This window comes from Onychomys torridus, chromosome 4 (genome assembly GCF_903995425.1).
Source record: "Onychomys torridus chromosome 4, mOncTor1.1, whole genome shotgun sequence".
NCBI lineage: Eukaryota > Metazoa > Chordata > Mammalia > Rodentia > Cricetidae > Onychomys > Onychomys torridus.
Window position 1 is genome coordinate 69,512,635 of NC_050446.1, and position 68,528 is coordinate 69,581,162.

At 41.5% G+C, this 68,528-nt stretch overlaps 1 protein-coding gene and 1 pseudogene across 1 annotated transcript; one reads left to right on the forward strand and one right to left on the reverse strand.

Moving 5' to 3' along the window:
• Positions 1-23,510: 23,510 nt before the first annotated feature.
• On the reverse strand, positions 23,511-51,846 carry LOC118581835 (annotated as a pseudogene).
• Positions 51,847-53,145: 1,299 nt separating this feature from the next.
• Positions 53,146-59,670, forward strand: LOC118581696 (arginine-hydroxylase NDUFAF5, mitochondrial-like). Its single transcript, XM_036184152.1, has 3 exons — positions 53,146-53,443; positions 56,114-56,154; positions 58,500-59,670. Exons 1-3 carry the CDS (start codon positions 53,228-53,230, stop codon positions 58,510-58,512), a joined length of 270 nt encoding a protein of 89 aa, XP_036040045.1. The 5' UTR covers positions 53,146-53,227; the 3' UTR covers positions 58,513-59,670.
• The last annotated feature ends 8,858 nt before the right edge of the window (positions 59,671-68,528 follow it).

Genomic DNA, 68,528 nt, shown 5'->3' on the forward strand with positions numbered 1-68,528 from the left:
GGAAACAGAGTCCCTGGAGACTTCTGTCACCTGCTGCTACAAAACCCTACAGCCTACTGGACTGAGAAGGGTACTGGCAAAGAGCAGGGACGAGGAACCTGATATAGGGCATCCTGTGCCTGACTCAGTCTAGTACCAAGAGGCAGCAGCAGACTATGAAACAAATCTTTGTAGAAGTCTTTAATCCCATGAGCAGGGGTGGCATGATGGCTTTCTTATTAGGAAAATCCAAAGTCATAAAAGAGATCCAAGAAGCAGAACCCAGGACCAGAGAAGTTGCTTCTGACTAGGAAAGAGTAAGAGCTGGGTTGCAGTTCCCAAGAGGAAAAACAATGAGGAGAATCTGGGTCACGTGGACAGACACAATAAAGTGAGCAACTGGCATCATCTGTAAAGGTTGTGGGGCTGGCTACTGAAGCTAGGAAAGGAAGGTCCAAACGCTTCTCCAGGGCTCACCAGTCACTTGCTGAGGAGAGCAGCTTATCTTCATCCCTTCTTTCTGTCGGAGAGTAGTTCTTGGTGAAGGACCAACCCTAGGAATAATGCATGCAGAATGCAGACGTGGACAAGCCAAAAGGCTCAGTGCCATTTCAAGCTACGTCATCCTTATGCTGGAAAGTGACAAAACAAGGCGGTGGGCTGGAGAAACGAAATGATTCCCCTTTCTCTGGTGGTGTACACAGTAATTCTTCTTTCCACTTTTCTGCATCTTAGATATGATGCAGAATATAGGCGTGCTTTATTTAAGGACGGGATGCGTTATTCTAACAGTACAAGAACTTTTGCTTAGCATTCCCGTAAACCCCTGGATGTCTTGCTTTGAGAAACTCTGGTTTTCTGTTTCCCGGTGCTCAGAAGAGTCAGGGACTCAACTCATAGATGCACTTCTGCTGCTGAAAAAAAAAAACAAGCTGCTCTTCTGTGACTTTTGGGCAAGGATTGGGATCAGGATAGCCTGGGCAAGAATAGTCTGTTGTAAAAGTTCCTGTGCTGGTGGGAGATTTGCTCCCAGGACTGCATTTTCCCCTGTCGTGTATACCCAAGTGGAAGGATCCCTTCAATGTGAAGTGGAACCATTACTTGGGACCTTCTAGGAGTGTTTTTGAACTATCAGACCAAATCTAAATGGTCCCTTGACTTGACAGGGAATACACTAGTGGGCTACTTATCTCTTGGCATGCTAATGCTACAGGCCGAGAAACCTAGCCCAGCATTTGTTTGTTTGTTCTTTTTTAAATTGTGTGTATGTGCATGTGTGTGTAGTGTTGTACGTGTATACACACATGCGCGCGAGCGCGCGCGCACGCGCGCGCGCGCGTGTGTGTGTGTGTGTGTGTGTGTGTGCGCGCGTGTGCGCGCGCGCATGTTGAGGTCAGATGCTGACATTGGGAGTCTTTCTTTGTTACCCTCCATATTATTTTTTGACACAAGGTCTCTTGCTGAGCTCTTAGAACCACTTAACTAGACTGGAAGCCAGGGACCTTGGGGATCTGCTTGTCCCCAACCCCAGTGCTAGGGTGACAGGTGTGGGTCACCGTGCTTGGCTTTTACACAGGTGATTCGGATTCAAACTTGGGTTCTTGTGCTCATATGGCAGGTATTCCACAGATGGTTGTCTCCCTAGCCTCAGTCCCAGGGCTTGAAGGGGAAAAATGAAGTGCCACTTACCTTGCCAAACTCATCTGCGAACAAAACAGTATCATATGTATTAAAGTGCTTCGAGGGCGGTGGTGGTGCACACCTTTAATCCCAGCACTCGGGAGGCAGAGACAGGCTGATCTCTGTGAGTTTGAGGCCAGCCTGGGCTACAAAGCGAGTTCCAGGACAGCTAGGACTCTTACACAGAGAAACCCTGTCTCAGAGGAAAAAGAAAAAGAAAAAAAGGAAAAAAAAAAAAGAGCTTTGAAAGCCATAGGTCTATACAAATACTCAGGTAGAATAAAGCATGCTAAAAACACAAACCATTTTATTTCATTTGAAATTTCTTACAATTAGAGTAAAAAAGCACTTTTGCTGAATTCGCCTATGAGTCACTTAAGTCTGCATTTTGCTTCATGGAAAGGAATCCCAATCTCAATACAGTCCTCTTGCTTGTTAAAGGGATCAATTTGGGAATCCTTAAGTAATCCTTGAACCCTTTAAAAAAAAAAAAAGCTGATGAACAAATTGAACTTATTTATTATTCCAATAAGGTTTTAGTAATAAACTAGATTTTTCTGATTGTCTAGTTTTTTTTTTTTTGTTTTGTTTTGTTTTTTGTTTTTTGTTTTTTGTTTTTCAACCTGGAAATTTAACTTGGCTAAAGGAACTAGACACTTACTGTTTTCTGTTTTTGGCTTTTAGACTCCTGGAATATCTTGTTGCCCATCTTAAATAATTCATCTCCTTTATCTGTGATACTTTTCTTGGCTTGCTTTTTGACTATATGGGGAAAAAGGGAATAAAACCCAATATTATTTCTATTTTTAAATTTTGAGAAGCAATGTGCTGACTCTGTGCTAGCATTTTGTTTTGAGTTCTGCAACTCCTTTGTCCAGTATTTGCATTTCAAGTAGGTCATTTGGTATTATCCCTAGCTCAGGGGCCTGGACAGTAGAGGAAAGAGATGCTTCCAATGGAAGGAGAGGTGTTCTCAGCCTAAGGAAAGGATGCGGGCTTCTGCAGGCAGAAGGCGAGAGGTCTCCCGGTACACCCTAGACAGAGGCAGGATCCAAGGTGCTGTGTTCTTAGTCCTGGCTGTCAATGCCTCCTTTGTCTGTGCCACTTGCTCCATATGCTTAGAGCCCTGAGATTCTACAAGGATATGGGCCAGGAGTCTCCAAGACGACCAGAATGGGCACAGGAGCTGAAGAGGCAATTGTCTTGCAAATTTTTCTTTGTGTAAGGCTTCTGCCATTCCTTAAAACCTTCCTGAGATGCATCAAGGAGTCTCATGAGACTTAAGAAAAATAAAGAAATGATGTTTTTCTAACATTTACACAACACTAATTAAAAAAAAAAAACCACTATTACTTGGTTTATTGATAAGGAAGCTAACTGGACAGACTCCTATTCCCTACCCTTCAACTCCCTCCCTTTCTCCTCTCCCTCTGCTCTCTCTGCCTTTGTCTCCAAGTCCGTTACAATACACAGTGAAGCCTGATAGAAAAATAGAGCCTGCAGCCCTTTCCAAGGAAAGGCATTTGGGATTTGAAGCCTCATTATCAGGAGCACAAAGAACTTTAAGTGGCTCTTTTTTTTTTTTTTCTCCCAGACAAGATAACAAGAGATGTCTATTTTTAAAAAGTAGGAAAAAAAAAATAACCAAAAAGTAAATTTTAAATTATTTTGAAAGCTTCAAGTTGTTCAGTCAGTTCAGAAACACCAGACATTTTAGCATCTAATTTCTGCTTTGAGTTATATGTTATCTATACTCACGATTAAAAGGGAAAAGTCATAGAGGAAAAAAAAAAACCTGACTAATCTGTGTATAGAATGGCAATTATTAATATTAGCATGCTTTCTTTCAACGCATGGGCATACATTCTGGAAGATAGACTATAAGGAATGATTTACCATGAAAAAATTTCTCCCCAGGGCTGTTACTTTTATTAGTAATTTTTTTTGCCTTTCTAAATGTATTGAAATACATATTTTCATGACTATAGCAGGATTCAATTTCTAGAAAAAGTTATCTTCTTTAATTTTGTTCCTATGATCTGAAAGTTTCCAAACTTGGGGAAGCATAGTAAGGAAATGATTTCAGGAGGCATTCTAAATTTGATGTGAGGCAGACATTGGAAGAAAACAGAAGTGGGCTGGGGGAGGGAGAGAGAAAGAGTGGATGAGATCAACATGGTGGGTCAAGACAACTGCTCACAGTCCGTTGCTTTGTTATTACAAAATAATAACAGTTCTGTCCATATCATCAGCCTTACAAATTTGCCTGCTCCCATCATGCATCTGGTGTAACGACACATCCAAAACTCTCATACAAGAACAATAAAGGGGAGGGTTTGAACCTTATTCTTGGCAAATCATGACCCAGTCCGGGAATTCCTTGTTGCCCTTGAACACACTTACACCTTCATTTCTCAGTAATCCTCTTCACCATTGAAGTTTGCCGATAAGGCCAAGCTACCCAAAGTCTGGGTAATGTGACTCTAGAGAAACTCATACCCACCTCTTGAGAACATTTTTTTTTTTTTTTTTTTGAGGTAGGATAGAAAGACAGGGGAAATAAGAGGACATGAGAAGGGAAAAGAGACACTTATTCTTGAGTCTGGTTGAAGTTTTTTTCTAGCTGAGAATCAAGAATTAAAGCAGCTGGGCATGGTGGCACATACTTTAAATCCTAGCACTTGGGAGGCAAAGGCAGGTGGTTCTCTGAGTTCGAGGCCAGCCTGGGCTACAGAGCAAGTTCCAGGATAGCAAGGGCTACACAGAGAAACCTTGCCTTAAAAACAACAACATGAACTGGTCTACTCCGGTAATCAGATTGGTGAATATCCTAACTGTCATCATAGAACCTTCATCCAGTAACTGATGAAAGTAGATGCAAAGATACACGGCCAGCCAGCCGGGCACCAGGCCAAGCTCCAGGGGTCCAGTCGACTCTCAACTACTTCACAGCATCATGTCTGTCTGCATGGACAACATCATGTCTGCCTGCATGCTGCCATGTCCCACCATAATGATAATGGACTGACCCTCTGAACTGTAAGCGAGCCACCTCAATTAAATGTTTTCCTTTGTAAGAGTTGCTATGGTAATGGTTTCTCTTCACAGCAATAGAAACCCTGACTAAGAAAGACGCTGGTACCAGGGACAGGAGTATTGCTGTGATAGGCCTGATCTTGTTTTTGTTTGAAGGAATATGGACTTTGGGACTGTGGAGTAGAAAAGCAGTAGAATGCTTTAAGTGCTGCTTAATGGGCCATTCTAGTAGAAGCCTGGCAGACAGTGGTGCTGAGTGTGATTTAATGAATTATGGGGGCCTCACCCAAGAGTTTTCAGAAGAGAAGAGTTTTAGTATGTTGCCTAGAGATTGTTCTTGAGATATTAAAGTGACTATCTTTCTCCCTTGTCCGAAGAGTCTGCCTGAGGCTAAAGTGAAGAGATTTAGATTAATTCCATTGGCAGAAGAAATCTCAAAACAGCCTGGTATAGACTCTGGTTTGTGGTTATGAGTGATAACTCTAATGAAGATTCATAATGAAAATGAATGAGCTGAGCAGGATAAATTACAAAATGCAAACTTTGAGGAGAGAAAGAGCACCAGGAAGTGGAATGGACCTAAATCCTTTGTTCAAGGAAATAAACAGATTAAGAAATGGAATAAAGGGAGTGGTAACCTCAGGTCAAGATCCCACTCAGCTAAATTTCTAACTTGTGGAAAGGAACTAAAGAAAAGCTTAGAGCCTGGAGTGGTGGTGTATCCCTTTAATCTCAGTACTCTAGAGGCAGAGGCTGATGGATACTGAGTTAGAGGCCAGCCTGGTCTACAGAGCAAGTTTTAGGACAGCCAAGCTTAGGCAATAAAGGTAACAATGAAAAACAGAAAGCTGGTGAAGATGTAATTGAATGAGGGGCCATGTTCTAGCCCCAGCAAGCAGCAGAATTTGGCAGCTTTGTCCATGTGGTTCTGGTTTTAGAGCTGAGGATAGAAGAAAAGGGCTATGGAATTTGCCCCCAAGACTAAGGAAAGCTACTGAGGCCAGGCATTTGTCAGGGGTGTCCCTGAATAGAGGTCTAGTAGAGAAGTCATTGTGTGAAGCTGTGAAGTTGAAGCCTGGATTGCCTTGGAGACCCCAAGATGTTAGAAATGCCAGAGTCTTGATACACCTGCTGGAGTGAAACCAGCCCAAGAGAAAGAATTGTGTTGCAGTCAACAAAGCTGAATGGAGCTGGAGATCTGAAGAGTATTTTGACTTTAAGCATGGAGATGCAGAGTTTGGAGTTTGCCCAGCTGGTTTTCCATCTTGCTTTGGTCCAATATTTCCTTGCTATGCTCCCTTTCCTGCATTTTGGAATGGTAATACATAACCTGTGCCATTATATGTTGGAAGTATGTGATCTGCTTTTTGGTTTTTATTTTTACAGGTAATTACAATTAAGAGATTACATGAATCAGGCTGGAGAGATGGCTCAGCGGTTAAGAGCACTGACTGCTCTTCCAAAGGTCCTGAATTCAATACCCAGCAACCATAGGGTGGCTCACAACCATCTGAAATGAGATCTGGTGCCCTCTTCTAGCCTGCAGCCATATATGCAAGCAGAACATTGCATACACAATAAATAAATAAACCTTATAAAGAAAAAGAGAGATTACATGAATCTCAAAAGAGACTTTGTACTTTTAAACACTATTGAGATTGTGATAGACTATGGTGACTTTTAAAGTTGGAATAAATGCGCTTTGCTTTGTGATAGTGTTACAAGCTTATGGGGACCAGGGAGTGGAATGTGGTAGTCTGAATGTAATTGGCCTCCATAATCTCCTAGGGAGTGGTAGTACTATTAGGAGGTGTGCTTTGTTGGAGTGGGTGTGGCCTTGTTGGGAGGAAGTGTGTCTCTGTGGGGGTGGGCTTTGAGGTCTCTTTTTCACTCAAGCTTTGCTCGGTGTGACACCGAGACCACTTTCTGTTGCCTGTAAGTTGTAGGACTCTCAGCTACGTTGCCAGCCACCATATCTGCCTGCATGCCGCCACATCCCACCATGATGATAATGGACTGAGCCTCTGAACTGTAAGTGAGCCACTCTAATGAAATGTTTTCCTTTGTAAGAGTTGACAGGATCATGGTGTCTCTTCGCATCATTAGAAACCCTAACTAAGACAGTTGCTTATATAGAGACAAAATTCCTTTTATATATAGATATTTCAAATAAGCATGTTAAAATAGCAATGAACTGTTCCTAATGTCTGAGCAGGTATGACCTTCAAATGAGGTCTTTATTCCTTTCCCACACATTTTCTGGGAATCTAACAAACAAGACTATTAATTTTTGTTAACAGTGAGAGTATTCTAACTTTCTGTGCAACGCTGATGATCTTGAGTTTTATTTTATCAGCTGTAATCCCAGCCCATGCACTTCTGGGGCCACATTATGAGCTCATTAGCCCAAAAGGAAAGGTTCTTTAGAATCCTTGGAGACATAACTTCAGATGCCACCAAAAACGCTCTTGTGGCTATTGTAAAGACACTGAGTGTGACTCCCCCTTGAGCCGGTAACACTCACACTCAGGTGTAGCTTCTCTGTTCCCTGAGCTTCTCTCTTCCGTGTTCAAATCTACATTAAACTATCTTCTCAAACCGGGCGGTGGTGGCGCAGGCCTGTAATCCCAGCACGTGGGAGGCAGAGCCTGGCGGATCCCTGTGAGTTCGAGGCCAGCCTGGTCTACCAAGTGAGTTCCAGGAAAGGTGCAAAGCCACACAGAGAAACCCTGTCTCGAAAAACCAAATATATATATATCTTCTCAATAAACTCTGACTCTGCATCATACTGGTTCACGCTGAAGTTCTTTTCTGCTATGAAGTTAAGAATCCGGGCCGAGCAGTGGTGGTGCACGCCTTTAATCCCAAGTACTTGGGAGGTAGAGGCAGGTGGATCTCTGTGAGTTCAAGGCCAGCCTGGTCCATAGAGTGAGTTCCAGGACAGCCAGGACTATTTCACAGAGAAATCCTGTTTTGAAAAACCAAAACCAAAAAAAAAAAAAAGGATCTCTGGAGAAGAGGTCTCTGAAAAGAGCTCAGGCTACCATAGGCAGCTATGACCCGGAGCTGTGTCTCTGGCCTGCTCTTCACTGATGTTGCTGCCTTCACTCTGTGTGGTGGTCCGCATGAGAACGGACCCCATAGGCACGTTCCAGCTCCAGTAAGTGTCGGAACTCGGCAGCTTTTGCACAGTGTTAGAGCTTTAGAATCGAGGGCAGAAGGGAGGGCTTATGGAATCTCCCTCTGAGACTAAGGAAAGCCACTGAAGCCAGGCATACAAACATCAGGGGTGTCCTGGCATGGAGGCCTAGAGAGGCCATTGTGTGAAGCTGTGAAGTTGAAGCCTTGGATTGCCTTGGAGACCCCAAGATGTTGGAGATGCCAGAGTCATGGGATACCAGCCTAGGAAAGCTGCTAGCATGAGATAGAACTAGCCAAGAGAAAGAAGTGTGTTGCAGTCAACAAAGCTGAATAAGGTTGGAGATCTGAAGAGCATTTTGATATCAGTCATGGAGATGCAGAGTTTGGAGTGTGCTCAGCTGGTTTTTGTCTTGCTTTGGTCCAGTATTTCCTCACTATGCTCTCTTTTGGAATGATAAAGTATATCTGTGCCATTATATGTTGGGAGTGTGTGATCTGCTTTTTGATTTTGATTTTACACGAGATTACAGTTAAGAGATTGCCTATGCATTTCAGAAGAGACTTTGAACTTCAGACTTTTAAATAGGGTTGAGAATGTTATAGCTTATGGTGACTTTTGAAGTTGGACTGAATGCATTTTTGCTTTATGATATGTCCTGGACTAGCTTTGTAGACCAGGCTGGCCTCGAACTCACAGAGATCCACCTGCCTCTGCTCCCAAGTGCTGGGATTACAGGCGTGCGCCACCACCGCCCGGCTCCTTTTTATTTTCATTGAGGTGAGAATTATGCAGTATAAAATTAACCATTTTAATGTAAATGATTCCGTGACCAGAGGTTTAGTACTTTCACAATGTCGTACAATATCCATGTCAATCTAGTTTCAAACTGTTTTTGTCTCTCCACAAGGAAACTCTACTAAGCAGTTATTTCCTCACCTCCTTCTTCCTCTCAGCAATGTCTATGTTTTGCCTTCATGACTTTGCCTATTCTAGATGTTTCAAATAAATGAAATTGTTCAATATTTGTCCTGGGTGGTGGCTTAAAGGTGGTTCAGTCATTAACATGCTTCATTGTAAGCATGAGGAAGTGAGTTCGGTGTAGCTAGAGCTTTTCTCCAGCTCCCGCCAAGCCCCGGCAGTCCGACAGCCCACTTATAAACTAAACACACAGACGCTTATATTATTTAAACTGTTTGGTCTAATGGCTCAGGCTTCTTGCTAACTGTTCTTTTTTTTTTTCAATTTTATTTTTTAATTTTTTTTATTAGTCCAGAAGAGAGCACCAGATCTCATTACAAATGGATGTGATCCACCATGTGGGTGCTGGGAATTGAACTCAGGACCTCTGGAAAAGCAGTCAGTGCTCTTAACCTCTGAGCCATCTCTCCAGCCCCGCTCACTGTTCTTATATCTTAAATTAAGCCATATCTATTAGTCTATAAGTTGCCATGTGGCTCGTGGCTTACCAGTACCTTACATCTTGCTTGTCATGGCAGCGGCTGGCAGTGTCTCTCTACCTCAGCCTTCCACTTTCCCAAATTCTCTTCTCTGCTTGTCCTGCCTATCCTTCCTGCCTGGTTACTGGCCAATCAGTGTTTTATTTACTAACCAATCAGAGCAACACTTTTGACATAGAGAACATCCCACAGCAATTTGGTCCCCAGCACCCGAGTGAAAATGTAGGGCATGGTGATATGCCCTTGTAATTCCTCACTAGAGAGGCAGAAACAGAAGTAGCCCTGCAGCTCCCTAGCCTAATCACCGAGTTCCAAGCCAATGAGAGACCTTGCCTCAAAGGAAGTAGACAGAGTACCTGAGGCCAACATCCAAGGTTGTCCTTGGCTTCTACATGCATTCACACTTGTGTGTACTTGCACACACACATATACACACATGCATAAAAAATGTGGGTTTTTTTGTGTATGGGTTACTTAATTTGGCATGATGTTTTCAAAGTTCATTCATTTTGTGACATGACTCAGTGATTCTTTCCTTCTCATAGCCACATGATATTTCACTCTATATCTTGTTCACTGTATAATTTGTTTGTTGTGTGATGTTTTGATTACATTCTGACAATGAAGTTTGCTTTGAATCAGAAGGTGGAGCTAGCTACTAGCCGACCAAAATTAGCCATAGAGATCTTGGAGGACCGAGGACAGCGAGAGAGAGAGAGAGAGAGAGAGAGAGAGAGAGAGAGAGAGAGAGAGGAGGTCATTGGTCATTTCTCCGCCGCTTCTCTCATCGTTCAGGTTCTTACTCCCATATCTGACTCCTAAGGTTTTTATTGTTAAAAATAATTAGACAAACACATCAAGTCATTCATATATCGACGTACCTGTGGTTGTTTTCGGCTTTTGGTTGTTGTGAAAAATCATTGCAGTAGGCACGGATATACATGCAGCCGAGCTCATGAAGTATTTATTTATTTGTTTGTTTCTGTGAGAGTTACGTGTGGGTGTATGTGTGTAAAAGTCAGAGGACAGCTTTCCAGAAGTTGATTCTTTCCACTTCACTGATCAAGTTCTGTGTCGTTCTGTCTCACTGCATACTGCAGCCTAGCTGAACTTCGGACCACTGGGTGACTTCCCCATCTTCTACTCCCATGCCTTAGGAATGCTGGGATCACAGATGTGTTCCACCACATCCAGCTTTTCCACATGGGTTCTGACACTCAAACTCAGCCCATCAGGTTGTGTGGCAGGCCCTTTTATCTGCTGATCCATTTTGCAAGCCTGAGCTCCTGAAGTCCTAATGTCCATTGATGGCTTAAAATAAATCCACACCTGAAGCACACACAAGCTTAGAGTTCTCAGATCCATAAGTAAACTCCTCCACGCTCAAGCTGGTTTGGATTGGGTTTTGGTCAACTTGAGAGAACACTGACTAAAACTTTCAAACATCTTTGGTAGTGCAGTCTTTCAGATCTATAGAAAACAACCTGCTTGTTAAGCAAACTTTTTGAAATAAGACCATGTAAAATTCTCTGAAGTTTAAGGCTCTCCTGTCCTCAAGGAAACTTGAATAAGAATTTGAAACATTCTGAACAACTGGAATGAGCTCATTCCTGAGCTGTGTCTTAACACCACAACGGGAAAATCATAACAGTCCGGAACCAGAAGCTTTAGTGCAAGCCAGAGCGAAAGGAGACATGAGGCACTTGGAGAAGCAGATCTCTACTCAACCAGCAGGTGATCACTTTTAGCACCTCATCTGCTCAGAAGTCCCCAGTCACTCACACTCCCTCCTTTCACTATTTGCTTCCTGCCATCCATCTTTCATCTCCTGTGGTCAGAGGCATGCCAGTGTTTTCTTTTCAAATGGCTTCTAGGAATTGCCTTCGGCTTGTTTGGTTCAGTCCTCTGCTGTACACATTTCTTCAAAAGGACATTGTGTCTCATTTCTGCTGAGGAAAACCTAAACAGTGAGAGAATATCATTGTTGACAACTCATTAAAAGGTAATAGTAAAAAAACCCAGCCACTGTTTCATTTTGATCTTACCTGTCCTGACTTACCTGTTAAATGTGAACATAGACTGGATCTGAGATCCTTCCAGCTCCCAGCAGCTGATGTGATAAGTCAACAATGGAATTTGCAGCTGCCTGCTTTTTCTGTTTTCCTTAATCTCTTACCCTTCCCTCAGGACCGCTGTGGGTTGAGAATCGAAACTCCTGACTCCAGACAGGTGTCACAGGAGCAAGGCATTCTAACTCAGTGTGGGTTCCTCACTGACATCGGACTAGATTTAGGAACTGTCAGTCATTTGGAAGACTCTTGTCTGGAGCATCATGCTTGGAGAAGACAAGAAAGAGAGGGATGAAGAGGGAGGAGTGAGGAGAGGGGGATTTTCTTGGCTTATGCCACTGAAAGTCAGGACTTTCATTTCAGGTGTTACTTAAGTGAACTGAAGTTATCCCCACGGACCTGACCTCTACCCATCTCTCCACGCTGGCAAGAGCAAAATGGTTGCTACAAGACCTCCAAGCTTCGTGTTGGCTTTCTGTCACCCAAAAGAAAGGGGCTCAGAATTTCCACTAAGGTGCTTGAGTCCTCTGACATAGGTCACATGCTCTTCTCCTAGCAGTCATCCATTAGTGAGGAATAGGATGGATTGTGGTGGCTGGATGGAGCTAGGCTGCCTCTCCACTCTAAGAGCCATAACTGGAGTCAGAGCTCCCTACCTCAACCCCTGGACCACCAGATTCTCAAGAAGAAACCTTGAGCTTTGAGAAAAGAAATGATTACTGGGAAGAGAACCAACAAATGTTCAAGTTCTTCTCCCAAGGGAAAGACACTTCTGTACCTTCATAATTCTCCTTTTATCCACATTTTTATCCACATTCTGTTGCTTTGATAAAACACCTTGGCTGAAAACAACAGAGGAAGCTAGAGAGATGGTTCAGCAGTTCAGAGCACTGGCTACTCCTCCAGGGGACGCGAGTTTGGTTCCTTACACACATACTAAGGCACCCATAACTCTAGTTCCAGGGGATCAGACACTTTCTTCTGGCTTCCATGGGTACATGTTGCATAGATACATATGCAGGCAAAACACCAATATATGTAAAATAAAGGGAAAAATTTTAAAGCAATTCAGGGGAGGAGAGGTTTTATTTTTTTTGGATTTTTTTGTTTTGTTTTGTTTTGTTTTGTTTCGAGGCAGGGTTTCTCTGTGTAGTTTTGGTGCCTGTCCTGGATCTTGCTCTGTAGACCAGGCTGGCCTGGAACTCACAGAGATCCACCTGGCTCTGCCTCCTGAGTGCTGGGATTAAAGGTGTGCGCCACCACCGCCCGGCAAGAGGTTTTATTTCAGCTTACAAGTTATAGTCCATCATTGAAGGGAGTCAGGCAGGAGCTAAAAACAGGAACTAGAAGCAGAAATCACAGAGGAATGCTGCTCGCTGACCCACTCACAGGCTCATGCTTTTTATGCTGGTCAAGACTACATGTCCAGGGAATGGTACTACCCACAGTGGGCTAGTCCCCTATGCATTGTTCTGCTCTCCATCTGAGATAGGAGATGGTAGCCGTTCTTCCCCAGCTAAGTCTTTGTTTTGGTCGTGTGACCGACTTACCAATTAGAATATGATTCTAGTAAACATGTCATAAAGGATGGCTCCACAGCAGTCACTGTTTTATAAGTCAACAAAAACAAGAGGAATAGTTGAAAGGAAACTGACCAAGCAGCTGTTCAACACCAAGCTGGAGGTGTTGAAGATAACTTTTCAGTAATATTTTTCTAAAAGGCATTTGATAGATGTTTTGCTGACTGACAAGCTAATTCATCAGATGGATAACTATCATCAATGAGAAGCTAAGGAAAGCTGATGGATGAATTATCACTATTACTATGAGTCAGGCAGGTTTATACTGACCAGTGTTTGAAGTGGGTCTTGATGCATTGCTTAATCATAACAGATACTGTAAAATGAATATGGTTGTTTGGGAAAAAGAACCCATGACGGTTGAATAGTCTGAACCCATACACTGGAATGTTTGGATATTTCAGTGGTTTGGTGGATAGTGAGGTGTGTCAGAATGTCTCATAACTTTTAATCTATGGACTATTTGTTCAGTCTGGGAAAAGTTACATAATTTCTCTGAGTATCAGGTTTCTACCCTGGTAAAACAGGAGGAAAAATGCTTACCCTACTTATTTTTCAAAGTTATTAAAAATAGGGCTTCGGTTCTTTTAAGCAGTAGCTTGATGTTTTTCCAAGACAGAATGAAAAATATTTATATGGAAAAAAATGCCAGTACCTCCAGAGAAATTTAGTGAATAGTTTATCCTGCATAATGTACCCTTCTACAGTATACATTTTGTACATCAAGTGTAAAATTTCAACCCAACAAGAAGTATAGATTCTCCAGAACCCCAAAGCATTACTAATGGAGATAATAATACTTCTCATCCTATGTGTCAATAACTCCCAGCTCCCAGCTATGATCTTTAACCCAAAAGCTCAAGAGAAGTCCACAATACATAAAATAAGCATTGTTTTCTAAAGTGAGACATAGTGTTAAGTCAAACAATAAATGAGACATTGGGAGTGTCTTAGGATTTTTATTGCTTTGAAGAGACACCGTGACCATGACAACTCTTACAAAGAAAACATTTAATCAAGGTGGTAGCTTTTTTACAGTTCCAGAGGTTCAATCCATTATGATCATGAAGGGGGAGCATGGCAGCGAGCAGGCAGACATGGTGCTGGATCTGAGAGTGCTACATCTTGCAGGCCACAGGAAGTCAACTGATAGTCACACTGAGGGAAGCTTGAACAAAAGAGACCTCAAAGCCCACCCCCACAGTGACACACTTCCTCCAAGAAGCCACACCTCCTAATAGTGCCACTCCCTTTGGGGGGCATTTTCTTTCAAACCACCACAGGGAGACCTAAACTTTCTAAGTAGAGAAAGTATTTCTAAAGAGATAAGCTAATGACAATTAGAATCATGACACACACTGAAGTAGAGGGAGAGTTAGTTTTCCCACTCTGATTTTGGCTCTGGCTTTATGGACCCCCCACCTGGCTTCTGGTCAAACTGTTTCTCAAAAATTAAAAGGAGTGTTTGCTCTGCACCAGCCTAAGTCCTATTTTCAGTCCTGCATACTTTTCTTATGAGTCCAATGGGCTAGGCATGGTGCTTTGTGCTTGTAATTCCAGAAAACCAGAGGTGGAGGCAGGATTACAGGGAGTTTGGTGCCAACTTGAGCCAACGAGTGAGAATCTGTTTCAAAAACCAAAACCAAAGTTGAGGGGTTAGAGATTTAGCTCAGTGGTAGAGCACTTGCTTGCCTAGCAAGCACAAGACCCTGGGTTCGATCCTCAGCTCAAAAAACAAAACAAAACAAAACAAAACAAAAACAAACAAACAAACAAACAAACAAAAAAAAAACCACCAAAGTTGAACCAAAGTTGGAGATGGTAGTGCACATCTGAAATCCCAGCATGTGGGAGACAGAGGCAGGAGGATTGCTGGTTTGAGTCCAACCACAGCTACATGGAGAGTTTCAGGTCAGCCTGGGCCTCATAGTGCGATCCTGTCTCAGCAAATAAATCCAAAGACAAACAAAAGAACTATGGTTGGCAGTGGGGATGCACACTTATAATTCTAGTACTTGGGAAGTAGTGACCAGAAGAAACGGGTTGTTTACATCCGCCATAGACATACCAAGTAGGTATTTAAGTCTTCAGTATGACATACTTCTAAATGTAAAGTTTTTATATGTTCTTAGAATATTTTGATTTTTTTTCTTTTTTGAGACAGGATCCCACTATGTAGCCCTGGCTGCCCTAGAACTCCCTATGTAGACCAGCTTAGCCTGTAACTCATAGAAATCCACCTGCCTCCTAAGTGCTAAGATTATAGATATGGGCCACCATGTCCAGCCGCTATACTTAAAACATGTTTTTTTTTTTCTCCCTTTATTTTTTGATTGTATGTGTATGAGTGTTTTGCCTGCCTGTCTGTCTGTGTACCGTGTGCCTCAGTCCTGTAGAGGCCAGAAGAAGACACCAGATCTCCTAGAACTGGAGTTGTAGATGTCTGTGATTTACCATGTGAGTGCTAAGAACCAAACTTGGGTTCTGTGGAAAGGCAGCCAGTGCTCTGTTAGGTCCAAAGCCTCCACCCAAAACAGCGGTGCTGATGACAAGGTCCTAAACAGATGGACTTTGGCCAGGTGAGCAAAAGGGTTGTTACTGGGTCAACAAACGCCTAAAGGCAGGTTTCATTTTACCAGAGAAGCAGATTTTATAAAGGAAGGCTTCTGTTTAGCAGGAGCCTCCTTTAATGCACTCCTAAAGGCCAAGTAACCTCAGGCAAGGGCATCTAGTTGTAAGTCAATCCAAACAGCCTGTATCAAGTCAAAGACCATGGTAGGTGTGTGGGTGGCCCCAAAACAGCTTGACCACACAGCTGCCATGACAGGCTTAGAGGCCCAGACTCAGCTTTTGGCAGGCAATACCTGGACCCAGGAAAAGCCATAAGCTGACCCCACCTAATGGGGCCTGTATCTAAGAGGAAGTACCTGACATTCCAAACATTCCCGATACAAATGTCAGACAATCAGGGTCCTGAACCCTGGAAATCCTCTCACCCCAACCTCTGCTATGATAAAAACCCTGCCCAGCCTGAGCTCAGGGCTTCTGCTCTCACTGCTGCATAAGACAGAGAGACCAAGCCCGGGAGCTTGAAAATAAAGGCTCTTTGCTTTTACATACGGAATTTGGTCTCCATGGTGGTCTTTTGGGGTCATCCCTGGGATCTGGGCATAACAGCAGGGAGCATGGAGGTAGGCAGGTTGGTGGGGAGGCAGGCAGGCATGGTGCTGAAGGAATAGCAGAGAGAGTACATCTGATGCACAAATACAAGGCTTTTGAAACCTCAAAGGCCACTTCCAGTGACACACTACCTCCTTCAAGGCTGCACCCCTTCTTTCTTCCCAAACAGCTGCATCAAATGGGAACCAAGCAAGCATTCAAATATGTGAGCTTATGGGAGCCATTGTCATTCAAACCACACTTGCCTTATCTCTTATTTTAGTCTGTGTTTGTTTGTTTGTTTGTGGAGACAGAGTCTCATGTAGCTCAGGTTGGCTTTGAACTCATGGTGTAGCTGAAGATGGCCTCAAGCTCCTGATCCTATGGCTGCCTCCACTTTCCAAGTGCTGGGATCACCAGCATCTGCATCTCTCCCTCTTTCCCTCTCTGCCTCTCCTCCCACCCTTCCCAATCTACATTTGTTATACTGGGCATGGCAGTGGTGGTGCATGTTTTTAATCTCAGCACCTTTAGGACAGAGATGGACAAACCTCTGTCAGGGGAGCTGTTAGTGGGACCCGTCATAAACAATTAAAATTTTCATTCATTTTTATTTTTGTGTGGGTGTGGGTGCCACAGCATGTGTGTAGAGGGTAGAGGACTAATTGTCAGAGTTGGTTTTCTGTTTCTATCATGTGGTACTGGGAGTTGAACTCAAGTCATCCACTGCGCCCTCCCACTGCCCATCTTGTTTCTCTCTGATGCTTGATTTTCTAAATGTCTATTTGCAAGCATGTCAGCAGTAGTTAGTCTCACATGATGGCATTGACTTGAGTTCCTGTGTGACTGTGCACATAGCTTTCCATTGCCATCACAAAATTCCCGAGACAGTTCATTTAAAGGGAGAAAAGGTTACTTTCAGCTCTTGGTTTGAAAGGTTTTGTCTATGGTCACTTGACTTCATCACTTTGGGCCTATGATAACACAGAACTTGTGCCCAATATCAACTTCACAGGAACTCTTCCAATGACATAACTTCCTCCTGTCACATCTCACCTACTGCAGCAGCAATCAGCAATCAACACATGGCTTCAAGAGGACATTACAGCCCAAAGCTTCATCAGTGACCTCCCAGCCTAGTTCACTGACTCAGTTTCTCTAGCTCAGGCTCTACTTTGCAGATACTCAATAAATATTAACTAATGTGGCAGGCTCTCAATAAAAATAAATTTCTGGTCAGGCAGTGGTGGCGCATGCCTTTAATCCCAGCCCTCGGGAGGCAGAAGCAGGCAGATTTCTGTGAGTTTGAGGCCAGCCTGGTCTACCAAGTGAGTTCCAGGAAAGGCGCAAAGCTACACAGAGAAACCCTGTCTCGAAAAACAAACAAACAAACAAACAAACAAACAAAATAAATAAATAAATAAATAAATTTCCAAGGATCATTTGGTAGACACTCAATAAATACTTTCTTTTCCTCTTCACAAGCAGTTCCCCCAGGGAGCTGCTGCTCAGGGGCGCCTTCTGTCTTCAGCTCTTTGCAAGTCCATTTTCCTCCCACAGCGCTTCAGCCAGCGGAAGGTGATGCAGCTCTTTAGAGCTGCTTTTCCTTGGTTTTTTTTTTTTTTTTTTTTTTTTTTTGTCCATCCCTGGCTTGTTCATATGGCACATCATCCTTAGTAATTCTCCTCATTAGTCAGCTTGGTTTCTTGCCCTTTTCTGTAACTAGATCCAAACTTACACTCCCACAACCAACAGGGTTGCGTAAGAGCTGGGAAGAGGGAAAGGGTGGAGGGCAGATGGAATCACTTGCCCCAGACTGGGCTGATTATGTACTCTGCCCTTGGAACACTGCACCATGACAACTTTGGAAGGTTCTTGGCCCCTTGTGGTGGCATACACCGTTAGTCCCAGTATTTGGGAGGCAGAAGTAGGATTTCTGTGAGTTTGAGGATGCCTGGTCTATATAGTGAGCTCCAGGACAGCCAGGATTAGGTTGAGAGATCCTGTCTCAAAAGAAAAGAAAACTTCACAGCTCCTGTGAAGAGGCACCTCAGTTCTGTCATCCTGCAGGCTATTGACCCTTGCTTTGAATGCATAAGCTATTCACTATCCTACCAACATACATCTTTGTTCCCATTCAATCTAATATCTTTAAAGTCACCCTGTATTGAGACTCAGCTTTGACCAAAGATTGTTGTGGGACTTACTGTGACAGAGAGGAAGAGGAGATAATCAGGAGATGCCAGCCAGATGTGGAATGGATGGGATAGATGTAAAAGCCACATGGTAGAACATAGATTAATAAAAATATGGGTTAATTTAAGTTATGAGTCAGAGGGAGAAGCCTAAGCTAAGGTTGAGCTTTCATAATAAGTCTCCATGTCATTATTTGTGAGCTGGCAGGCCAAAGGAAGGTCCAATTACAAAAGATGAGATTTGGGGTGGGGTGGGGGTGGGGTCAGCATAACATGAAGATGCATTCAAGGCCAGGAGAGCCCCTGGTCATCACGTCTTTTTGCCATACACCTCCACCAGTGTAATGCCCCCTGTCATGAACCTTCTTCAAGGAGAACAGATGGGCTGACCAATCTTGGAATTTTAAAGAACAAAGAGAAAATCTCAGAACTGTCAACCACAGCCAGTTTATGTAAAGGTCTTTCAACCATGACAGCTGTCTTCCTAGCCTTTAAACCCTACCAACTAAATGATCAGCACCAAGAGTCAGATATCTGTCCTTGTGACATAAGTTAAAGTGTTATTGTCTGCATGGTAGAGGCTGTGGCCATCATGTAGTATCTCTCACTAGCTCCTAGCTCTAATATATGAAGAAAGTTTTTATTATTCTACACCATTTACTAAATTAGGCTCTTAAATGAGTCTAATCAATATTTGCACCCTTTTCATTGTTTATTTGAGACTGATTCTTATTCTGTGGACCATGCTGGTCAGGAACTAGCTAGGTTGCCCAAGCTGGCCTGAAATATGTGGTTATCCTCCTGCCTCAGCCTACTAGTTACTAGGATTGCAGGTATAAAACACCATATTTAGATGGACTTCCCCCTCATCCCTCTCTCCTTCCCTCCCTTCCTTCTTTTCTTCTTTCCCTTTCTTTCTTCCTTCCTCCTTTCCTTGGTTTCATGTAGCCCATGCCACCCTCAAACTTTATAAGTAGCTGAAGATGACCTTGAACTTCTGATCCTCCTGCCTCCACCTCCTGAGTGCTGGGATCATGAGCATTCAACCAAAGTTGCCCAGGGTTATGTGACTCTTGAAATAGAGCCAGGGCCTTCTGCTTTCTAGGCAAGCATTGAACAGACCAGGCTACATCTTCTCCTAGGTTTTTCTATCTTTAAAAGGAAATTTCTTGTGTAATTCTTAATTGCTACACTTGATTATATCACATAATTTTACACTTTAGTGGTGATCAACTATGGCAACTGAAAAGACTATGGGTTTGTAGAAAAGCCATTTGGGGAAACTATTGCTGTCCAGCAGTGTCCAGGACTCCCAGAGGACAGGAAGGAAATTCTTCAAGAAAACAAAGAGGGGAGGGAGTAATAGGAAGACTGCCCATGCATGCCAGAGTGCTATGTGTTAATGAAACTTGTTTGCCCTGCTTGTTCTGCTCGGTATGCTAAAAGGGTCTGTGTGGTGATATATTGTGTCCCCCAATATATTGTGCACCCTAATATATAAGACCACTTAGCAATTCATCTTATAGGTCTGCTGTTGGGTTATCTGTCTGTGGCAGAGACTGAGATCAGACATCATCTGCATCTGAACTGGGATTTCATTTGTAGAGCAGAGCTGGTCGCAAGGTGACTAGAACATAGAGTTCCATGCTGGTGTTTTCCTGACATTGGTCTTGGATTCTTGTTGCATTTCATATTTCTAATCCCATGGCCCTCTCCCCATCTCAAAGGAAGAGAAGAGATAGAGAATTAACATGATTAAAGGTTGAAAATGACAAGTCACAAAATATTTTTAAAAAAATCCAACCCACTGAGTGTATTGTCTTTGCAGTACATATCAAATGCAGCATTTTTCTGGTCTCTCTGTGTTTGAAGATTTATTTATTTGTATTGTGTGTGTATGAAGGAGTGTCCGTCTGCATGTATGTATGTGGCTCACATGCAGGCAGTACCTGAGAAGTGCAGAAGAAGGTGATAAAACTGATGACACAGCTTGTGTTGAGCCACCATGTGTGTGCTGGGAACTAAATGGAGTCCTCTGCAAGATAAGTTCCATTATCTGCGGATAGTTTCTCCAGCACCTAGTCTGTTTATGAAACTATTTGGAGATCCAGATTCTGGTCTTGCTAACCACAGCTGATAGTGAATAATGTGGACCCCAACTGGCCCAATCACATTCACCTGTAAACTTAAGAGTCTAGACTATTTCAAAAATGATTTTTTGTCTGGGGCTCTTGCTCAGTGTTAGAGCACTTGTCTAGTATTCATGAGGCCTTGGGCTTGAAATCTCCACCTTTTTTTGTAAACAGAAACAACACTAACCAAAACCTTTGTTTTTCAGAATGACCTCAGACTTACAGAAAAGCTGAAAAACAGCACACACACACACACACACTCACACTCACAGTTACACATACAGTGGCATACATATAGGTGTGCACGCGCGCGCGCACACACACACTTTTAAATCATATTAGAGTCAGCTTTTTATGCAATGATCCATGCTCCTAGATCATTTAGTGTTTCTTCAAGGTAAAGATATTCTCCCATATAATCAAATCCAGACCTCAAATAAAGAAATCAACACTGAAGGATCATTACCTGTTAAAATAAAGTCCATTCACCTAACATCGTCCTTATATTAATAAAAGGGTTTGTTCACAATTATTTCTTATATTTTTCTAGATTAGATCTTGGTCTATTTCAAGACTTTTGCCAGTTATCCAAATTAAAACTGTGGCAGGACATCTTTCTCTGCCACGCCCACAGACTTCTAAGTACGACCCCTAGAGACCTCAGGTCACAAGGCTCCATCACTAGACTACTCTGGCAGGCTTGATCCCTGGATGCATGTGATCGGACATGCCTCCACCGCTTGGCAGATTTCGGGCAATGTAGAACCCACACTTAAGGCTTGGCACAGAATCTCTCACACACTCTTCATTTCCCATGTGCCTGAGTCTGGCAGCTGCTCCTGTATAAATGTTTGGAGGAAGGTGATGATGTGAACCCAAAGATGCTGAGAATAGTTTGGAACCAAAATGGCAGGCACACCAGCACACCAGAGGCGCAGCTGCTTTCTAGGGGCGTTTGTCTCACTTGCCTTGACCGGTGCCCACATCCTTGCTGTTTCTAAGCGTTCTGGTCCAGTAAGTGCAAGTTGCCATTAGTTTGATCAGTTTGAAAAGGTTGCCTTAATAACATGGAGAAATGGGGCTGGGGATTTAGCTCAATTAACAGTGTTTGCCTAGTATGCAGGAGACCTGGAGTTTGGTTTATCAGTGCTGCATGTCCTGGGCATGGTGGGTCACATGTGTAATTCCAGGAGTTGGGAAGTAGAGGCAGGAGGATCAGAGGCTCAAGATCCTACAGTCTGGACTATGTGGACCTTGCCTCAGGAAAGTGGGAGGGCAATATGGTCCACAAAGGTTCTAATGGCTCTGTGCTGGTATTTTTATTAAATGAGCTAAGGATGAAAGAGCAAGCAATAGTGACCAAGTATCAGGCGCCTATGGAGAGCCTGCTCCAAGGCCACCACCAGGGTAAGGCAAGAAAATCCACAGAGGGGGTGAGTGCTGGACTTTTTCTATCTGAGGGTATTTAGAAATAACTTTCTGTCTGTCTGGCTGGTAAAATGAGAAAACACACATGCTTTCTGATGGTGAAGACCATCCATAAAAAGCTGCATCACACTTAACAGTAAAAGATGGTTGGGGATTTAGCTCAGTGGTAGAGCACTTGCCTAGCAAGCACAAAGCCCTGGGTTCGATCCTCAGCTCAAAAACAAAAAAACAGTAAAAGACAATACTTCTTCTCTAAAAGGAACAAGCCAAAGACAGCCACACAGACCACTCCTTCAGTGCAATACTGGAAGTTCTAGTCCCTGAAGTAAGAAAAGTACACAGACTGGAAAGGAAAAATGCAGCTCCTATTTGTGAATGACATTGTTATCTGCATAGGAAATCACAAAGAATTCACAAGAGCACAACTGACTAGTTGAGTGGTAATTGCACGTATATTTTATAAAAAAATTACCAAACCATTTTGTATCTACAGAAATAGAATTGATTCTTGTGAATTCTTTGTGATTTCCTATGCTTTTCTTATTTCAGAAAGGAAAGCCTGCTTACAAAGGTTTAGAGGAAAGGGACAAGTTATACTTTTCTGAATAATTCAGAAAAGAGGCTTATTCACAACCCAGAGTGGCTGCCTGTACACTACTGAACTAGATGTAGGGGTTCTGGGAAGAAAATGTACACTAATGCCCATCTCTTAGTATGGCTTCCTAGGAGTCCCCCCTTAGCCACAGTAATTGAACTGGGATGTTATGTCTCCACCCAGGTCGAAGACTCCACTCCATTGACCAGGAGTCTTTTCTACTCTAGCAGGGGCCTGGTATTCTTTCCATGTATACCTAGATAGCCTGGGTTTCAAAGACAGAACCTAGCTACATTGCTGTGTACTAACAAGCCTACCATGTGATTGGATTTGTTCTGTCTGTTTTCGGTATTATCTTAGTTAAGGTTCCTATTGCTGTAAAAGACACCATGACCATGGCAGCTATTATAAAGAAAACATTTAATTGAGGAGGCTCACTTACAGTTTCAGTGGTTCAGTCCTTATCATCATGGCAAGAAGCATGGCAGCAGGTAGACAGATTTGGTTCTAGAGAAATAGCTGGGAGCCCTACATCTCATATGCAACAGGAAGTCGAATGAGACACTGGTGGTATCCTGAGCACTGGAAACCTCAAAGTCCACCCCACAGTGACACACTTCCTCCCAACAAGGCCATACCCATTCCAACAAAGCTACATCTAATAGTGCCACTCCCTATGAGATTGTGGTGGCCAATTACATTCAAACCACCACAGGTATCAATGATATACTGATCTTATATAAGTTGAGAAGTATTCTTTATTTTAGAAGAGATTGAAAAAAAGTAGTGGGGAGGGCACATGCCTTTAATCCCAGCACTTGGGAGGCAGAGGCTGAGCCAGGTGGATCTCTGTGAGTTCGAGGCCAGCCTGGTCTAAAAAGCTAAAAAGTGAGTTCCAGGAAAGGTACAAAGCTACACAGAGAAACCCTGCCTCGAAAAACTAACTAACTAACTAACTAACTAACTAACTAACTAACTAACTATATATAAAGGGAGATAATATCAACTAAACCCTCCCACCTTCCACAGAAACCCATTTAATAAGTAGACTTCACCTGTATATAAAACTAATAATTTTATAAGAAGATATAACTGTAAACAAGGGCACAGTGAAACCAATGAACTTAAGTTTTACATGGGTAGAAAGGTTTATTGGGGATATCTCCAGAATAGCTTAGGCTACACAAACAAACAAACAAATAAACAAAAAGAAAAAGAGAAAAGGAGCCAGAGTGCTCAACTATTTGCTTCACTAGTAAAAGGAGACTTTACAGTTTCAGCAGTAACTTAGAGACAAAGGTTCTAAAAGAAAGAAAACAAACAACATAAAACTAATGAAACTGATGAGAACCTGAGGTAGAAGCTGGTCAGGTGGAGCAGGGATCCCAAGTAGCAATTTGGAGTCTTTGTCCAAGGCCAGGAATGCTCAAAGGGAGTTCTGGTCCTCGGTTCCTTGGTCCTAACCCTGCCCAGATGCTAAAAGTGAGGATGTAACAACTCAGAGGATATCCTGACACCTTGTGTGTGGGCCAAGTGGATGGACAGACTGCCTCCCCCTGCCTCGCCCCAGTGTCTGCCACCAGCCTTCTAAAAAGACCCCAGACTACCAGCTCAATGGTACCTCATTTCCTGGGACCCACTCTTTCTAGACAAGAGCTCTGATTTCTCTGAGTTCCCAGCTACGAATCAACAACAAACTTCTAAGTCACCCTCTGTATTCTGTGAACTTCCTTTTTTGAATTCATCAGATAATAACTTGGAAGTCACTGACTCAGTCAGAGTTTTATGTGAACCCGAGTGTCTGGCATCCCAGCCCCTGGGAGGCCTACTTGAAGCAAGAAGAAAGTTCCTGTGGACTCAAAGGATACCTCATTTTTCCTGTATCATATCCACTCAAGAGTTGAGCTTCTCAGGAACCCTTAAATCAAGGAGTGGTTCTGGCCTGGAATCTCATAACTCAGATTAAGAGGAAGATGTGAGCTTGAAGCCAGTCTGAGCTACATAGCAAGACCCTGTCTCAAACCAAGGGCTGGGATGTGGCTTGATGGGAGAATACTAGTCTAGTGCATATGGGCTAGATTTTATTCCTAGTACTGAAAAAAAAAATTCAAACCAATTAAATTTGAATCTCTACTTGATCTTAATTAAAAGTAACAAAAATTTCCTTGAAATAAGATATTTTTTCATACTCTAGAAAAGTGGCTTCATTCCCATTACTCCTTATACTATTTCTGTGTACTTGAGGAGATCACAGAGACAGCACCCAGCTATTTGACTCTCTGTTTATTTCTGGCTTGGAATCACTCTGTTTTGTTCTTCACGGATTTAATCAGCAAAGACAAGGCAGGGTCTATGGGCCGCTTCTGTGCCGGCTTTCCTGTGTCCCGCTGAGCTCCCTCTACTGCTTGAGTAACTAGCTCTTCTTTGTGTTCTCGCTGCTGGGCATTCTCCTCCAGAATTTTTTCCATAGCTTTTGTTTTCTTGAAATTAGGGTCAGAGGGATCCAAATTGAACAAGTGGGAAGTTTATATTGCCTGAAACCGTGTGTCACTAACATTTACCTGCAAATCCAAAAGGAACAAATAGGTAAATAGAGGCAAAAAGCTGTTGGTTATTAATAAACAAGTGTGTGCACTATGCAATGAGACATTAGAACCATTTCTACAATTTCAAAGAGATTTTTACTTTGTTATTTGAGACAAAGTCTGTCTTTTAATTCCTGGCTGGACTGGAACTTGCTGCTTTTGAACACAGGATCCTCCTGGCCTAGGCCTCCTGAGAGCTGGGATTACAGGAATGTGCCACCACGTCCAGGGTAGACTCAATGGAATCTTAAGGCCTGCCCTTCAGCCACGATGTGCAGGGTGTGCTGCTGTTCTCTTCCCCCAAACCAATCTATCTGAAAGAGAAGAATAGTGGCCCATGTGTATAGTGGTCTCTAACTTGGGATAATTACTTTGACTGACTAGAGAAGTAGTTCCCAAGGCTTCTCTCCTTGCTTAGCATAAGATTGACTTCTATCCATCATAAATAAGTCAATTGGGACACTGTCTAACTGCCTGAGTTTAAGCAGTCACTGCACTCTATGTAATTTTAAGAAATTTTACACTTGGTATTAAAAAAAAAAAAAAAAAAAAAAGTAGCTACTAGCTAAACCAGGTAGTACTGGGCAGTAATCCCAGCTACTCAGGAGGCTAACTCTGAAGGATTTCAAATTCAAGGCCACCTTGGGCAGCTGTTTCAAAATATAATGCAAAATGGTAGTTGCAGATGCTGCTCAATGGTAGAGTGCTTACTAAACCTGTGTAAAGTGCCAGGTTCAATCACCCTGGAACCATGTGTGGGGGTGAGGAAGGGGGAGCAAAGAAATCCACCCTCCAGTCCAAGATCTGGTAAGATACAAACCCCAAACTTATCCATTTCTACAAAAAGCATTATGGTTCTACCTTGAAAAGTGTACCCTTCAATCCAGCCAGGCTTAGTAATGAACAACAAAGAAAAACCTGAGTCTACTGGAGACGGATCATAGCTTTACTTAGTTACAGTGATGGCAACAGACAGGATACCAAGAACAACAAAGGCAATCTCATGAAAATTCTGTGTGCGTGCATGTGTATGTGTACAGGTGCCTGTGCCTGCATGTAGAGACCAGAGGTTGATGACAGGTAGCTTCCTTTATTGCTCTCTACTTTATATTTTGAGACAGTTTCTTTCATGGAAGGTGGAGTGTGGTGATATTTTGTTTGTGCTAAAATGTGTTGATAGTTTATTTGTATGTTAATAAATAAAATTTGGCTGGAGATCAGAGGACATAGCAAGCCATAAACACAAAAGTCAGGCAATGGTAGCACATGTCCTTAATCTGATCACTTGGAAGGCGGGGTCTCTATGTGTTCCAGGACACACTAGGGAACAGCCAAGCGTGGTGACACATGTCATTAATCCCAGTACCAACCATAGAGACCTAGAGGTCTGTACAGACAGGCAAGAAGTGAGGTAGCTGGGCTAAGAGCCAATGAGAGGGCAGAACAGCAAGGCAATAAAGGTGCAGGTTAGATAAGAAGTGGCCCTTTTGGTAGCTGGAGAGCTGGAGAGGTAAGGTTGGTGGCTCTCACTATTTCCCTGATCTCTAAGGCTTTCACCCCTATATTTGGCTCCATGTTTCTTATTTAATAAGACAGTTTAGAAATTCATCTATACTAGAGCTTCATCACCTGGGTAGGCTGGCTGTCAGCAGGCCCCTGGGATTGGCCTGTCTCCATCCCCCACAGCCCTGGGGTTATAATCATATGCTACTGCTCTTAGCTTTTATGTGGGTGCTGGGATCCAAACTCAGGTCTCATGATTATTCAGCAAGTTCTTTACCCAGTGATCCATCTCCACAGCCCTCATGAAAAAAAAAGTTATTTGTGTGTTGTGTAGAGGTGAGAGGACAAAATGAGGATGTCAGTTCTCCCACTATGTGGAATACAGGGACTGAACTCAGGTTCTAAGTCTTAGTAGTGGCAAGTGCTACTACCTGCTGGGCCATATCACAGCTCCATAAAAAATATTTTAAGCATGGTTATTTAAGTGTGAGGGTACAGCTCATAATTAAAAAAATATTCTTTGCTTTTTTCATTAGAAAACCAATTAATCAGAAACTTCATGGGAACAGAAGCATATATGAAAAGGTAGAGCAATAGTGGCCTTGTAATCCTTCTCCATGCTATGAAGAAGGCTATGTCCTTCCCTCCACTTTGACCAAATTCAAAACTCACCCATCTTTTCTTCCAAGTTCACTAATGGAAACTGTTAAGTAATTCCTAGTGGATATTTTAAAGCTTTCTGTGGAGGGCTCAAACTCATGTGTATGGCCATTAGGACCACTCACTCACCGTAAGAAGAAAACTGAGGAGGACAGGCAATGTGATGCACAGAAATTAAAAAGCATTGCTCACCATGTTGTCTACTATACACAGTGAGAGTGAACCCAATGTCATGTGGACCCCCCATGCTCAGCTGACCTCTCATAGCATGAACATCACAGCTTTTGGTTTTAACATTTAAAGGCCACAGATTTTTGTTACAACACAGCTACAAATTAAAGGTAACTATCTCACCTGGAGCTCAAACAGTGATGTGCTCCACTCTGGGATGAACTGTGTTAGATTAAAGAACAGTTGCTTTGTCACCATTATGGGCCCTTGAGAAGGGCTTTTCAAGGGCAAGTTCATGCCTAATTTATATATCCAGAGCTGACTTTTTTGTTTTTGTTTTTGTTTTTTTTTTGGTTTTTTGAGACAAGGTTTCTCTGTGTAGTTTTGGTGCCTGTCCAGGATCTCACTCTGTAGACCAGGCTGGCCTTGAACTTACAGAGATCTGCCTGGCTCTGCCTCCCAAGTGCTGGGACTAAAGGCGTGTACCACCACACCTGGCCAGAGCTGACTTTATATTGAATTCCACCTTCAAGAAGCTAATAATGAGCTGGGCGGTGGTGGTGCCAGGAAAGGCACAAAGCTACACAGAGAAACCCTGTCTCAAAAAAAAAAAAAAAAAAAACCAAAACAACAACAACAAAAAGCTGCTAATAACGACTAATGACTTGTGCTGCCGGTTACCTCAAAGTCATCCTCAGGTAACTCCTTCTTTTTCATAAGCTGTTTCTTCTTCTTTTTGCTCAGATTCTGGTGCTCTACAATCTTGTCATAGTTGAAGTGTTTCTTGCTGGCCTCTTCCTCATCCATTACAAGCAAGGCCATTTCCGCCTATGGAGAGAAACGGACAAACCAACCTCAAATGTACAGTGGAGTTTTCCTGCACTGCTACTCTGGGAATTGCTTATACTCAATGACCGGAGAGTAGAAGAAGGCCAAGACACAGTAGAGCTTTGGTCCATTCCAGGCTGTGATGTGAGAATTAGCTACAGGGAAGGAGGCAAGAACAGTCTTCATGCAAAGGACAGACGTCCATCCCTGCAGAGTCATCGAATTAGGAGGCAAAGGACCATTTCATCTTCACCTTGTTCTCTTTAAGTAATGACAGGGAATTTACTTCGTGATTCCAATTACAGTTTCCAGATGTGTCCTTTAGCAACTAGGAAAAATCTTTTGCTTTTTTTTTTTCTTGCCTCTTTCAATACTGATATACTTTCATGAGCTAGATTCAGCATTTGCTTTGGAGACGAAGCATTCTGTTTCTACTGACTATGAGATTAGAGACACCTCAAGAGTCAAATAAACAACCGCAAGCACTAGAGAAAACACACAGGAGGAGCATGCTCCCTGACCCTCACACACCAGAATACTTTAGTTTCCTTTCCTTCCATCACTGGCACTTCCGTCACATTCGACTTCCCTATAGAGCCACGTCCCATGAACAGATGGATCTTTAAGTAACTTTATGAGCACTTACATGTAATGGATAGAAAACAGAAATATGCATTAAACTGACCAGTTTAGGTGGCCAGTCAAGGCCCACTGCCCGAGCCACAAGGTTATACATAAGCATCACAGCATTTCTAATGAAGATTTAGCATTTGTACATTAAACTTATATTTACTACTAATAAAAGAGAAATTAGCATTTGATGCTGCAGGCTGCAGAAATATGAAGTAGGAATTCAGCTGACAATTGAGGATAAAGTCAAGCCTCAAGGAGTCTTGGTGATATCAGCTTTTGAACATATTAGTTGTGTCCTCCAATGAATTTCTTGTGTGCTATTGTAGTTTTCCCATTTGAGTGATCATTCATTGGGCACAATTTTTCCCCTATACAATTTGGGGTATTTGGATAACATCCCACAACTGTGTGCCTTTCTGCAATTATCTCCATTAGCAAGTATTTGGCCAGGACCATGTCCAGACGAAAGTACTTTATTTCAGATATTTCTCAAACATCCAAGGACAGACTTCAGATACAGAAGCACTCAGACCACCTGCTAATTTCCTGAGACAAGGTAAAAAATATCTTACTGAGACAACTGCCAAGACCAGGGGGATGTTAGGTACAAAGCTTTGTTTGTGCAAATTAAGCTTAACCCCTCCTTTCTCCCATAGCCCAAGTCTGCCTTTAACACAGAACAAACGGGCTTTCACACACCAGGTACATCAAGCCGTGACACAGGTTATCTAGCCACCGAGTTCACTTCCCCAACCCTGCCAGAAAAAAACGGCACAGCCAAGGGGGGGGGGGCAGTTTTATTTTACTCATGATTTAGTGACATAAAACTCCTTATTTTACCTAACTACTTCTAAGAATATAGTTTGAGCACACAAATTCCCCCTTTTGATCTATTAACTGATTAGCTCTTAGTTGACCCCACCTCCTTTAATCACTCCCCTTTTGGGTTGCAAAAGAAGCTGACAATGACTGCTCTTTGTGTGGATCTTATCACCTCTGTCTGACCCTGAAAGAGTTCAAGCCATGTGACCTTGCTTTAGCCGAGTATTGCTGATTGCATGGGTCTTTAACTGTAAACCTCAGAGCCTTGAAGAGAACTAAGATGGGGTAGTTCTAAGACAGAACATAAAGAGAACAGCGGGAAACATGGAGAGACTCTGGGAAAAGTCTATGAAGGGCTGGAACCCTACAGTCTTTGTTAATTTGACAAGCTATAATGGAAACTGTAATGTGGTTGATATGGAAATACTATTTTATGTTTCAACAACAGTATTTTCTGTTCCAGTCATCCTAGAGGGCGAGAATAAGAATGTCTCTTCTTAGTCACAAAGTTCTTGAGAAACTTTGACTTCATATTAGCTGGAGAAACAGTGTTTGGTTAAAGGTAACATTTAAAAACTATGTGGCTAAAATATGTAACTTATAATGTATTTACAAAATCCAATGGAAAAATCAGTTTTAAATTAGACACTGAAAACTCACACGAACCACATCAATTGCACATATCAATCATCAATAAACACTCAACAATGACCACTTTCTACCTTTTGTTTTTCTAGTTCAGTTTCTTCCTCTGAAGATATGCTGTCTTTTGCAGATTTTGTTGGTTTTTTTCTTTATACCTGGTACAACAAACCAGAGGGGGTTAAAATGACAGGATTAACAGCCCAAATCTGTTTATACTCTGAACAAAATGCAAAATATCTAGGAATAATCTTAACAATAAATGTCGAAATTACAGGAAGGAAAAGCACAACCCTGAAAGGCCACAGCTATAAGCATAGTACACAAACCTTCTGGAAGGCAACTAAGCATCGGAAGGAAGGCATTTTTGTTGGTGTGGTGGCACATTTCTCTAATTCTAGCACTCAGCAGAGGAAGAAGGATTCTAAGTTTGATATATAGTGAGACCATGGCAAAACCAAAGCAAAACAGCAGTATTTAATAAAGAGAATCACTAAACCATGGACTGAACACAACGGTTTAGTCCTTTTGTAGTGAAGGAACACCCTCCCCCTCCCTGACACATACACAGGTTATTTAAAAGGTTGAACAATTTGCTTCATCCTAGAAATAGAGAATCGGGTATGCTCTTATCTGAAAAACAGGTGTTTTTTTTTTTTTTTCTTATATGTTTTTGTTTTTAAATTAATTTATTTTGGTTTGTCTGTGTGTGGCTATGCATGTACCACATCAAAGTGAAGGCCAAAGGACAACTTGTGGGAGTTGGTTTTTGTTGGTCTTAATGCAGCGGTGCAATGTTATTCATTAAGCTGAGCTGTTACCATTCGAGAAAAGCCACTGTCAGAGTTTTATTAGGAGAAGGGAAGGACAGAGAGAATGTGATGAGGCCTGTGGAAGACATGTTCAGGGGCAATGGGGGTAGGGGTGGGGGTCGAGAAGAAGAAGAGGTATCTGTGATTTGCTGTTTATGGATTCCCCCGCACATACACATATGGGCTTATAGAGCTATGCCATGCATGCGCATAGATTGCATGATCACACTGCGTGCAAATTACGTGACCATGTAGCACACAGATTCCATAGGGCCTAAAGCCCTGGAATGACTAAATATCTGAACAGCATATGTGCAGTCATGTAGCTAGGGGAGTGGCCAGGAATTCTAACAGTTTTTCTTTTCTGCCATGTGGGTCCTGGGGATCAAACTCAGGTCTTGGGTGTAACAGCAAGCACCTTTACATTCTGAGCTATATCCTGCACATATGTGTGCGTACCAAGTGCATGCCTGGTACCCATGGAGGTCAGAAGAAGGCATCAGATCCCTTGAAACTGCTACAGTTGAGTTGCCATGTGGATGCTGGGAACTGAAATGGAATTCTGTACAGAAGAGTGAGTGCTTTTAGCCACTGAACCATCTCTCCAGCCTCAAATATGGAATTTAGTAATGGCAGCCACCTGTAGGGTTATTCTAGGAACTTCATGACCTAGGAAACTGTAGGAATGTAGTTACTGCTTGGCACACAGTCCTCTAAGAGGCCTGCAACTGTTCCATTATTGTCTGAGTGTGCGGACTTCATAGTCCATATATATCTCAAGTTCCTTAGCAGTTATGCCGACACTATGACTTTGTTTTTCCTTTTGTGTGTCTGAGTGTGCGGACTTCAAAGGTAGATGGAGTCAGGGCGATAAAGTATGAAAGATTAATCTGAAAGCTGTTAGAATGTTACTGCATCATTGATTCCCTGTGAACCGTGGGTGATAAACTGCTTTTTCTTCCAATGAATAGAAAACAACAAACACAGGCTAGGGATATAGCTCAGTTGGTAGAGTGCTTGCCTAGCATGCATTTTTAGGCATCTGTATACTTAGTCCCCAGCTGGTGGTGATGTCTGAGGAGGCTTGCAGGTATGGCATTACACTGAGAACAGGCTTTGAGTGTTTTAGTCTCACCTCATTTCCAGTACACTCTCTCTGCTTCGTGACTGTTAAAGATGTGAGCCCTCAGCTTCTTCCTGCCGCTGCCACCATGCCTGCTGCCTCCACCCTGCCATTATGGGCTCTAACCTTCCGGAACCATAAACCAAAATAAACTCTTTCTTCTCTAAGTTGCCTTGGATATGGTGTTTTATCACAACAGAAATGTAATTCCCCCCCCCCCCCAATGTTTTCTACAGTAATAACAAATCAAGATGCTGGAAAGATGGGTCAGTGGTTGAGAGCACTTGTTCCTGAAGGAATCGTGAATTCAGTTCACAGCACCACATGGTGGTTCACAACCGCCTGTAACTCCAGTCCTGGGGATCCAGGAAGAGAGCACATCTTTTAAAAAAATGTTTTGATTCCAGTTACATGAAGGATACTAAGGAAATGAAAAGTTGTGTTCTGAAACATTATCTCATCAGGGAATCTCACAGCAAGTAGGAAATATCTCTTAAGACAGTCCTGGTCATACATGCCTTAAATATCAGCATCAGGACATGCCTGGGTACACAGTGAGATCCTGTCTCAAAAAACAAACAAACAAAAAACCCCAAAAACCAAAAACTAAAAATAACAACAACAAAGCAAAATAAACAAAGCTTTTTTAAAAAAAAATCTCTTGGGAATATAATATTGCAAGAAGCACATAAGGATCAAATCTATTGACTCACATAAAAACCAAGACTCTAAGTCAGTTGTGCGAATTTTATATAGTTACAGAAAATAAATTAAAATAATTGTTGTATCAACAGTAATAGACTCTCCTTTTTTTCCCCTCCACATCTGAGGACTGAACCCAGGGCCTTGCGCTTGCTAGGCAAGCGTTCTACCACTGAGCTAAACCCCCAACCCCGTAATAGACTGTCAAAGTATCTTTTGTTGTTTTGTCAGTTAAAACATTATGAAGAAAACTGATCATGCCCAGAGACACTCCTGTCCACCAACTTCATGATACAGGTTGAATTTGTCCAAAATATTCCTAACTACTATTTCAACCTTTTTTAAAAAAAAATAACTTATTTATATTTATTTTATGTGCATTGGTGTAAAGGTGTCAGATCCCCTGCAACTGGAGTTACATACAGACAGTTGTGAGCTGTCATGTGGGTGCTTCAGGTCCTCTGGAAGAGCAGTCAGTGCTCTTAACCACTGAGCCATCTCTCCAGCCCTATTTCAACCTTTTAAAAACTTCATTTTATGCTCATGTGCAGGGACACACATATGCACAAGCGCCACAGTTCAGTTTGTGGACAGTCAGAAGACACTTATTGAGACTGATTCTCTCCATCCACTGTGAGGTTCTGGGGAAGAAACTCAGGTCCATCAGGTATGTGTGACAAACACTTCTACCTTCAGAACCATTTCGTCAGCTCCAACTTCAACCTTTAAACAAATTCTATAGTCTATAGTCTTGAGCAAACCATGCCCAAAAATTGTCCATTATTTGTCCTTGGACTGACTTCAAACTGGGCATGCTCAGTAGTGTATTCCTTAATTGAGCATGCTTAGGAATATGCCTACCTCTATGAATGTGTAGGCTCTCTGAGCAACAAACATCCTCATGCTGAAGAGGGCACTGCTTTAGAAAAACCTGTGTAGTACTGATCTGCTGCAGGTAATCTCTCTCCATTTTTTTTGTTGTTGTTGTTGTTGTTGTTATTTCTTGGCTATTTTTGTTCATCCCTTTTCACTCACCAAGATGTAAATCTGTATTTGGTTATAATTAATAAAAAAGCTTGGGCTGGAGAGATGGCTCAGCGGTTAAGAGCACTGGCTGTTCTTCCAGAGGTCCTGAGTTCAATTCCCAGCAACCACATGGTGGCTCACAACCACCTGTAATAAGATCTGGTGCCCTCTTCTGGCCTGCAAGGGCACATGCAAATAGAATACTGCACACATAATAACTAACTAACTAACTAAATCTCCAAATTTATTTATAGAATACTGTACACATAATAAATAAATAAATAAATGAATGAATGAATAAATAAATAAATAAATCTCCAAAAAGCTTAATGATGTATCCATGAAAAATGATGTGCTATAAAACAAAGTCTGTAACAGAACTATCATAAGGAAATTCTGTATCACTTTTAGTGTCTGAGAAAATGCTTCTCCTACTTTAGTTAAATGCTCCATATGGGGCAGACAGTAAGAGTTCCCCGTAGATGTAGGTGAGGTCTCAGTATTGAACAGATGGGGAATGGTTAAGACCCTCCACTGACTCCTTTTTGATGCAAATTTCTGCATCCAAGATCACCTATCCTTTCTTTAGGGTGCTACACTGTGGTTTTGCTTAAAAACTAAAACAATAAAACAGTGTTGTTTCCACATCTAGCTTATATTCAATGTGGGTACTGGCTCTGTCTCTAATCTTTACAATATCCTTGCAGAAGCACATTACGATTCAGATTCTATCAGCTACCAACTGCTCCTGGGCAATCTATCACCTTCATTATAGTCAACTAGAAAGTGAGCTGAAAATCCATACTGTACGTTGTAAACATATAACACACTAGCTGATGAGTCAAATAGGTAAAATATAGTTGAATTTCATGGTGGCTTATAAAATACTTAAAGATGGCAAGACAAAGGGTACATTAAAAAAAAACAGGGATGTACTATACCCTTTAGTCCTACTTTTTCAAAAGCACAATCTTATTATAGAGTTTATACAATTAGGGTTGCTGTGTTGCCCAGTGGTCAAGTGATTGTCTAGTATTCATGAGGCCTTCTATCTACCCTTAGCACCAAAAAGGGAAAGTTACAAATTAGCAATATGAAAAAATTTCCAATATTTCATTTCCAAAAGAAAAAATTAACTTTCATCTTAAAAGTTTATTTTCAAAACTCTCATAACTCTCTTGTTAACAAGTTTGCAGTTTACAGGAAAACTGTAACAAATCTCTGGTGATCACACTGGTTCCTAACTCAACCCAAATAAATATCACATCTGGCATCAATCAAAATTAATTCTTTCATATTCTGAAAGTTTATGTAATTTTATAAGGTGTGTAAGTTTAGCTCTACAGGATGCCCAAGGGCAAGATTGTTACAAATATACTCAAGTTCACCTTCTTATACTACTGTTTCATGTACAGAACTTGAATTTTTTTTTATAAATTTTATTTATTTATTTTACATCCTGACAGTACTTTCTCCTCTCTTTCTAGTCCCTCCCTGTATCTCCCCTCTGTTCCCACCTCCCAATCCATTTCCCCCTCAGTTTCTGTTTAGGAAAGGGGAGGTCTCCCATGATTATCATCAACAAAACATGGTATATCATACTTCTAATCATCGTATCTTGAGTATTTTTTGGAAACTAGGTATATATCCTTAAGTAAAGACTGCATTTTACTTCTAATGTCCCAGATGTATCTTGAAAAATTAACAATGAAGGCAACATTGTGGTGATACATTCATACAATTTAGGCCACCTGAGTTACTTTAAATCTCAGTCAAAGAAAAAACAAACACAAAAACAAGACAATGAATTTTGAGCTAACACTAGTTCCCCTTAAGAATCACTACTGTCTAACAAGTACTGGAGGGAAAAAAGAATCCACCATCAAACCTCACATCTGGAGGCACATACAAAAAGACACAACCTCCTTTTGACTTCCTTACAGCAACTGACTTCTATAAGGCTATAAATATGCTCCCATATGTGCTAGTTGGTTTTGTTAACTTGACAGAAACCCAGATATATTTGGGAAAAGGAAATCTCATTGAGGAATTGCTTTCATCAGATTGTCTCGTGGGAATGTCTGGGAGCATTTTCTTGATTAATGGTTGATATGGGGAGGATCCAGTCACTGTGGGCCACGCTACCCTTGGGCAAATGATTCTGGGTGGTATAAGAAAGGAAGCTGTGCAAACCAGCACTCTTCTATGGTCTCTGCTTCAGTCCCTCCCTCCCTCCAGGTTCTTACCTTGAGATGATGGTCTGCTATGGAAATGTCAGACAAGTATGCTGTCATGGTTTGAATAGGAATGGCCCCCACAGACTTATGTGTTTGGATGCTTGGCCACAGGTGGATGAGTGGCACTACTCAGGGTATGGCTTTGTGTCTCTGTGGAGGTGGGCTTTGAGGTCTCATATGCTCAAGCCAGGCCTATTGCTGTGGATAGTGCTCTTATAAATAAAATGCTGTTTGGCCAGTGGCCAGGCAGGAAGTATAGGTGGGACAAGAGAGAAGAGAATTCTGGGAGGTGGAAGGCTGGGGGGGAGACACTGCTGCCCGTCGCCATGACAAGAAAGATATAAGGTACTGGTAAGCCATGAGCCACACGGCAGAATATAGATTAATAGAAATGGGCTAAATATAAGAATAAGAGCTAGACAATGGTAGGCCTGAGCTAATGGCCAAGCAGTTTAAATAATATAAATGTCTGTGTGATTATTTTATACATGGGCTAAGGGACCACGGGGGCTTGGTGGCACCTGGTAGAGAAGCTCTCCAACTACAGCCTATTGTGGCCCACAGTCTCCTGTTGCTGCCCGTGGATCTGGATGCAGAACTCTCAGCTCCTTCCCCAGCACCATGATGACAATAGACTGAACCTCTGAAACTGTAAGCCAGTCCCAACTAAATGTTTTTCTTATTAAGAGTTGTTGTAGGCCAGGGTGGTGGTGGTGCATGCCTTTAATCCCAGCATGGCAGGCAGATCTCTGTGAGTTCCAGGACAGCCAGAACTATTTCACAGAGAAACTTTGTCTCAAAAAACCAAAAAAAAAAAAAAAAAAAAAAGGGAAACGAAGAGTTGCCATGGTCATGGTGTCTCTTCATAGCTAACTAATACATATTGATTTTGGTTAGTGTTTTATCATAGCAATGGACTCCAAAATGGGACACTATGTTCCTTACACCCTGTTGGATCATGAGCACAAAACATTAACATCAGTCTTTATTCTTGTTATATTGTGTATATACGTTGGTAGGGAAAAGGTCAGTTATCCTGAGAAGAACATATCTGAAATTAACTGAAATTAATTAAATCCATCGGTTTGTGCATGTACATGCTATATGTCAAACATATTTCTTTCAAAGTCCAGTTATACTGTAAGTACATACTGGACAGAAACATAAAGTATGGGAAAAGACATCAGAGTGACAGAAGTCAAGAGTCATTTAATAACATGGTTTGTTGTCTAAGAAATGTGTCACTAGTAGATTCTGTCACTGTGTGAACATTGTAGAGTTCCATCTATCACATATGCACTTTGCATTGTTATATGGTGCATGGCTTTACGGAAGTATCTTCTACCAAGTGCTGAAAGTAGCTGACAGTGACTGCCTGCTCACTGAATGGATACTAAGTGAATGAGGGCAAATGGCTTTGCACTTGGCCTACACAGTCTGGTTTTAGGGAAGGGGTACTACTGAAAGGGACATGTTCTTTTTGTGAATCAGCCTGTGAGGTTCAGCTGGCTCTCTTCTGCCTCGGCTCCTTTCCTGCTATCCTTGCTGCACATACTTTTGCTTCTTGGCTGGCCTTCAGATTTGTATGTCTTGTCTTTATCCATTCTCAGGTATCCTGAGCAAAGTAGTCTTTAAAACTGAGAACTTCTTTAATCAATTTCCTTAGGCAATAACCCTCCCCAGAATGATCTGTTTTGGGGCCAGCAATGGACCTTTTTCTGCAAAAATTGAGTTTCCTAGTTCTCACCACTGTCTTTTTCAACATGTTTTCTTTGTAGCAATCAGTAGTATGTTAACAAATATCACTTTCTTGCTTTAAAGCTATTTGGTGGCTTGCTATAATCCACAATAAATTCCTAACTTTCTGTCATGACAATAAAGCTCTGCAGGCCACATCCTATTAGATCTCCACCCTAGCTCCACACAGAACTCCCTCTCTGACCATGTCCCAGCAATATGGATGTCTTTCCATTTCTCCAACACTACATAAAATGTCCTTTCTCATTTTACATCTTTTCCTTCCTGTGCAATGTTCTTCCTCCAGCAGTTCATGCCCAAGGTCTCAGCTCAAATACACCACCTCAAGGAAGCCTTCTTTGCCTATCCTACTTACAGGATACACCCATTTTCTCTTTCTTTTCCCAGTTATAGTCTCTGTACCACTCTCTCTTAAAACATTTACTATACTTACATAATCTTGTTTCTATTTTTTAGTACACCTTCCCTAAAACCAGACTGTACAAAAGACACTGTCTTGTCTTTATTATTACCGCATGGCTCTATCCTATCAGACTGCACTGCATTTGACAATCACAATATTTAACGGTAGAATGAACAAACTTGGCAAGACACCCTTTATAGTCATACATTTCATGTGAAAAGTTCTCAGCCTATTTTCCTCTAAAACAACCAAACACCAAAAACTGTTAAAACCAGATAGAAACAATTCTTATGGAGCACTCTGAAATAAACACATTGAAAGCAAACAAATTCTACCTATATTGTTCACTCAGAATGTGTGATACTATCGCTAGAGAAAGCTTACGTGAAATTTCAATGTGCTCTCTTTAAGAAATTGGCAACCCCATACCACTGAACCATTTAGGTTATTCTTTGAATTCTGCTCTGAGTTCTGCAATCTGACCAGTTTGCATCTGTCAAATAAAGCACTTTGGACACAAAATAAGGAAACTTTAATGCTTCACAACACTCCATAATAAACTTTGTGTCAGTCAGAGGAAACAGCTTCCAGATTTCATTGCACAAAAACTATGAAAGGTCAAGACAGTATGTCCTCCCAAACCCATCAGTTCTATAGCAATGGTCTCCAGTGAGTATTACCAAGATGAACTCCAGGACACAGAACTGAACAATCATAAAACTAACCAAAGAACTTGGAGTTTAAAGACATGATGGAATAGCTCAATGAACTCAAGGAGAATAACACACCTGAGTGGTGCCCAAGAAAACACAAACCTGAGTCTGAAATGACACGATAAAGGCAGTACAAGATTCGAGAAAGGAATTCAACAGGCAGAGAAACACTGAGGAGACTTCAAGCTGGAATGAAGATAGGATTGATAAATTTAACACAATTAGAAAAGCTTCATAAGTAAAACTGATCAAATAGAAGACATACGATCAGAACCTAAAGACAAACTAGGGGAATAAGACAAGCTAAGAATATGAAGAAAGCAGAAACACAAAACAAAACACAGGAGAGAAACTGGGACTCCATGAAAAGACCAAATCTTTGACTTATAGGCACAGATGATCCCAGGGCAATGGCTTTTGAACAATCATGTTCAAAAGACTCCTAGAAAAGATATACCCAGACGATCTAAGAAGCACAGCTAATACCAAATAGAGAATACCATAAGCAAAACTCCCCACAACATATCACAGTTAAAACACTTAAACAGAACAAAGAAAGGATTGAAAGTTCCAAGAGGAAAATCCCAAGTCACATAAAAAGGAAAACCCATCAGAATAACAGCTGATTTCACAATGGAAACTTGGAAAGCCAAAAGAGCAATGCACTCCAAGTTCTACAAAACCACCTACATAGACTACTGTACCCAGCAAAGCCATCTGTCATGGTTGAAGGAGAAAGAAAAACTTTCTACGACTCAAATGGGCTAAAAAAGTTCATGTCATCGATAATCTGACTGAGGGAGACTGGCTCCTACCTGTATTCTCAACCTTCCTAATGCTGTGACCCCAACCATAAAAGTATTCTCACTGCTACTCCAAAACTCTGAGTTTGCTACTGTTATGAATCGTAATGTAAGTCTCTGTGTTTTCCAATGGTCCTAGGGACTGGTGAAAGAGTTGTTCAACTCCAAAGGAGTGGGGAACCGCTGCTTTACTCAGTGCCTTGTGAAAGGGTTTTATGTTTACAGCACAATGAGTTCAAGTCCTTGCTTTTTCTGTTCAGTCCAATTTCTGCACAGCAGACAACAAGCTAGGTACTAATTAACCACGAGATCCTTAAAATATCCCTGCCACTCTCTTAGACGTTCTAGCCAGTCACAGGACTGGCTACTCTGCAAACTATGTCTGTGTTGATAATGACCAAACGGTTGCCTTAAGGAAAACAGATATTGGTGATACAGATCAGGATGCAGAATCTCCAGACAAGCAGGCTACAAGTGTTTAAGTGTTAAGTGTTAAGTGCTTAAGTGTTGAAAATAACATGATGCGGCTGTATCTTTTAGAATTCCTACACTATACTTTGTAACTAATCAATAGCAGAATACCCCCTCACAGCACACCAGGAAGCAGTCGTCTGTCACTAGCTTTCTTGGACCAGCACAAGTCCAAGTGTGAGTCTATTACACAGTGAGTACTGCTGCAGGCAGAGTGCAGGGTGAGAGAGAAGCCATTTAGCTATGTAACAAACTATTGTCATACACAAAAATCTGGCTACTTGTTATTAATATGAAAACTAGTAGTACTGGATTATTCTACTTCTGTTGTTTATAAAACTTTTAAAATCACATCTGCAGAAAAACGTGCTCCTATTTCAAGTGGTCAACAATTCTGTGTAGCTGTCATGTGAGGTGCAGCTATGTCCTTCCTATTCCCTAGGATCTTAGTAACTGACACACTGCCTACTAAGAGAATCTAAGATCAAACATTGGGATTCCACATGTGCTAGAGAAATGTTCTACCATTGAAATACATCCTTGGTACAAAGAATCCAGTTCAAAGTATATGGGTAAAATAATGGAGGGAAACAAACAAACAAATAAAAGTCCCCAAACAAAACAAACAAACAACATAAAACATTAGCAGACTGACTCAGGCTTAAAGACAAAAAGACACTCTGAAAATATGTTCAAACAATATAATAATCTTAGCCAAAAATTTCATTTCACAAATAACTATTCCTTACATGTAAATCAGCCATGGTGACTGACAATTTTTAGGTATCAGGCTAGGGAATGTGAGATGAAAAGTAGAGGTAAATAATCTGATTATTATAATCATGTTTTTATAATTTACACAGATTATTTCCACATACATATAAATAAAATGCATCTACTATATACTGTATCAAGAATTATTGGGAGGGGTGGTGGAGAGATAGCTTAGCAGTTAAAAGCACCTGTTGGCTCATGCAGAGGATCTAGGTTTGAATCCCAGCACCCACCTGGCAGCTCACAACCACCTGCAACTCCAATTCTAGGGGATCTCATGCACATGAAGTAAAAATAAATAAATCTTAAAAATGTTTTTTGAAAGAATTATTATTTCAAGGACATAAATAATGAAATGGTTCTTATATTTCTTTTTCTTCAATTATTATTAGCTTTTTCTTGTTCATTTTCTAGAATATGAGTACTGCTCATTCAAATATTTTACCGCATTATGATCTGGCTATATTGTAAGACATGGACTGAATTACCTTAGGTCTATGAAAGAACAACTGCTTTCATATTCCAGGCCATCACAATCTTCATAAATCTTACTTGCTGTTTCTGGAGAATCACATTCCACTACTGCATAATAGTCTTTCATCTGTTTGAACTGACAGTCTCTTAGCTTCTCTCTAGAGGACCTAATAGGGAAAAACTAAATCCAACATATGTACACAAGAACATAGAGACCTCTCCATTAAAAGGTCAGAAAACAACTTTTTCAAAAGTTGCTTTTCTCTTTCTACCATGTAGGTTCTGGGTATTGAATTCAGGTCCTTAGGTTGTCAGACTAGAGGGTAAGCACCTTTACCCATTAGCTATCTCACTGGCCAGGATCTGAACTTTATAAGTTTAATTTCACTTAACTATCCTCTGTTCCTTGAAGGTCTTCCTCTGCCACTTTGTTACCATCCAGTTAACCACTGGTTTTATTAAGTGCACATGCAGCTCCACCTAGTGGTTTACAACTACTTAAGTTGTTTTCTGTAACATAAAACCATGTTTTATTCCTTTATTTTCTATTCAACACTCAAAAATATAATATGAAGATAAAAACAATACTAATTCACAGCAATGAAGATAATTATGAACTGTATTTTTTTCAAATACTGCAATCATTATTTCCAAGCATACACACAAAATAATAATAATAATAATAATAATAATAATAATAATAATACACACATAATGCACCGCCAACTGTCTGAATCCTAACTGTTAGTGTAAGTGCAAACTTCAGTCCTATTAAGGTAATAGAATTCCGAGTGAAGCACGTGACTTTACTAGGGTTAGTTTTATATTATAGAGTAACTCAGTACCAGTCTTTCTCGGGGGCATCCTCAGGAATACTCAGTAACTCTACTGGTCCTTGAACTTGCTCTTCCTTCATCCGTTCCTTTCCAAACTCCGAAGGATATATCTGAACACAAAAAATAAGACTGATAATCCATACATTCTTTCTTATAGAATATGAAGACCTGTCAAAACTAAGACGTCAAGAGTCAGCACTAGGTTCAAAAACAACAACTCATTTCAAACTCACTGCAGGAAAGCAAAACTCATTTCTAACTACATGAAGATAAAGCAGCTGAAGAGTTTTCACTAAGTAATTTTGGCCAGAGTATAAGAGATAGGGTGGGGACAAAACCAAAGCATCATGAACAACAACCCGCACTCCCATCTCCAGAACCCATGTCGGAGGAAATAATCTACTTTTGAAAGGGGTTCTCTAACTTCATACACACATGCGTGCATACACATAAAACTAAATATACAGCAAAAAAAAAAAAAAAAAGATTTGCTTCTCCCTTCTTACTACCTGCTAATTTTCATACTCAAATGTACTGAACAACTTCCAGATTAATACAATAATTTTTCAAAGAGGAAAATTAAGGCAGTTTAATTAGAAATAAAGTCAGATTTAAGTTAAAACACCTAGAAATATTTACTTTAAATAAAATCAATTTTCTCACCTTTACAGAAAATACAATTCCTCCTTTGGGCTTAAATGAATTGAACAAAGCCAGCAAATGTTTTGCCTTTAATCTATCCCAGTCCATGTTGCAAACTGCTAGTCGGTGTGTAATCTGAGAAAGTTAAAGCATTATTAATTATTATAGAATCTGTATTTTTTTTTTTTTTTGAGACAGGGTCTCACTATGTAGTCTAGGGCTGTCCTGGAATTCACTATACAGTCCATCCAGGCTGGCCTTGAACTCACAGAGATCTATCTGCTTCTGCCTCCCAAGTTCTGAGATCTGTATCATTTTCAATGCCTGAAAAAAAAAAAAAAAAGATAAACAATGTAGTGTAGTCTTTCTCTAGTTCTGAAATCATCTGTGTTATTTAACTGATTTAACATGCAGAGGGAGCGTCAGGCGGGGCAAACAATAGGAAAACCACAAGAGATAAGCACTACCTCTAAATTGGTTTTTGGAGTTCTTGAACCAGGGTGTGATCACAAACTGATGTTTTAACCGTAACAGTTTTAAACATAGTTTACCACCAGTGCGGAGTGAGGAAATGGGTTACCCCAGAGCATTTCGTATGGTGCAATAGGAACATAAATACAAACTCCTAGCAAAAACAAGTCTAAAGCTGCTTTTATGTATTTTAAATGACTTATGTAGAAATTCTTCCTGAGCAGGATGCACACACTTGAGATCCCAGCACTCTAGAGGAAGGCAGAAGCAGCAGGACCACAGCAGGCTCAAGGCCAGCCAAGTATTCACAGAAAGGTTTTGTCTCCAAAGGCCTTTGACAAAGATCAACATAAATTCATGATACAATTCCTAAAGAAGCTAGGAATAGGAGGAACATCTCAACAGAAGAAAGTCTCTAGATGACAAACGTAAATCCAACATTATACTAAATAGGGAAAACTGAAAAGTATTTCCTCTAAAATCAGGAAGGAGATAACAGTGTCCAGTTTCTCTACTCTGATTCAAAATAGTACTTAAGCCAGAGGTTGTCAACCTGTGTGTTGCTACCCCTTGGGCAACCCTCTATTTCCAAAAATATTTACATTATGATTCATAACAGTTATCAAAATTACAGTTATGAAGTAGCAGTGATAATAATTTTATGGTTGGGGGTCACCACAACATGAAGAACTGAATTAAAAAGTCACAGCATTAGGAGAGTTGAGAACCACTGACTTAAGGGATACATACAGGAAAGGAAGAAGTTAAACATCCCTATTTTCAACGTAATCACATACTTAAAGGTTTCTAAAGGCTCTACCTGGAAATTCTTGGACCTTCCACTCTATCTCCTAGAATGTTGTCTAAAACTTGTGTGTGTGTGTGTGTGTGTGTGTGTGTGTGTGTGTGTGTGTGTGTGTTACATGCAGAAGCTGGAGGTCAACACTATAGTGTCTTCTTTGATCACTCTATATGTTGTTGTTGTTGTTATTATTATTATTAAAGACAGGGTCTGACTATGTAGTTCTAGCTGTCCTGGAACTTAGGCCAAGCTGGCCTCAAACTCATAGAGATTTACCTGCCTCTGCCTCCTAAGTGGTGGGATTAATTGTGCCACTATCCCAGGCTCCACGTTATTTTTTTTAAAGACAGGGTTTCTCACCAAATCTGAAGCTCACTGGTTGGTTAGACTGGCTGGCAACTACCCTTCAGGATCCTACTATTTTTGTGTCATTGAAACTTAGGTCCTTATAAACATAAGCACTTTATGGATGGAACCATCTCCCTAGATCTGCTAAATCCAGATTTAAATTTGTGTGTATATCCATCATGAAACTAGAAAAGGTCCATGACAGTGGAGGAAGAGATCTTAAGGGAGTTAGGGAAGAGATAATGAAGGCATACATGTGCAGAAGGCGGAACTATTTGGGGTGAGGCAAAGGATGAGTAAGAGCAGGGCAGAAAGGATAGAGAGGGCAGAACAGAAGGAAGATGAGCATGAACGAAGTGTACTGGCATAAATGTATGAAAATGCCACAGCAAGGTACATTACTTTGCATGCTATCTTTAAAAATTAATTAAAAACAACATTTTACAAAAGAAACAGTGTCTCAAAAAAACAACAAAAAGGGGTAAAAGGAGGAAAAGAACTTCTTTGCCATTTCATCTGCTTGGACACACATCTAATCTACATACACTAGCTCCATTTCAAGGTGTTTATTCTTTCTAGGGTTGGAATCGAACTTAAGAGGCTTGTACATGCTAGGTTAGTGGTGTACCACTGAGTTTATCTCCAGTCCTTAAGACATTTTATTCTCAATCATCATTAATTCTGCCAGGGTCTGATGATGTGGCTCACTGGCAAATATCGTACCTGGCAGTTAGGGGGCCCTGGGTTCAATCAACAAGTCCCACAAACATTTTTACCAGTGAAGCTTCTCTCAACTTATTTTTAATGCTTTCTTTTGTTTACTTTTCTTTTCTGAGATAGGGTTTTACTGAGTGAGTTTATAATCCAAGCTAGCTTAGAACTCACTATTTATTCCAGGCTGATCTTAAAATTAGAGCAATTTTCCTGCTTCCTCAGTGGTGCTACTATGGGTGTGCGCCACCAAGCCCTGCTTTATTTAACCTACACATGCTAGCCAAGAATTCCACCACTGAATTAGCTGTCCAGTTCTTTCCTAGTTAATTTAATAATATCAACCCTACCACCCATAAAAGTTAACTGTCCTGTTATTCATAAATAATTTACTGAAAATGTTACCTCATCAGCCTGAGAAGCATCTTTCTCTAATTCTCTCCAAGCATGTTCAAATCCAGGTTCTTCTGGAAATAAATCTTCAAAATCATCTTCATCTTCAGACTAGTTTCTATATTTCCTTTACCCCTTGCAAGATCAGGACCACTGTCACTTTCATCCTCCTCCTCCTCACTATCTTCATCTTCCTCTTCTTCCTTGTCTTCGTTTTTATCATCATCAGCTGAAGTTCTGTCACCACTTGTGACTTCAGATTCCTCATCACTGTCTGAATCTTCCTCCAGGGCATCTTTGTCCAGCGTTTTACCATCACTGTCTCTTGCCATTGTGACTGGAAGCACTTCAGCACATTGGGGGAGGGAGAAAGGAGACACACATTCTGAACTAAATTAAATCCAAATTATTGACATTAGATCCAGTATAACTTTTACAAAACAGAGAAAAGGAACATAAGCTCAGTAAAATTCATGCTATAGCAAGTTATTTAAGTGAACTCATAACATTTATAAGATGATGTAAGTGTGTTTATATACTCATTTAGTATTCGTGGAGTACCTGCTTTATGGTATGTTTAATACACAACCACTGGCAAAAAAAAAAAAAAAAAAGGTATCAATTTCCAGTTGAATAAGTGACAAGTATTAAACAATCAAATCAATATGCACACACATAAAATGGAACTACTCTACAAGCATTAAAGCTTCCCAGAGCTACTAAACAGTAACTAAAGGATGAAGAGAAATTAATTAATCAAAGTGAGAAAAATGATGAAGGAAATTTGTTCCAAGTAGTAAGAAAAGCATCTGTAAAGAATTGTCAATTACAAAAAAGCAGCAATCATGTGTGGTCTGTAGCTAGCAAGGAGTCAAGTAACAAACAGTCTAAGGAATTAACATGGAGGCATAATAACGGGGATGGGTGATGTTCTGTATGCTGTGAATATGTGTTGTTCTGATTGGTTGATAAGTAAAGCTGTTTGGTCAATGGTGAGGCAGAATAAGGTTAGGCAGGACATTCTAACTAGAGAGAGGAAGGAGAAAGACAGAGCTGGGAGGCGCTGCTAGCCGCCACCAGAAGAAGCAAGATGTAATGTACTGGTAAGCCACAAGCCACGTGGCTTCTATATTTATAGAAATGGGTTAATTTAAGATATAAGAGCTAGCTAGCAGAAGCTTGCCATGGCCATAATTTAAAAATGATATAAGCCTCTGTGCGTTTATTTGGGTCTGAGTGGGTGCAGGACTGGGCAGGACACAGAAAAACTTTCTTCTACAGATGGGCTTTGCCACTGCTCCATTTTCAAAAGGAGGACACTACTAGATTCGCACATTGAGATATCATCTGAATTACACTGAAGAAAACTGGAGGGGTAGAGGGTATGAATAATAAAAATGGAGGGACAGTACAGTACTCTACACAAGACATGAAGGCAATATAAAGCTGATGGCAATAGAAATGTGGCAAAGTGAAAAGCTTTGGGAAAACCAGATAGTATGGTGACGGGAGTATTTGACATGGGGAACAACAGTTTTAGAAGTATCAATGAGGCCTGCTTTCCTAGCTTACAGACACAGCCAGCTAGCTGGCTAGACAGGTAAACATGGAACACTGGAAAGTAACTAATTTGATGAAGAGACTTTACTTTAGTTAAGTTCTGGATATTTGAATTAAAGTGTCTTCAAGGTTAATAAAGTACTTGCCTAACATGTCCAAAGCACTAGGTTTGATCCCTAGAACCACAAAACATGGCCTTTGAGTCATGTAACAGAAACTATCAATAAAGCTGTTTACTATAAGAGATATGCTCAGTAAAGTGTGAGCTAGAGATAAAATTTATAACTCATTCATACATAACTGACAAAAGAAGTTGCATTATGAATGAGATCACTAAATAGAAATACTAAAGAAAAAAATTTTAACTGACATTTTGTAACTGCTAGTTAACCACACAAGATGTTTTGTTTAAATATGATTTCCTTTTTCTTCCACAGCTCTGAAAGAGCTCATCTTCTACTTCTAACGGCAATCACCTCTGCATGCGTCTTGTGCACTATGTTTAAGCTGGCATTCCTGTTTCAGCTTACTCCAGAGGCTCTAAGTTTGGAGAATGTAAAGTAAATCTTAAAACTTAAGATGAACAATGAAATTTGTGTTTATTTTAATACTTTTTTATAATATTTATTCATTAATCCACTACTCACTGCCTACAATGTGTAAAACATTGAACTAAGGAAGGCAAGAGGGAATTTATAAGCTCTTATGCCCTTGATGGGCTCATAAATGAAGAGATATTATTGATTAATGAATCTATGAGTTAATGTACCATATTGAGGCATTAAAACTTGTCTACAGGGGAAGGAGAGATGGCTCAGTGGTTATGATCATGTAGAAATCTGGGTTTGGTTTCCTAAGCACCTGTAACTCCAGTTCCAGGGATCTAATGCCCTCTTCTTTGATGGCCACAGTACATGTATATACACATACAAACAGCTTTAAAACATTGTTGGCATGGCTGTGCATGATGTGCCTGTGCATGGTGGGTGGGGAGGAGGCACACATGTCATGTGCTGAGGTCAATTCTGTGGAGTTAGTTCTCTCCTTCCTCCTTTCCATGGACACTGAGGATCCAACTCAGGCTGCAGGGCTTGAGCAGCAAGCACCTTTGCTTGCTGAGCCACTCGCCTGTTTAATTGAAAACAGGGTCTCATGTAGCCTACACTGGCCTCAAGACCACTATGGAGCTGCAGATGACCTAGAACTCCCGATCCTTGTGACTTCTCTTCCAACTGCTGGGATTATAGACATTTATCAGCATGCCAGGATACAGGGAGGTATTTATAGTAAGAAGACTTTACAGATACTATTGGGCTTAGAACTACAAACCTCTTTATACTCTACTGTCTAAAAGAATAGGACTTCCAATCTACATACATCCAATCCTAAATTTGCTCAAAAAGTACTTTGGTCTTCAAACTTAGTCCCAATCACCACTCCCATCCCCTCAAATCCCAATAGAAATAATGGATTCCTTAGGAACTTTTCTCTGATTATATTTTGATTAACAACTTTTGAATTTTTTCAATCTCACTTACAGACCTTCTGTTACAGTATTTTGTATTACAGGTTTGACTTTCCTACTTTAGGTCTACGCTGTCCAATATGGTAGCTAACAGTCTAAAAAGACAATTTAGTGCTTGAAATATGGCTCTTTCAATTTGAGATTAATGCTAAAATATAAAAGTATAAATTTGTTACCATTAATTACATAGAAATGAAATTTTGATTTACTGGATATAAATAAAAAATTTATTTCTAGTGCTTATTTTTCCTTTTTAATGCCACTACTAGGAAATTCATCACTATGTATTTCTAGTGGACAGTGCCACTAGACCAAGGTCATCATACAGAGTTTAGCAGGTTGTTATCTACCTAAAGGGAAAAAGAGCTACAACCAATCTAATCTCCATTCATCAAGTCATGCACTCTGCAGATGCCATGCTTCCTCCAGGGAAATCAATATGTTGCTTCACTCAAAACTGCCATCCTCTCACCAAACTATGAATTACAGAGCACTCTGTGTCTATGTGGTCAGCGGACATGCAATTTTCTAATTTGCAAAAGGCATCATATAAGCTAGCTAACAATAATTCTAAAGGAGGGGCCCATGCCTTATAGTAGTTGTTACTCAGTAGCTGAACATACTAAATGAACGAGTACCCAACTCTACTTACCTTCTTGAACATATCTCTTCCTACATAACAACACACAGCAGCTCTCAGCATGGCTCACTAGAAGCCATGGCTCATTGACCCAAGCTTTCATGTTTGTCTTCTGGTACCAAAACAAGAAGAAATCATTGCATACTGTTTCTTTCACGGCTTTATATTATATAATAAACACCTGACCTTTCTCATCATGCTACAAAAATAATTATATACTTCTTAAGGAGATATCAATAAAATAGTGTAATACAGAAGAATCAACACTCCCAACCAACCTGATTGCTTTTCTCTTTTTGCCTTAGAACAAGTGATTGTTGGAGATTTCACAGTTTCGGAGGTACTGGAATCTTTGGTCCTTGGTTTTCCTTTAGGAAAGAGTCTGCACTGTGGTCAGTGATGCTCCTTTTCTTTTTTGTATTCTGCAGAAATTCTTCACTATCCTTCTTGGGACTTATTTTTGAATCTATCTTCTGAGATTTACACAAGTTTTTCATTTTCTGAATTCTTTCAGAATTATCTAAGTCATTTTTATTTATAGGATCTTTTTCATCTTTTGTTGTTGTTGTTGTTGTTTCTTTCTTTCTTTCTTTTCCTCCTCAATCAGCATTTTTGACTTTGCTTCTTTTTTGGTCTGTTTTTGTTTCTGCTTTACTTTTTTTTGGTTTGGTACTTTGCTTTCTTCATCAGAGATCAGAATCAGAGTCTGAAAGCTCATAGAAGCATTTCAAGTCTTCCATAGTGCGGTGGTTGATAGGGCTCCCTCTTTTATCAACAGCATAATTCAATTTAAACTTTTTGTCATGAAACATGGCTCGAAACCCCTTGTCAATTTTGACTTTTCGGTCCTTTTCTGGCATTTCCCAAAATCTGGGATCCTTTGAAACCCGCCTAAACTGCTGGTTTTTCAATTATTTCTTGTTTGGATGACATTTTTAAAGTCTTACTGAAGAAGTATCCAGAAAAACCAAACACTAAAAAATAAAATAAATATTACTTACACTCTTTTTTTTTTTTTTTTTTCAGAGCTGAGGACTGAACCCAGGGCCTTGCGCTTGCTAGGTAAGCACTCTACCACTGAGCTAAATCCCCAACCCCTAAAATAAATATTACAATGATGAATGGTTAATAATACAACTAAAATACAAACAAATTAAACATTTGTTCACTGTGTATGCACATACACACACATACATACTTAGACACTCTAAATTTACATAAAATTAAGGCAACTTAAACTTAATTTCAGCAATCCAACCTATTCTGGGTCAAACATAAAAAAAAGAAAAACATGGTAAAATATAATCGTTACATTACAGATCACTTGAAATAAATTTAAGACAAAGCAAACAGAATCCTATGGCTTTGTGGAGGGCAATGTTTAGTAGCTGACTGCCCTCATAATTTCTGTATTTCTAGATTGTATTTGTCATCATTAAAAGGTTAACTAAGGTGTATCACACACATGTAAAATCAGGATTCTAAAGGAAGAGACATGATTTTCATGAGTTTGAGGCCAGACCTTACACAGTTACATAGGGAACTGGTGGTCAGCTTAGGATACATAGCAAGACTATTTCAAGAAACTAAAGACTGATGCTTGGAAGAAGGCTCAGTCAGTGAAGTGCTTGCTGCACAAGTATGATATGGATTTGATCCCCTAGACACACATAAAAATCCTGCATGCCTATATTCCCAGTGCTGGGTGGCCGGGGTAGCCAGAGGCAGGAGGATCCCCTGGTCATCCAACTCAGATTACTTGAGGTGCTTCAGGTTCCGATATCTCAAAAAATAAGGTGGAGAGCAAGCACCCTCCCAAACATGGACACACAATGCATGGACATGTAGCCTGATGTGAGCAATTGCATATGCAACACACACACACACACAGACACACAGAGAGAGAGAGAGAGAGAGAGAGAGAGAGAGAGAGAGAGAGAGAGAGAATATTCTCAAATCTCAGTTAGTCCCATTTGTTTTTCATACATTTGTTCCATTCTCTTTGTTAATCTTTACTTAATATTTTCTTTTCTTTTCTTTCTTTCTTTCTTTTTCTTTTTTTCCCCCGAGACAGGGTTTCTCTGTGTAGCTTTGTGCCTTTCCTGGAACTCACAGAGATCCACCTGGCTCTGCTGCCTCCCGAGCACTGGGATTAAGGGCGTGCACCACCACAGCCCGGCTATATTTTCAACAGCTTTTCTCATAATTAATGGGGGGGGGCGTTCAAACCAGATTTACCTCAGAGTTCCTTCTGTAAATCCTTCCATCTATCAAGAACCAAATTAAGTGTCTCACACTGCTGGGTGGTGGTTGCAGCGCACGCCTTGAATCCCAGCACTTGGGAGGCAGAGGCAGGAGGATCTCTGTGAGTTCGAGGCCAGCCTGGTCTACCGAGTGAGTTCCAGGACAGCTAGGGCTGTTACACAGAGAAACCCTGTCTCAAAAAATAAAAAATATATATAAATAAATAAAAAAGAAAAAAAGAAAGAAAAGAAAAAGCCTCACACTACAGTTAACAAAATGTTATTCTTTTTCTTAAAATTTTTCATGTGTATGGGTGTTACGCCTGTATATATATATATATATACATATATATATATATGTATATATATGTTAGCATAGTACATATATGTGTATACATATATACATATAATATACATACATATATGTATGTGTGTGTATATATATATATATATATGTCTGAGCACCACTTCTGTGATTGGTGCCCACGGAGGCCTGATGAGTTCGGATCCCCTGGAACTGGTTTTAGGGACTGTCCGCCATCACGTGGTTGCTGGAAACTGAATCCTGGTCCTCTAGAAGAGCAACCAGTGCTCTTAAGCTTCGAGCCATCTCTCCAGTTCCAAGTCATTTTCTTAAAACCTTTTATTCTCGAAGTGACTAAGGTCTAGATAGGCTGATCCGCTGTAAACATATGAAAACGCACATATGTTTGTACAAATGCATACTGTTCCCTTGTGAACAGTCTCTGCCCCAATACTGGGATTTACAGGTGTGCTCCGCCATCACACAGGCCAGGGCTGCTTTACTTCAAAATCCTTTACATTCCAACGAGAAAAACATAAAACTTCACGGCTGCGCTTATGAATTTCAGATGTATTGCAGCACTTAACCTTTGAATAGCGTTACGATATAGATATCACCGCACCCAAAAATCAGAGGTAATGTGTGTAAATGCTGGAAATTGAAGCCCTCGACAAACGTAGGATGTTCAGGGGAGCGAAGGCAACTCGACCTCACTGCAAACGCTTCCCCTCATCCTTACTGTCCACTCATCCTCTGGCCTGAGAGCCCCAGGCTAGCTGGTTCGGGAACCATCTTCCCATCTCACAAACTTTCGGGGAAAGTTACTCGGCCGAGGTCTCTCGAGAAGCAGCCCTAAAGAGAGCAACGAGGCCAGGAAGGGACCAAACAACAGGCGGACTACTCACAGACCCCAAGGAGACCCCGTCGGAGCCCCACACAGCTCCTCGGTTCTCTTTTCCGAGCCTGGTCTGAGTTCACACGGAGCGCACACCCACAAGCCTTCGCGTGACGCTCCGCCAGTGACGGCACACGAGCTGGGCCAAACTACTCCAACCTTGTCTTTCCCTCTTGGAATAATCTTGTATCCTTGTGCTAGCCATAGTCCCACCGGTGCATGCGCACAATAGAAAACATGCCCTGCTGTGGCGCCGCGCCTGGAGATGCTGCGACCGGAGATGCTGCGACCGGTCGTGCTTTGGCGCCTAAGCCCGAGGCTTGGGGGGCCTGGCGGTCTCTGCCGGGAGCTCCGGTCACAGGGAGGTAGCGTCCAGTGTCCCTCCATCGGGCAGCACTTCGACAGGGAATTGAAGAGGAAGCAGAAAAATTGGGCAGCCCGGCAGCCTGAGCCTAGGAAATTTGACTACTTGAAGGAGGAGGTGAGACTGCGGGACCGCGACGCTGGGAGGCTCGGAGCCCGGCAGGCAGACCGATCCACTGTGTGTGACCTTGAGAAGAAGCTTCACCTTTGTGGGCCTCTCTATTCCAAAGGACGAGGCTCGGCTAGTGTGCATGACAATCGTTCATTCGCTTAGCAAGGACTGCCTGAGTCCCAGGGCAAAGCAATCGCCCCCCCTCCCCCGCCCCCGTCCCCGGCTTCGCAGGGTAGCATTAAGGAGAGAGCGCGAGACACGCATAGACAAGGAATGTAATTTCAGCTAATAAAGTAAGGAGAAGAAAAAGTGAAATGGTGGTATTGGTGACGAGGATGGTCAAGAACGGCTGCTATGGCGGAAAGTGTGATAAATAGTCGAGCTGAGATGGGAGACAGGTCGAGTATCCTAGGAAAAGGAAGAGATGCGAACAGAACTCCTGAGCCCAAAGGACCTATAGAGACTCTTCCATAAGTACCTTTCTGTTCAAGTAAAGCACCCAGATTACAGCCTGACTGAAGCCTTGTGAATGTGCAGAACTAGAATATATTCAGTAAAGTATATGAAAATCTTTTTTTTTTTTTTTTTTTTTTTTTTTTTTTGGAGCCGAGGATCGAACCCAGGGCCTTGCGCTTGCTAGGCAAGCACTCTACCACTGAGCTAAATCCCCAACCCCGAAAATCGTTTTTTGAAGTAAGTGAAAAGTATTGCCATTTGGAATGACGTGCAAAGTGTGCTCTGCTCAGGGAAAAGACTTCGATGTAGCCCTTGCCCATCACCCTCTCAAAACGAAAACAACTATGTTCTGAACTTTCAAATAGTGATCACAGCTCCGAAGTGTTTATAAGAGACTGAGTGGAATAGTAGACTTCATGCCAGCCGGATGTCACTAGCCTAGTGAAGGGTGGATGGCACTTACCATTCGACTTCTTTTATATTGTGCTGGGAGCTGGTCATCTGTACTTTTCCAGATTTGGTGTTTACTAATTTGCAAAAATTACTAAAAGAAACAAAAGCTGTTAATGTAGATTGGCTGAGTATGGTGACACACGTCTGTGATCCTGGCATTCAGAAGGCTGAAGGTGGGGGATTAGAGGGTTATTATGAGTTCAAAGCCAGCCTGGGTACCCTTTCTCAGACAAAACAAAACAAAAACCTGGTTAATTCATTTAGCAGTTACACAAAGTTTGTACTAAGTTTTTATTAAGTGATCAGTTATATACTGATTTATAATCCTTAGCCAAGTGAATAATTTTTATTTTAATGTATCTCATGCTAATGTATCAATTGTATTTGTCTGAGTTGGGGTTTCTATTGCTGTGCTAAAACACTGTGATCAAAAGTAACTTGAAGAAGAAAGGGTTTATCTTACAACTTCCAAGTTACACTTCATTTCTGAGGGAAGTCAGGCCAGGAACTGGAGGCAGGAACTGAAGAGGAAGGAATGCTGCTTATTGGCCTGCTCCTGGCTTGCTCAGCCTGCTTTCTTGTATCATCCAGGGCCACCTGCCCTAGGGGTGGCATCACTCATAATGAGCTGGATCTTCCCACATCCATCATTAATTAAGAAAATGCCCTACAGACTGGCCTACAGGCTAATCTTATGGAGACATTTTCTCAATTAAGATTCCCTCTTATATGCTGGGCAATGGTAGCCCACACCTTTAATCCTAGCACTCAGGAGGCAGAAGCAAGAGGATCTCTGAGTTTGAGGCCAGCCTGGTCTACAAAGCGAGTTCCAGGTCAGTCAGGGATGTTACACAGAGAAACCCTGTCTTGAAAAACCAAAAACTAAACCTAGTTTTTAAGATTGTTTAGAGCGATTTTTGGTCTTGTTTGTTTTGGGGCAAGATCTCACTGTAGGCCTGGCTGTCCTGGAATTTACTGTGTAATATATACCAGTCTGGCCTCAAACTCACAGAGATCACCTGCCTCAGTCTTCCCGTGTTGATGTTGTTTTTGAGACAAGGGTCTTTATAATCTATACTAGGCTGGAACTAGTATATGTTCCAGACTGGCCTCGAACTCACAGAGATCACCTGCCTCAGCCTCCCGAGTTGATGTTGTTTTGAGACAAGGGTCTTTATAATCTGTACTAGGCTGGAACTAGTATATGTTCCAGACTGGCCTCGAACTCACAGAGATCACCTGCCTCAGCCTCCCGTGTTGATGTTGTTTTTAGACAAGGGTCTTTATAATCTGTACTAGGCTGGAACTAGTATATGGTCCAGACTGGCCTCGAACTCACAGAGATCACCTGCCTCAGCCTCCCGTGTTGATGTTGTTTTTAGACAAGGGTCTTTATAATCTGTACTAGGCTGGAACTAGTATATGGTCCAGACTGGCCCCAGACTTGTCGCAGGCCTCTTGCCTCAGCCTCTTGAATGCTAGGACTATAGACATAAGCTGCCACACCCAGCAGATGGTTGAATTTGGTTTTGTTAAATTGGCTGTAAAGTAATTTACTTCAGTTTGTTTCCAGGGATATTTTATTATGTTTTATATTATTTTATCCATATTCAGTATTCATAAAGAAAGTTGCTGTGGGAAAATAGAAAATGGGATACAAAGTACTTACCGTTTTGAAACGTAAATTGAATCTTAGGAAGAAAGAATGTTACTCCTCTGTTAAACCTACTCCATGTATTTAACCCATCGACTCTTGAAATCTTTCAGGTTGGAAGTCGGATTGCAGACCGTGTGTACGACATAGCCAGGTAGGAGTTGATAGATATTACAGTGAGATGCTGTCACTTCCTCTGTCTCCCTCTCCCCTGCTCTCCTTGTCTTTCTGTCTGTTAGTCTCTGTCTCTGTCTCTTTCCCAAAGCAGAGTCTTGCTCTAACCCTAGGCCTTGCCTCTAACTGAGCTTGGGCAGTCTTCCTTTCTTAGTCTGTTGAGCAGCTGGGAATCAGGACATGTCCCACCAGTCCTGGAGGACAATAGAATCTGCTGTTGATTGGAGACTTGGAATTAAACCATGAGAGCTTGATATGTGGAATAGTCGAATCTGAGAAATTTACTACCAGGGTTGGTGATTGAAGTCACTCTAAACATGGTCTTTCTGTTTTAGATTTTTGAGATAGGGTCTCACTATGTAGCTCAGGCTGGCCTCTAGCTCGTGGTACTCCTCCGGCCTCCGATTGCTAGGTGCCGAGATTATAAGCTTGCACAGCCACACCTGGCTGTTCTTTTTCTGGGAAAGCAAATGACATTTTCTTCATTGTTATATTCTTTTTTAAAAAAATAGTATGGATGTAAAACTTTTGCCTTTCTTGAAGCCTGAATGATCAGGCTTGGTTTAGCCCAAATTTTTTAATAGACAGATTGCTCAAAATATGGAACTAAAAAGTCAACTACATGTGAAATTTTAAGATTTATTAATCCAGTTGGTGGTTCCTAGTGTTGAGAATCAGCTTGGCAGAGGAAGGGAGAGTGCTGTGGAATGTGATCGAGTGATGCCGAAGGACCGTTAATTTGGGCATGTCATGTCAGAAAGAGTAAAGAAGAGGGAGTATACAGATGCTCTAAGAGGCAGTGTTAAGGCAGTAAGTCTCAGGAGATGAAGCAGGTTTAAAGATGTAATATATGAGAGTCTTATTAAAGCCAGCAGAACTTGATCAGTGACTGGATCTGGAATTCCCATTTGGTGTCATATTTATCTGTAGCTCCACTTCTTACGTCCTTCACCTTACCCTACTGGCTCTGGCTGTCTCCACCCCTCGCCTAAATTGCTGTAGTCACTTCCACATGGGTTACCCTGCTTCCATCTGTGCCCCCAACAATCTTGCTCACTTCAGGATGACCCTTTAAAAGTACAAGCCAGGTCATTCTTCATCTTGTCAGACCTGTGGGATTCTCGTCTAACTTAGTCATAATCATGTCTCTTGTGTGTGTATTTGTGTGTGAGCACAAGCCTGTCACAGCACACTTGTGGAGATCAGAGGATGTCTTTAGAAAGTTGATATTCCGTCATCAGAGTGGTGCCTGGCAGCCTTACTCACTGAGTCATCTCGATAGTCCTGTGGTTACTTTCTCAAAGGTACCCCCACTTTTGCTGGCAGTAAGTTCCACAGCACTTACTAATCCATGGTATTTGTTTGTTTCTTTGGTGTCTTTCTTCCTGTACTGGACTTGCTTATTTTTGTTCATTACTCAAATCAGAGTTCCTACAACCCTCAATGCATAATCATTACATTGTGAATGCATGAGTATTAAGGTAACTTTAACTCAGTTGGGGTGTAACTCAGTGATGAACACTTGCCTAGTGTGGGCTCTACTACTGAGCTATGTCTCTGGCCCATCTTTTGATTTTAAGAAGTAGAAATCCACTGAAGTCAATTTAAATACAGAGGTATTTGTTGGAAGTTCTTATGCTACTAAGATTTGGAAGTAGAGCTCTCTCTCACAAGGTATTGAGATGTTGAAACCGAAGTATGAAGTATACCCCTGTTTCACATGCTTACTGGGGTTACATGGATGCTACATGTTATCTTCATTCTTTTGCTCTTGTAGATTGTCCCTAGTTGTTTTTTTTTTTTTTGGTTTGTTTGTTTTGTTTTTGGTTCTTTAAGACAAGGTTTCTCTGTGTAGCTTTGGAACCTGTTCTGGAACTCACTCTGTAGACCAGGCTGGCCTTGAACTCACAAAGATCCACCTGCCTCTGCCTCCCTAGTGATGGGATTAAAGGCATACACCACCACTGCCCGGCTTTTTGTCCCTGTATTCTTGATGCATGTGGCCCACTATATGTACCCTATAATTAACTAGCTTTTTCCAGCTCCTGAGAACTAGTTGTTATTTCTTCCTCCACTCTGTTCAAGGATATTGTATGATAACTTGAAATCAGCTATGGCAGAAATAGTTATACCAAGGATATTGTGAAGTGCTCCATAATAGTACCCTGCCAAGAGTTAGTTTTTAGCATACCACTGCTCTAACCTTAAGTGTATGTGCTCTCGGCTCAGAGGCCTTTGCTCCTGTCTTTTCATCTATTTGTTCTGATTTTCGGGAGAGACAGATAGATAGTCAGATTAATTAGCTTAGTTCTCTGCTCTCCACAGTGGCGTCATCTGAGAACCAGTTCTGCACCTCCCTTACCAAGCCTGCGTCAAGTCGCACGTAACGCACCTCGGCAGAGTAGCTGTGCCATGGAAATCGGCAAACAGTTCAACTCACGGTGCTCTCTTTTTTCTCCTAACCAATATTGGTAAGCTGTGAACAGAAAAAAGTGAATGTGGTATGAACTGAAATTCAGGTAGCAGTTTCTCTAACAGAAGAGGGATGCCACATGGAAATCACTGAAGATGTTTCCTGGAGATCTCATTGGTGCTGCGGATAAAGAGATAGACTGACCAGGAATGACCCAGTGAGAAACTGTGCTTATGCTTAGACCATGAGGCACCCCTAGAGGGAGGTTTAGTGAGCAGTGACTTATAGACACCAAGAATTGTAAACCTCATGAGCAGGGTCCTCAATTATAAGCAAAAATTATCAAAGTATATGTTTATAATACACAAGTAAAACGAGATAAAATCAGAGAGGTGCTGAGAGATGAGTATTTTTTCAAGATTGGAAAGTGATGCCTATTGTTGGTGAGAAAAAGACACCAGAAGATACAGATTAAAGATTGGAGGAGGTGAAAATTGTAATTTCCTCCTTTGGTGTTAGCTGTATGCCACCACCTAGGAAGTACAAGCCTGATACTTTAAGAGCAGCAATAAAGATCTTTTAAGGAAATTCCTTTTCTGATTAAGTGGTTAGAGTCTGTGCCCTGGGGAGACCTAGCATCGCTGTTGGTTCCTGTCACTCACCTGGCCAAAGGACTGCCCTAGAATAGAAGCTAGGCTTACCTTAAGCAACACCACTAAAGAGATAAGCAGACTAATTAGTCCTTTAGTGAGATACTACTTTCCTTCTCTGAATTCCTGCCCTGTACCACAGTCTCTTACTGAACAAGGCCATACTGGTTCCTAAGTTTTCCTGCTTTTCTGAAGGATCCAGAAAAAACAGACATAGCTTTTCTTTTCTTTCCATCTCTGCTCTAAGCATGCTTCCCCTAACACACCAGGCTTCCCCCAGCAATCTGTGCTTCTTTACTCTTTCTCTAATACTTCCCTGCCTGCCATGTGGCTGCTTGTCCACCCTGTGTCTGACCTCCATGCCCACTTAAACAGCATAGCTTTCCCTACTTCTCCATTCTCTTCCTCTGAGCAGCTGCTGAGATTTACAGCTTACCTGCCTTCAGATGTTTGTTTTTTTTTTTTAAACTAATAAAATTGTCCTTGAACTTCTATTTGAGTCTGTTCTTATTTTTTGTATTTATTTTTATTTATTTATTTATTTGGTTTTTCAAGACAGGGTTTCTCTGTGTAGCTTTGCACCTTTTCTGGAACTCACTCTGTAGCCCAGGCTGGCCTCAAACTCACAGAGATCCGCCTGGCTCTGCCTCCTGAGTGCTGGGATTAAAGGTGTGCGCCACCACAGCCTAGCTTAATTCTTTTCTTAATGAGACTAAGACCACCAGGCAGCAACCCCAATTTCCCTAGGATTGATATTGAATAGTGCTTGGCTGTAGCAAGCTCAATGTTCCTGACCAATGTTCTGATATTGCAGCCACTTTCAAGTCCAATTTTTACGGCATCTATTTTTTTTGTTATACTTTGTGACATTAAAGGAAAAATGATTTATCCCAGAACTGAAAAGAAAGACAGCTGGATTACAATTTTTACCCTTTTTTTCTCTGCCACCTAGTAATTGTTCAGTGTCTGCTTCTGGCTCAGGAACATTTGATACATCTCCTAAAGGGTGTTATTTCTTCTTTCTTTTTGATGATTATAGTTTGAAACAGCAATAGGGATGCCTGGAGTGAAGTGTTCCTAAAAGTAGTGATTAACACCTAGTCAGCCTCAATAGAAGGCTTCAGAAAAATCAGTCTGAAATCACAGCACTTTCTTTTCTTTTTTTACAGTATTTTTTTTTTTGTGGTTTTTTTTTTTTTTTTAAGATTTATTTATTTATTATGTATACATTATTCTACCTGCATTTATGTCTGCAGGCCAGAAGAGGGCACCAGATCTCATTACAGGTGGTTGTGAGCCACCATGTGGGTGCTGAGAATTGAACTCAGGACCTCTGGAAGAACAGCCAGTGCTCTTAACCACTGAGCCATCTCTCCAGCCCCCAGTATTTTTTATTTAAGACAGTTTTTAAATTTAAATTTTAAATATATTATGATCATATTCTTCCCCTCTCCCAAGTCCTTCCAAATCCTTTCCCTATCTCTACCCATCCAGCTTTATGTTCTCTCTCAAAAAACCCAATAAAACAAAACAAAACAAAAAGCAAAAATAAAGTAACACTAACAACAACAACAACAAAAAAGCCAAAAAACCCAAACCACCCAACCATAACCAAATAAGAGCAAACAAAAAACCCTGTGGGGCCCATTATATATTGGTCGACTATTCCTGAACATGAGGCCTGTCCTGGAGTGTTTGGTCACTTCATTGGAGAAAATTGATTTTCTCCTAGCAGATATAATTGATAGTTCAGTTGTTAACCTTTATCCTAGTGGTTAGGTATCATACATTCATTCATTCATTCTTTTCTTGGGGTGGGGGGTTAAGACATATAACAAAATGAAATATAATAAAACCAAAACCATCACATGGAAGTTGGACAAGACAAACCAACAGAAGAAAAGGGGCCTAAAAGAAGGCACAAAAATCATTCACCCTCTCAGGAATCCCATAACACTAAACTGGAAGCCATAATATGTACACAGAGGACCTGGTGCAGACCCGGACAGTCCCTGTGCACTCTGCTTCCATCTCTGAGTTCATAAGAGCTCTGCTCATGGTGATTTAGAGGGCCTTGTTTTCTTGGCATCCTCCATCCCCTCTGACTATTACTCTCTTTCCACCTCCTCTTCCACAAGGTTCCCTGAGGTATTCGGGGAGGGCTTTGATGGAGACATCCCATTTAGAGTTGAGTGTTCCAAAGTCCCTCACTCTCTTTACAATGTTTGTCTGTGGGTCTCCATATTTGTTCCCATCCGCTGCAGGAGAAAGCTTCTCTGGTGATGGCTGACCAAGGCACTGATCTATGAGTACAGCAGAGTATCATAAGGAGTCATTCTATCAATACATTTATTTTGTTATCTTAGACCAGTATTATCTGGTTTCACCAGAGGTCCCTGGGCTATCTCAGGTTCTTGATCACTCAAGCAGTGATCCGTCTTGTGGGGTGGGCCTTAATTCAGGTCTTGGTTGGTGACTCCCACAAGTTCTGTGCCACCATTGCCCTAGCATATCTGCTAGGCAGGACACCAGTGTAGAACAAAGGTTTGTGGCTGGCTTGATGTTTGCCTTTCTCTTTTAATGGCCTGTGGAGTACCTTTCTGTACCAGAGATGCTGGAATGTAGGAATGAAGGCTCTCTGTAGGCACCAGATCAACATATCCATTGGATATAGGAAAAACCTATAGTGTTGACAGCAGCTTGGGTTGTTTGGGGATTCCCATGGGGCCCTATCGGCCAACAACACAATTAGATGTAACCACTTCCCAGTACCGGAAGCTTCGTTGGTGACAAGAGATTGCCAGTTGGGGGGTTCTGTCTCCCCTATTATTTGGAAATTTCATTAAGATCACCTTTGTGTATGTATATATTTTAGGAAGTTTTTACTGTATTAGGTCTCCATATTACCCCTCAAATGCCCCATAATTTTTCACCATCTCTCCCCATATTCTCTTCCACAACCAGAAATACACACAGGAAAAAAGCATCTTCAACAAATAGTTCTTTTCAAACTTTATTGCTTTGTATAGAAGAATCCAAATAGATCCATACTTACCACCCTGCACAACACTCAACTACAAATGGATCAAAGACCTTAACATAAAGCCCAGATACACTAAATCTGATAGAAGAGAAAGTGGTGAATAGCCTTGAACTCAATGGAACAGGAAAAGGCTTTCTGAACAGAACAGCAGCAGCACAGGCACTAAGATCAACAATAAACTGAGAAGCTTCTGCATGGCTTCTGCTCTCCCCACTTGATCTTCACGTTCCAGGCCCCTCCCATCCGTCCATAATGCTCTACCTAGTCTATTTCTCTTTCCCAATGAGGTCTACCTGTTTCTTCTAGCCCCTTGCTCTATACTCTCCATCTGTGGTTCTATGCTTATCTTGCTTGGTTATCATTGACTTGTTAAGTTAATAGCCACACAGAAGTAAATACATACCATATGTGTCTTTCTGGGTTTTGGAAAACTCATTCAGGATGATTTTTTTCAAATTTCATCCATTTGCCTGAAAATTTCATGCTGTCATTTTTAATGATGTCATTTTTTAATGGCTGAGTACTTTAAAGAACCATTGTGTAAATACCACATTTTCTTAATCCATTATTTTGTTGAGGGACAATTAGGTTGTTTCCAGTTTCTTGGTGCTATGAATAGAGCAACAATGGACACGGTTGAGCAAGTGTCTTTGTGGTAGGATGAAGTATCCTTTAGGTATATGCCCAAGAGTGGTATAGCTGGGTCTTGAGGTAGATCAATTCCCATCTTCCTAAGGAGCCACCACGCTGATTTACATAGTGGTTGTATGAGTATACACTCGCACCAGCAATGGATGACTGTCCTGCTTACTCCATATCTTCACCAGCATGAGCTGTCACTTGTGTTATTGATCTTAGCCATTCTGACAGGTATAGGATGAAATCTCAAAGTAGTTTTGATTTGCTAAGAATGTTAAACACTTATTTGTTTTTCAGCCATTTGAGTTTCCTCTATTGAGAATTCTGTTTAGACCTGTACCCCCATTTTAAAAATTGGGTTGTTTTCTTGATATCTAGTTTTTTGGTTCTTTAAAGCACTTGCTGTGCAAGATTGATGACCTGAGTTTGATCCCCAGAACCAACATAAAGGTGGAAGACAGGACAATTTCCACAAAATTGTCTTCTGATCTCCACGCATATACCTTCACATTCACTCACATCACACACACATTCACACAGGACTTTAAAAACAAAAATCTAAAGCTATTTCCTCAAAAGCTAAAATATCACTGTGGTGCATTAATAAAAATTAGTGAACGTCAGAGGTTGTGGTGCTCATGTGAGAACTGGAATCATAGCTCAAGTTTGACTTACAATAGGCTCAGATGGTCCATAATCTGCTTCAGCTACCATCAAAGACTTGGAAGAATTGGATGATGATGCCTAACTCATTCCCATTTCAACCATTATTGACTGACCACTCTGTGGTGAGAGATCGCTAGACTGAGTCATGAGGAGTGGGTATTGGGTATTGACTATCCCTAGATAGTCAAAAGACACTTGATCAAGAATGGGAAAGCTTGTGACCAGGACGTCTGGGACAAAGTGAAGCAGGTAGACAAATAATGAAGATGTTTGTGTAGAGTATGAAGTCATTCCCACCCGCTGTAGAGGAGGTTTTTTATAGTCACTTGATGCAGTGACATGCTCTATCAGTGCCAGCCTCTTCTCAGGGCCTGGCTGCCCATTAGTTGTCAAAACATAGCCACTATCACAAGGATGGAGGATATGTATGGGTTCAGTGACATGAATTCCCCCTGCCAAAGCTGAACTGGCTACTGCTACTACTTCAAACCTAATCTGCAAACATTGTAACCCATTATGGAGTCCTCCATATGTCACTGTGCCTCAGGCAGCCACCGAGTCACTTGGTGACAGAATGACTACATGGCCCCTTTCCATCCTGGCGAGGGCAGAGATTCATTCTCCCTGGAGTATAAACACACTCTGGATCCCTTCCTGGCCCATACTGCTTTGTCCAGTGAGACCATCTGTGAACTCCCAAATGTCTTATTCACCAATGGCATCCCCAAGGGTATTTACAGCTCTTGATCAAGGAAATGACTTCATAGCAAAGGGAATATACCAGTAGACTCAAGCCCATGGAATTAAATCCCCACCACCTGAAAACAGTTGGCCTATCTGTAAGAAGGTAGTGTGGGGGAGTAAAACAATATTCCCATTGAGTTGGGATATAAGACTGCCACCTGGCCCTCTTGGGTTCTCTAGGTCACTGAACTGTGAATTACAAGAAAAAGCTCTGTCCTTTCATCTGAAGTGATTGATTCCAATTATTAGATAATTATTTGAGTAGCTGGTATATAATGGAGGCAATAACTGTGTCCAGAACCAGGGGCATTGCTTCAGGTGCCTCTTAGTTCTTCATGCCCACAGTAAGTGGTACCAGGAAACAACAGCACCAGCAACAGTGACAACACAGAATAATTAATAGCTTGCATCTTTAGGAATGAGGATCTGGGTCACTCTGCTAATAAAAGAAACCAGGACACCAAGGTTCTTGGCTAAAGGCAAGGGAAACATGGAAGGGACAGCAGAATAAGCAGCCATAAATGTAGATTCTGGTTTCACAGCCAATGGTGGGAATGAACGCTCCAGCCTAACCTGTGTTCTCTGCTTGTTCTATGTATGTGCCTATCTGTGGATGATAACCACCGTGTGTGTCCTGGGGGTTACGTCTGCAATTTAAGTTTTAGTTGACAGATCACCAGTTGGGTTATGACTGCACCGGCAAGTCATACAGTAGACCAAGTTTGGGATTTCATTTTATTTCATTCATGCGGAAATGATGAGAACTTGACCAGTTACACGAAAGAGTCTTATGTCTCTCCAGGTGGAAGCAGAGATGTACTGCTCTACATGAATACGAATGTGTGTAGAGGGTGCAGAGGTCAACTAACCAAAGGGCTGGGCTGTGCCAATTGTCAACCGCCTTGCCTCTCAGCTCCAAAGCCACCGTTCACTGTCCTGGGTGCACACTTCAGTAGTTCTTCCTACTGCCTGCCTGGCCTAGGATTGGAGCATTATTAGTAGAGAAGAGACTTGTTAAAGTTCAAATGTGAAATGTCCCAACCAACAGAGGTTCATGTGTTTGAAACATGGTCCCCAGTTGGGGGTGCTGTTTAAGAAGGTATGAATCCTTTGGAAAGTGATGCCTAGCCAGGAGACACAGGCCATGACAGAAGGGCCTTTGAAGAGTTCTTCCCACCTCCAAACATGCTCCCACCACTATGGAAGCACTTTAGTGGTCATGCCTTACCTGCCATGCTGGACTGAAACCCTGTGAACCAGAAAACTGTGAGCGAGAAAATCACTTCTCCCTCAAGTCCGTCTGAGGCATTTGGTCTCAGAGTGAGAAAACTAGCTAATATAGGGCTCTCCTCCCTGGTTCCTGGGTGTTCCTTTGTCCTTGGTTGAGTAATGTTCCTTCAAATTCACGTTCACTCAAACTGTGTGATCTTATCTCAGAACATGATCTTTACAGAAGTGAGAGGTTTAATACGAGGGCCTGTGGGATCAGGATGGGTCTTCCTCCACCAACTGATGTTTCTTTAAGAGGAGACAGAAGAACAGAGACAAAAGAGAGAAAGCCATATATCTTAGGGTTGCCAACGCTGTGAGAAAACATGATGACCAAAAACAACCTGGAGAAGAAAGCGTTTATTCTGACTACATTTCCACACCACAGTCCGTCATCAAGGAAATCAGGGCAGGAACTCAAGGCATGAACCTGGAGATAGGAGCTGATGCAGAGGCTGTGGTAGAATGCTGCTCACTGGCTTGTTCCTCATGGCTTGCTCAGTCTGCTTCCTTGTACATTCCAGGACCACCTGCCCAGGTATGGTACCACTCACACTGGCAGGACCATCCCACATCAATCACTAATTAAGACAATATTCCAAGGACTTACCTATAGGCCAATCTTATGGAAGTGTTTTTGCAACTTGTTCTGCCTGTTTGGGCCCCATGTGCCTGAGTCCTCAGAGCTAGCTCTTTCACCCTGCTCATTAAGAATTACCGCTCTTGCAAAGGCCCTTGGGTGGTTCCCAGCACCCACATCAGATGGCTCACAACTGCCAGAGGATCCAGCACCTCTTCAGATTCCTGCACACACACATGCACATGTAGGCATGCACACATACATATAAATAAATATTTTTAAAAGAAAAAGAGAGGCAGGCGAATCTGTGTAAGTTCAAGGCCAGCCTGGTCTACAAAGCGAGTTCCAGTCAGGGCTACACTGAGAAACCTTGTTTTAAAAAAGAAAAAGAAAGAAAAGGACATGAAGTTGGGAAGTAGTAGATAAGATGATCCTGAGTGGAATAGGGGAGGGGGAGGGATGAGGGGTGGATATAACTAACATACATTGTATACATGTATGAAATCCTTTCTTCAAATAACAAATTTTTAAAACTTCAGAAAAATTGCATAATCCAAGCCCCATCACAGTTTTAGTCAGTAGTTCTGGGGAGTACCCAGCAATCTGCATTCATGACACCTCATGTCCATTTTGCAAGCACCTGCAGAGTGCTCTGTCCATCATTCTGCAGCTGCTTGGTTTCTGCAAGAGACCAGTCTTCATTCAGTGGTTATCCCGGCCCCTCGCTGGAAACTAGATAGATGTTTTAGGGCTGCTGGCTCTTAGACATGGTGCAGAGTGAGCTACATATGAGTCTATTTTCAGAGGCTGATTTTCACACTAGAGTCTTGCCAAACCTCCCTGTTTCAATCACATGTAGCATGCGGAGTACTGGCTGCTGTATTCCCGAGGAAGTCCAAACCAAGGAAAATAATGGCACACTGTGTTCATAGCTGTCAGGGATACTGCTGCATGGAGAGAGCCCCAGCTTGAGTCCCACCACCTGGGACTCAGTAGCTCCTAGCTTGAAGGACTGTAAGAAGGACTCTTGCTAACTCTGGAGCATGCTCACTGTGAGGTTTTCAAATCTCCACCAACTCCAAGCAACCTTAAGGGACTGAAGGTGCTTCCCCAGACTCCAGCAGGGAATTGGACCTGGCAGTGCTAACATGGCTGTAAAGGCTGAAAAGACACAGCCCCAAGCTGTAGGGAGCAGCTAACAGTCTCACTGGATGTGGAACTGCAGAGAGCAGACAAAAATCCAGGGAACGGGAGATTCTGAGAGGTAACAGTGTTCACAAAGGCTCGGTGAAGGTTTTATTTATTTTTATGCTACTTTTTATTTATTCATTCATTTATTTTACTCTGTTTGTGTGTATATGCACACACATGTGGAAGTCAGAGGACAACTTGTGGGTGTCAGTTTCCTCCTTTCACCACGGGGGTCCCTGGGATCATGCTCAGGCCATCAGGCTTGGCAACAAGTACCTTTATCCATGGAGTCATCTCACCCGTCCCAAGAAGGTTCTAGAATATGTGTCCCTAAGATGACTCAGAGATGACTCGGAAAAATGATCCCTGGAGACCTCATGGCCTGGGGACTGAACCAGCATCAGTACCGTCAGTCTCTTCTCTCTCCACTCCACCCAACAACTGTACTATGAATTTTAATGAAGGCGGAGTCAAGTCGGCACTCCTATGTCTGAATATACTTAATATGGCCTTAAATAGTCTTTATTTGCAAATTGGTCTATTTCAATGATTCATTAAAATTTTTTGACTTGAGAATGGTACAAAAGTAGTACGAATAAAGAATGAATGACACCTTGGATTCTGAATTTTTATCCTTTTTAGCACTAGTGAATGTCATATAGGATGTCTTGGGGTTGAGCAGGGGGCATGATCCACAGCCATGTGACTCCAAGGGCGAACAACCCACAGTTGATAGTACCCAGGTCAAGAGCAATCAAGATGTCCTTCAGTAGGTGGATGACTAACAAACGGTGGGGCATCCAGAGAGTGCAACATTATTCTGTGATGCAAAGCACGGCCTCAGAAGACAGGAAGCTTCAATGCATGTTGACAAAGTGAAGCCAGGTTGAAAGGCTGCACACTGCAGGGTCCTGCCTACATAACACCCCAGGAAAGGCAAAATTCCAAAGACAGTAAAAGGGTCAGAGCCAAAAGGATGAGGTAGAGGAAGGGACAGATCCTTAGGTGAACCACAAGGGGTGTTCAGGGGATGGAAGCCATTGAGTATGACATGACAGTGGGGATTTTAGCCACATTTAGCTAAAATTCATAGAAAAGGGTGAACCTGATGTTAGTCCTTTAATAGAATAACGGAACAGTGTCAGTTGTCAGACACAGT

Coding starts and splice junctions, on each gene's coding strand:
- LOC118581696 (XM_036184152.1), top strand. CDS start 53,228: ATGCTGCGACCGGAGATGCTGCGACCGGTCGTGCTTTGGCGCCTAAGC. Junction 53,444..56,113: donor TTGACTACTTGAAGGAGGAG/GTGAGACTGCGG, acceptor GAAATCTTTCAG/GTTGGAAGTCGGATTGCAGA.